The 59456-nt window shown below is 36.7% G+C and overlaps 1 protein-coding gene and 2 long non-coding RNA genes across 5 annotated transcripts; all 3 read right to left on the reverse strand.

The window, feature by feature from the left end:
- Positions 1–360: 360 nt before the first annotated feature.
- On the reverse strand, positions 361–36607 carry LOC135753283 (GTPase IMAP family member 8-like). 2 transcript variants are annotated; one of them, XM_065271318.1, is made up of 3 exons: positions 36487–36607; positions 23701–24297; positions 361–2943 (listed from the first exon to the last, which is right to left on the reverse strand). In XM_065271318.1, exons 1-3 carry the CDS (start codon positions 36530–36532, stop codon positions 1370–1372), a joined length of 2217 nt encoding a protein of 738 aa, XP_065127390.1. In that variant the 5' UTR covers positions 36533–36607; the 3' UTR covers positions 361–1369. The 2 variants fall into 2 exon arrangements, with proteins under 2 accessions (XP_065127390.1, XP_065127391.1); XM_065271319.1 differs by lacking the exon at positions 23701–24297 and having other exon boundaries at positions 36487–36542.
- LOC135753285 (uncharacterized) lies at positions 9313–12707 on the reverse strand. Its single transcript, XR_010533565.2, has 3 exons — positions 12335–12707; positions 10882–10977; positions 9313–9856 (listed from the first exon to the last, which is right to left on the reverse strand). It is a non-coding gene; the product is annotated as an uncharacterized lncRNA (long non-coding RNA).
- Positions 14603–22384, reverse strand: LOC135753284 (uncharacterized). Of its 2 annotated transcripts, none has more exons than XR_010533563.2 (5): positions 22260–22384; positions 21414–21460; positions 19893–19939; positions 17591–17722; positions 14603–14807 (listed from the first exon to the last, which is right to left on the reverse strand). It is a non-coding gene; the product is annotated as an uncharacterized lncRNA (long non-coding RNA). The 2 variants fall into 2 exon arrangements; XR_010533564.2 differs by lacking the exon at positions 14603–14807 and adding an exon at positions 15530–15731.
- Positions 36608–59456: the final 22849 nt, after the last annotated feature.

Consider the following 59456-nt stretch of genomic DNA (forward strand, 5'->3'; position numbering starts at 1 on the left):
TGAAAAACAACATATTATAAACAATAATATTTGTCACAAAAAGCAGCATTTTATGTAACCTCAAAGGGTTTTCTGTAAAAAAAATAATATAAAGATATTGCATTTATTCCACTGTATGTGGTTATGGAAGCACTTCAAATGTTTTAGGGTAGAAATTTAATGCAAACATTTTATTATTTCTCCCTTTAGTTGGAATATAATAACTTTTGCCTAAATTATCATATTCCTTTTTCCTCTGTAAGCTGACATCAAACAAATCAAACAAAACTGTCTGCAGGTTTCGAGACCACTCAAGGCCAGAGTTATACTGTGACGGTTGGAATGAGGCAAATGCAGGCTGAGGATCCAAATGCAGTTTTAGTAAGAATTTAATGAATAAAAATGGTAACAAAACATGGCAGGTAAACACAGGAGATAAACACAGGAGTACATCCAACATTGACTGACAAACATGAACTAACAGGGTATATATGTATGACAAGAACCAATCACAAGGCAGAGACAATGAATCACTAAGACAACAAACAAGAGGTAATAAGTGGAACAATGAATGTCCATGGTAACAAACAAGGGGGCGGAGCTACACTAATTAACACAGGGAGAATGGCATACATGAACACAACTCAAACACAGGTTGCACAAAGACATATGAATACACCAAAACACAAATGAACACAGGGACACAGGGGAACCACGTTACATATACACTTTCAAATACAGACTAAAGAAAAAGAAATCGAAAAGCGACTATTTATTTTTGTGTTTATTAGAGGACTGATAACACATACAACTATGTTTAGCACTTTCAACAGCTTTTTATGTAAATTCAATGGGTTTCCTAAATGATACCAAACTTTTGTATGTACACCTTTGCATGTGGGTATGGGAAGCTTTTAAATATGGGTAGGCCAAATCTAGGCAGAAATCCCCAAAATAACCTCAGAGCGTGACAAGTATGGTCGTCTTGTAAGTTCATGATTCGAAATGAACATGTGAACGTAAACAATTATTATCATTAAAACCTGAAATGACTGAAAATAAAAGGCACATAAAACATTTTTCCAGTCGTTAAATTAGCAAAGTGGAATTGGACACACCCGTTTAGACCGTGCGCTTTAGACAATGTGCTTAGATCGTTAAAATAGGGCCCTCTGTATGAAAATGGCTAGAGAGATAGAGAGAGAGTCTGCATTTGCATCAGCTCATTTGCATTTAAAAGGTCACACCTACAAAGTGGCACTTTTAACATGCTACTGTATAATAAATTATCTGTGGGGTATTTTGAGCTCACATACGAACTCTGGGGACACCAAATAAAAATATGTATTTTATATCTAAATAAATTCTTGTGAAAGGCTCCTTTTAATATTTAAATATAATATACAATTATAGCTATTATGACAGCAGGTATTATCAATGCAAGACTATTGGCCAGAAATAGAGTCCAACCAACTATTGCCCATACAGCCACTGTCTTGAATAACTCTTTGTCTTCACCTTGTTGGAGAATCACCTCATTTTCTGGTTTATTTATTATCTCTCTTTTCTTCTGTTCATCCTCTCTGTTTCTCAATTTTTCCTCTCTCTCACTCTGTCCTTTCTCTCTCTCTATCAAGCCCTGCTCTTTCTTTTTCAGTTCTTCCTTCATCTTTCTCTGTTCTTTCTCCCCTTTTCTCTGTCCATCCTCTCTCTTTCTCAGTTCTTCCTCTATCTTTCTCTGTCCATCCTCTCTCTTTCTCAGTTCTTCCTCTATCTTTCTCTGTTCTTCCACTTTCTTTCTCAGTTCTTTCTCTATCTTTCTCTGTTCTTCCACTTTCTTTTTCAGTTCTTCCTCTCTCGTTTTCTGCCCTTCCTCTTTATTTCTTAGTTCTACCATTCTATTTTTCAGTTCTTCGTCTATCTTTCTCTGTCCTTCCTCTTTCTTTCTCTTTCCATCCTCTCTCTTTCTCTGTTCTTCCACTTTCGTTCTGTGTTCTTCCTCTCTCTTTCTTAGTTGTTCCCCCATTTTTCTCAGTTCTTCCTCTCTCTTTCTCCTTCCATCCTCCATCTTTCTCTGTTCTTCTACTGTCTTTCTCAGTTCTTCCTCTCTCTTTTTAAGTTCTTCTACTTCTTTTCTCAGTTCTTCTTCTCTTATTCTCTTCTCATCCTCTATCTTTCTAAATTCTTGAACTGTCTTTCTCAGTTCTTCCTCTATCTTTCTCTGCTCTTCCTCTCTCTTACTTAGTTCTTCAACTTTCTTTATCATTTCTTCCTCTCTCTTTCTCTGTCCTTCTTCTACCTTTTTAAGTTCGCCCTCTCTCCTTCTCAGTTCATCCTCTCTCTTTCTTTGTTTCTGTTCTTCAATCATTTTTCTCTGAGTTTCCTTGTACATCTCATTTGTGTAATGTTGTCCTCCATTCTCCTCCATGAGTCTGTCTATTTTCTTTAACAATTCAGGAACCTGTGTTTGAGTTTTGCCTCTGTTATTAAAGACATGATATCTATTTTTACACTTATCGACTAGATCTTTTAACTGTTTGTTTTTCTTCAGAAAATCTTCGATTTTTTTGTCTAACTGATCTCCTCTAGTAAACAGAACCATAGCATAGTTTATAGCGTCTGCTGAAAAGTTCTCCTCAATCCATTTCACTGTCATCTTCTCTGCATCTGTAAATTTCACATCCAGTCTTATAACCAGCAGAAACACATGAGGACCAGGAGCAGACATCTCTACACACTTGTGTATTTCAGACTTCAGCATTTCTTCACTCATTGATGAATCAAAGAATCCTGGAGTGTCGGTCACTGAGATGCTTCTACCTACTACCATCTCGTGATGTGTTTCACACTGTGTGGTAACAGATTCAGATGAAACGTCTACTCTAAACAGGTTGTTTCCCAGGATTGTATTTCCTGTTGCACTTTTTCCAGCTCCAGATTTACCCACCATCACAATCCTCAGATCTAAAATCATTGAACAGAGATAAGACAAATTAAATTAGAATATTGCAAGCAATTTAGAATTAGGAGTCAGTTGAATTAGGATAGAAAAGCACACAATGGTGATGATTTGTTATTAAGAGAGAAACAGTTAATTAAGTGATGTTACATATGTAGCACATTTTACAGTTGTTTTTTTCTAAGGCAGTGGCAGTGTTTTTTTTCTAAAAGTCAGTTGTAATTCTTGTGTTCCTCTTTCCTTCATAACTCAATTAATCACTTAAGAATCAAATAAACTTGACTGATCTATTAACTGCATGGATAATTAAACAATTCATCACTGGTTCAGTGTCATATTATGAGATTTTTTAAGATGTAAAATAAGTCTTAAGTTTTAACTCAAATGCCCTACAGACAGTTTATTATAGCATGTTGCCACTTTGTAGGTGCAAGCAAAAAGTGCAATTTTTGGATTTGTTCTCTTAAAGGTGTAGCACAGGATTTTCTCGAATTTTAGAAAAGATCCGCCTTCTCCACTTTGTAGAAAAACTCTAATTAAATAGGAACACCTTCCCTAGGACGAACTGTGCAGGATGCTTCACAATGGTAATTTTGTAACCACCTTACAATGTGTTGTAACCATGGACGCAGCCACTGGGTCACCAGAGTTTGGACCTCAGTAATTTTTCTATATTCAGAAATACAGGTAAAGCCACAGAATAAATTAGTTGTCTAGTTGTCTGTCAAGTCACCCTTTAATCTCTTTCACTGTGTGAAAGCATGAAGGCAAACCATGGTGCAGAATTGCTTTATAATGTTGAACACAGTCAATGTCCAGACACCAAACATCTGCACTAAAATAAATCCCAAACATGTGTTTTCCGCAGTACAGCCCAAACTCTCTTGTGTAAACACACTACATTTATCAAAGTGTTGCGCTTGGGATTTAAATCAATGTGCAGATATATTTGCTCCTACTTTCTCTGTATGATGTCAAGTTTATTATGAAAGTAGGCAAAAACATTTTTTTCGGCAAAAGAAGGCACAATGAATACAAAATAATATTTGTACTCCCGTTTGTAAAAGATAGAAAAATATCTATAAGTATGAATATATGTATAAACATGCCTGCAGGGATGGGCAGTATTTCTGAAACATGTTTTTCAAATACAAAATAGTATTTTGTCATTTGTATTTGGTAGGGTTGATGAAAATGCCTTTCTTATGTTGTATCAAAATGTTTTAGTGTTTTGTAATTTAAAAATACTGGAAAATATTTTGTAAGGAGTCTACATGATCACATCATAGAAATGCGCCTCTGATTGGTGCCTTTTGAGAAGTTTGCCCAGCCGCAGACAAGAAAATTGAAAGGTGGTGGTCAAACGTGCAGGCTGCCGGCTTTTCATGATTTTTTCTCATAATTTGCTATAATTTGGAACAGTTCATGTTAAGTTTTGGTGTAATTTAGTAGCATAGGCTAAACAGTTTAGCTTGCTACTTTCAGCCTATGTTGGTTGTAAACGAAAAACAAAGCGTTTCAGTATTGTACAACGATATTGATGTAGTGGTCGAAACTTACTTGTAGCAACAGCTTTTACTGTGAGCCACTCTACAACACGAATAGGATAAGATTCCAGCGTGACATAAGAGACTGTAATATCCTTTGTCTATCCAAAACATGTCTGTCCCCCTCGGCCAGGGACGAAGGTGTAACGCCATATAACAATTAAAACATTTAGTACGTGCATTTATATTTCCCTGAGTCAGATTCCATGTGCCAAATAACTTCCTTAAACTGAGCCAGAGACAGCAGATTTTAACTTTAGTTTCAACTGAAGAAGATTCAAGTTGAATGAGGCTGTGTATGCAAAAGCCTTCATTTTTCTTCAGTTTTCTGTTGTACAAGAGTGCTGAGATATGGAGGCAACAGACCCAGAATGGTTCTATAGATGGTTAGGTACAAATGCATTTTTCTCCTACCACAGAGATAAGACCAGCCCACTCTGTTATATAAAACACAATGATGGGTTGAAGATTTACAATTTGCTATAAATCTTAGTGAACCATGATAAATGGCCTCTAAAGTAGAGAGAAGAAATTAAGGTGTGAACTGGTACACAACATCACCAAAATCAATTACTAATCAAGTATTACAGTTTTTTAAAATCACTTTGCTACTATTTTCAGAACCTTGATGTCATTTTTCACAACTCTAGACACAAAACTCACAACCAAAGATCAAAATGCACATATTTCAAAACTCTTAACTCTTTTCTCAATTGCTTGGATACAATACACATAAAACTTGGATCATTTGTTCATTCAACCAAAATCACATGTTCAATATGACACAACTTAACATCAAAGTACTACGGTTTCAAAAGGCTATTCACACATCACATTTCAAATAAGTGTCTATTCATTTTCTTACAATGATCTAACTATCAATCAATACAACTGCCCAAAATGATAAGTAACTGTTGCATTATTCGTAATAGTTGTATGGAAACAGACAAAGAATCTTCCATGTTTTGCTGAAAATCATGAAAGTTTCAAGATAATGAGGTTCATTGTAACCAATAAGCATGGAGCATGAACCAGTTATCACTGTACTGTATAGATGCAGGCCCTTGTAATTGCTTGTCCAATTCTGCCAACTTGTTACTGATGATTGAGTGCAGATTGTGAAATGATGTGACCTATGTTGTGATTGTACTGTAGTGTTTTCATCAATACATTACAAACTTTGTTCAATGATTCCAATGTGTCTGTCGTATTCTCTCTACTACTGCAGAACTTTTACAGATATGTATTTGCTCTACATGTACCATAATGAAATCTGTATCACCAATTTTGTTCTACAATACTTAATGATTGTACAAACAATGACTTAGTGAAACTATCAGTTGCTTGTGTGTGGGTGATCTATAGTTATGTTTCCATGGTATTTCACAGTAAATTTGTGTTTTGAAACAATGATTGTGCAAGTGCAAGATGTCTTTAAAGATGTGAATGCACAATGCAATGTTTTGAACACTAGACAGCCTGTGTTACAAGTGATTACCGTTTTGAGTTTTGTATCTAGAATTGTGAAAAATGACATCAAGGTTCTGAAAATAGTAGCAAAGTGATTGTAAAAAACTGTAATGTTGCAGAGACTACAAACTTAATTTTTTTCCTTTAACTAGTTCAATCATGGTGCCTTGTAAGGTCTGGAGGGGAGTCAGGTTTTGCGTTCCTTTGAACCCGAAAATACCATATATTTAGTCTTCTCAGTGTTCAAAACAAGTTTTAATCTGAAAAGCTGTAATTGAATGATTTCAAATGCTGACTGAAGCTTAGACATGGCTAGCTGACCAGAAGAAGCAGTGCCGGATTTAGCTAACTGGGGGCCCAAGGCGAAGGTGTGTATGGGCCCCCCTATCCGATCGTAAAAACAAAAGATGGGAAGCAGAGAACACACAAAGTGTAGCACTACACAAACAAATAGTCACAATCGAACCAAATAGAGTCGATGGGGCAATTTTGAGGTCCCCACGGGGAAACAAGCTAAAAAATCAAACAGAATGATGTTTATTGAAAATCTAAAGTACAAGAAAGTTTTCTGTGATGGTTGGGGTTAGGGTTTGGGTTAGGGGAATGTAATAGAATATACAGTTTGTACTAGAGCCTGACCGATTTATCGTTATGCTGATTTTATCAACCGATATGAGCCTGTGGCAGATATATCTGTTTTGGCATATACGCTGCAGATATACAGCCGATATGAATGTTTCTTACAGAACACATTACAGTTTTTTACAATCACTTTGCTACTATTTTCAGAACCTTGATGTCATTTTTCACAACTCTAGATACAAAACTCAAAACGGTAATCACTTGTAACACAGGCTGTCTAGTGTTCAAAACATTGCATTGTGCATTCACATCTTTAAAGACATCTTGCACTTGCACAATCATTGTTTCAAAACACAAATTTACTGTGAAATACCATGGAAACATAACTATAGATCACCCACACACAAGCAACTGATAGTTTCACTAAGTCATTGTTTGTACAATCATTAAGTATTGTAGAACAAAATTGGTGATACAGATTTCATTATGGTACATGTAGAGCAAATACATATCTGTAAAAGTTCTGCAGTAGTAGAGAGAATACGACAGACACATTGGAATCATTGAACAAAGTTTGTAATGTATTGATGAAAACACTACAGTACAATCACAACATAGGTCACATCATTTCACAATCTGCACTCAATCATCAGTAACAAGTTGGCAGAATTGGACAAGCAATTACAAGGGCCTGCATCTATACAGTACAGTGATAATTGGTTCATGCTCCATGCTTATTGGTTACAATGAACCTCATTATCTTGAAACTTTCATGATTTTCAGTAAACATGGAAGATTCTTTGTCTGTTTCCATACAACTATTACGAATAATGCAACAGTTACTTATCATTTTGGGCAGTTGTATTGATTGATAGTTAGATCATTGTAAGAAAATGAATAGACACTTATTTGAAATGTGATGTGTGAATAGCCTTTTGAAACAGTAGTACTTTGATGTTAAGTTGTGTCATATTGAACATGTGATTTTGGTTGAATGAACAAATGATCCAAGTTTTATGTGTATTGTATCCAAGCAATTGAGAAAAGAGTTAAGAGTTTTGAAAAATGTGCATTTTGATCTTTGGTTGTGAGTTTTGTGTCTAGAGTTGTGAAAAATGACATCAAGGTTCTGAAAATAGTAGCAAAGTGATTGTAAAAAACTGTAAATGCTTTTGAAAGATGTAAGTACTTGTTTGTCCAGCAGAGTGCGCTCTATTGGTTGTTAATGGCGACCCAGGTCACTGTAGTGACACCAGCCAACCCCCCTTTACTTCAGTCAGTGGCCTCTCAGTTCAGGTGGCGGCACCTGGTTTTTACACCTGGTATTAAGATGCGCTTTGTTAGATTTTATTATAAGTAGACGAGACACATTCCCGTTTACCGTTGGTGTTATTAATCCATCTCTTTTGTCCACTTGCGAGTTGTTTAAAACGCAAGCGGGAGAACTGACGCGAGGCAGAGAACAGACGCCTGTGGGAGTACAGCTGCTTGTGTTGTTACTAAACATGCTCGTTTCAAAACAATTGATTAAATAAGCTCGCGCAACTTTACACCCTCGCTAAATAACGGAGGCTGAGAGCAGACGCTTTCGTTTTAGAAAAGTTTAAAGTCCCGACAGAGCACTGTGGGTTCGCGTCATAAAAACGTTGTTCAGTACATTAAACATTAGCCTACATCAGTTGTCAGTCAAGCAGTCATTTTAACAGTAAGTTGCTAACTAATTTGTGAGTAACATACTGTAAAGTTAATAAACAATGACTTCATGAGTTTCTCTTTTCAATACAAGTCCAATATAACGTTATTCTTGTCAAAACTGCCAATGATTTAAGTTATACATATTTTGTTCTGTTTTTGTTTTAAAGTTATTTATAATAAGTCAAATGTAGTGTTTTGTGCACTTATATCAGAATCATTTTGTATAATTAAGTTTATTGTTAACTTGTTAAATACACCTGCCTATATAACATATTTGTCACGTAATTATAAGTGTTTTTTAAAAGCCAGACAACTGCTATACCTCCTGAGACAGTTTAAAAATTTTCTACACCGAGGCTATAGAAAGCATGTTGTCTCAGTGTAAAACATTGTGGTATGGGAACTGTTCGGCCCAGGATTGCGAAGCCATGCAGAGAGTGGTGCGTATAGCTGAGTGCATCTATGGTGACTGCTCTTCCCTCTCTGCAGTATATCTAAATCAGGTGATGTACACTGAAAAAAATTTGGAGTAGAATTTACTTGAAAAAAGTTAGGAAAGTTTTTTCACTTAGAAAATGTGTGTAATTTCAATAGCATTCCCAAGTAAAAACTAAACACAAGGAACTGTAGCTTTCATTAGAAAATCTCAAGTAAAGTTTACTTGGAATTTTCCAGTAAATTGTATTGACTGTTTGTTTGTATATTTTACTTAAGTAATGCTTATAAATTAAATTTTTTACACAATGATCCTAGTTATTTTATTTAAAATTTTGAGTAACCTTTACTTTAAATATATTTTAACATTACTTGATGTTGTTTATTTAAATGGTGTTCAATAAAATAACACTGACATACATTTTACTTGAATACTTTTATTTCTATAAGATTCCTTAAAGATGGGAACATGAAATAAAACAAATAGTAAAACTCCATCAGTTTTATAGTTCACAATAGTGAATTTACTACAGTAGACCACACAGTCCATTAAAATGCATAAACATTTAAACATAAACATTACAACAATGTCAGTTGCAGATATCAAAAACAAATGTGCAAATAGTCAAACTAGTAGCTGCCTTTCATTAGCTTATTTTAATTTCAATTAGATTAAATTAAGTGAAAAAAGACATCAAATAAAAGAATTATTCTTCAGCAGAATAGTATTACTTAAAATGCATAAGAATGGCTATGTTAAATAGTACTGTAGTTGAAGTTGTTTTGTGAACAACATTTCTTGCTTAAAACAAAACAATCAAAAAAACAAAAAAACAAAACAGTACAATAAGTGCAAGGAGTGCCCAACTAGCAGATTACATTAGAAGCTTTCTATGCAGAGTTAACCTTTGGAGAAAATTTAAAAAGCATCTAACCCAAGAAAAATTTTATGAAACACTTCAAATGTGTTTCTCAGCTTTGGGGGACAGCTTAAGTTTAGGGAGTAAATGCAGCCTGTGAGTGAAAGACATGCATTTGTGAGATTCTTACATCCCAGCAGCACCTCAGTTCCCTCAATGACAATGATGACATCAGACATACCGGCATCTTCTTCCACAGATCTGCTCAGTACGATGATTTTAAAGACATGACTGAATAAGGTATCCTTAATCATGTCTCTGCTGATATCCTGTGAAATACACAAATCATTGCAAAGTGGTTAAAATACTGTACAGTATTCAGCAGTAACTGTATGATGTTAAGTTATACTTTTACATTGAACACAACAATGAGACTCATACGCAATTATTACAGTAGAAAGAAACATGATGCTAATAAAGATAACACCATACATTTATAGTCAGGAGGGTGTAAACCTCTGGAAATTATAATTGGTGTAAATTGTTATGTCTTTTGGGAAACATTACACAATGGTTTCTAAAGACAATATATATAGTAGTCAACATTTGAAGTGGATCAAAAACATTCACCAAATTTGTCCTAAAACAAGAACGGGTATTGGATATTGGTTTTAAGAAAACTTTTAGAAAAGGTTTTGATCCACTTCAAATGTTGACTAGTGTACATTAAAGAAATATAAACAACATAACAATTTACACTGGTAATCCTGTCCAAAAGTTAACATACACCTGACATTTAAATGTATGGTGTTCTTTAAGTAACAATGGTGTATAAGCTTTAAAATTTTCCTCAGTATGAAAAAATGGATCTTAGCATCATTGTCAGTGCTTGACAGGGTTCAAATATGCAGAAAAATTAAGCAAAAGGAAAAATTATGGAAGATTTCCTTGTAGACGGTTTGATGGCTCAGGAATAAAAAGAACACGTAACACAAATAGAGTATATCAGTCAAACCACTACTGTCTACATCCAAAATAAAATAAAAATAGAAATGGATGTAGCTGTGTATGTAGCCAGCTAACTGCTAGCTGCTTCACTTATTGTATATCCATATCTGGACCCCGCCTCCCAGTAAGACATTAGATGATCCAAGACTTGTGCAATGATGACACCAGGCCATGCAAGGACTTCAAACAAAGTCAGCACTAGACTATTAATTGATTATTTCTTTTTCTTTGATTTGTTTCAATTTATTGATCATTCAACATTGTGTTTTTGTAAAGCTGCCTTGTAACATTGTACACTGTAAAAAGTACTATACAAATAAATTTGAATTTAATTTAACTGTACTACCTGGTGGTCTTCAATGAGCTCCTTAGCTGATTCTCCCAGGAAAGATAGGAGGCAGCGAATCACAACTTCTCACCTATCTTCAAGGCTATCTTCTTGCTGTTAAACACAGAAGGAAAATGCAGTGAACATTAAGGGCCCTATTTTAACGATCTAAGCGCATTGTCTAAAGCGCACAGCGCAACGTCTAAATGGGCGTGTACGAATCCACTTTTGCTAATTTAACGACGGGAAAAATGGTTTGTGCGCCGAGCGCATGGTCGAAAAGGGTTGGTCCTGTTGTAATGGGAGTATTTTGGGCGTAACATGCAGTAAACCAATGAGAGACTCAGCTCTCATCCCCTTTAAAGGCAAGTTGCGCTGGCGCTATGTCTAATCCCTATTTAGATGACGAACTTTGTAAACTGAAAAACTAAGCGGAGGAAGAAGATCCCCAGTTTAAGATTAATGTTAAATAATTATGTTGTTTTTCCACTTGTATTGAAATTGTTATTTTTTTATTAAAAACTTTTAAAACCCGTTTTCTTTTAGTCATGGAAGTAAAAAAGCAGGCTTGTAATTGCTTTAAATGTATGGCTATCCAATATCATCAAAACATAATTTACAAGTATGTAAGATAAGGTTTGTACTCTAAAAATACTTTATTTGTAACAAACAGGAGATAAAGAATTTACAAACGGCTCTCCTCACGTTTCAGCACTTTGGACAGCGGTTTTTTAGCAAAGAGTTTTTTTAAGCATTTCTTAAAAATGTTTCTCATCTCACCATATCCACAGGTACAGAGTCATCATATACAATAAATCCGTGAGGTAGCATTAAAAAAACATTTAAAAACAGATGCATTTGTTTAAAGCAAAGCATTTATTTACTTACCAGGCAGCAGCTGAAGCAACTCTTTGCGCCTTCTAACGTCTCACAATTAGTCCTCATTTATGTCCAAGAGACTCAATAATAATCTTTTACATTCAATCCTTTAATCTTTCATATTTAAAAGCATTTTTGTGCTGCTGCGCATTCATGTACTTTGTGATAAGCAAACCTGCGTTGTCCTCCCGTTTATAGGCGCATTTTACTAATGCGCTCTTTAAATAACATAAAACACATTGCGCCATTGACTTTAGACTTTAGACCAGGTTTTTGTTGGTCAATGGCGTAGTCTATTTTAGTTGCCTCAAAATAGCAACGCGCCAACAATGCGCCTGAACACACCTCGTTTTTAGACCAGAACGCCCATGGGCGCAAATGCATTTGCTATTTAAACAACGCGGCGCTAAACGTGAAAATTAGGGTGGAAACTAGCGAAAGACACTTGCGTCGCGCATTGCGCTGCATTGCGCCGGGTGTAAGATAGAGCCCTAAATGTGTATACATCTACATATAACATATTTACAGAGTCAGGAAGCAGCATATCATCACACAAGTAATTCCCAATTGTAAAAAAACATTTACATTTTACCTAGCTCAGTGAATCCAGCAAATGTTTAATTCTTATGCCAGCAACCCCAACCTTCATCTCAAACAAAGCCAGGGGTTTTGGGGTATAGAAGTCCAGCTTTTACAAGAATGTACGCTCCAAGGAAATTGTAGTGATTCTTCTGAAATCATTTTTTATCTAAAACAAAGAAAATAAAATGTAACACAATCAAGTGATGATTAAGAGTTGGATGCACTTAAGTGTATTAATAGCTGTACAGTAGTCTTCGGTTTGACTGAAAGCTGCATTTTTTACTTAACCACCTCATGCTTTGGCACCTACAGTAAACAAACGATGCACATGTGAATGCATACTTATTGCTATATATCTGTGAGGTGTGCTGTAATAAAGTATTGCCAACTTACCTTGCATTAGCTTGAATAGTGGATGAAATATCTGTAAAAGAATGTAAGAAATGTTCACGTCAGAAAATATTTTTTTTAACAATTGTAAATATATTTACTGATCTTACTGACATGAGGTATGCTTACAACTAAACTTACCTTAACAATTCATTGACTGTGGTTATGCAGTTATGTAAATTAAACATTAATAATTTGCCGGTGTCATTCATGACATTCATTTTGAATCATTTATGATAATATTTTAAACTACACTAACGTTTTTACTCAAGAGTAACACCCATATATCTTTTAACAAATTAGAATCTCCAACTGTTTGTAGATATCAACCACGTGTAAAGTGGATGTTGGTCAGTAAAAGAACATCATGAAATAAAATACAGGCTTTACAACTTAAATAAGGTTGATTGTTAAGTAATTAACATTTATCTAAACAAGCATTTAGCATTGTGTAATTGCAAAAGTGTGCAACACCTTATCGATTTCTATATAACTTACATATCATAGCCAATAGTATATGTAAACAATATAAATGAAGTTCAAAGTAATATTTGCCTTGTACACGTGCATTTTAAAAAGTACCCTATCGTTAATTATGTGTGATTAATACGCGAAAAACAGGGTGATTATTACATTTCGGCACTTCGAACTTTTCTGGGACAGAATGCTCGACCACGACACGCAAAGCCTCGAGCAAGGTTTGCGCGGATGTTTTTAAAATATTCGTCTGACAGGATTAACGTTATATATAAAACTTAAGACAATTGTTTTCTACAGAGATCGCGTTTGCTAATAACGGATGCAAATCCCAAACTCCATGTGTTTAACAAAACAAAACTAAGATTACGTTTTAACGTTATCCAAAAATCTGTTATCCAAAAACATAAACATGAACACTGTTAGCATCTGTAACTCGATAAAAGGAAACAATAGGCACAAACCACTGGGACTGCAGATAGCTTAATAACTCTACACTTTTAGCAAATATACCTCAATTAATTAATAAGCATATTAATAACTTAACTTACCGTAGTAAAATTCAAAGTAGCCGTCCTGAAGTCTCCCTTCCTTTCCTCTGTCCGCGCCACTTCAGACTCGAAGTCAAATACGCATGCGCATCAATAATCTTGCTGTACTGAGTATATTTTACTTGAGTTGTTCATTTGTTGGTGTGATTTGATTAGATGGCGAACAATAAGTAAATATTACTTAGGAGATTGTATTTAAATTTACATACGTATTTTAGAACAATAAATGACAAAGAAAGTGCAAGTAATGTACTGAATTAAACATGCCATTTTTAAGTAAAAAGACAAACTACTATTTGCTTGTAAAACATACTTAAATAATGTTTCCATTATTTACAAGGTCAAAAAATCAATTTTTACAGTGCTAGTACAACACTCACATTGCAAATTCATTTTTCTGCCTATTGCCATCTGGCCGATGCTACCACAGTCTTTGGCCAAAACAGAGAGGCATAAGAATACCCAGGTAGCCAAAACAGTTTGGCCCAATAATGGCCCAAATCCGGCAGGCCAGAAAAAAAACCACGGCCCAGTTCCGGCTGCCAGAAAAGGGCCAACTCTGGGATGAATGACGCCCCAGAATCGGCCCAAGTACACTGGCCCATTTCCGGGTGCCTTAAGTGAGCCGGCACTGCCAGCACAGTGCCAGAATCACGCCAGCTAAAACATTACACTCAGCCGAAACTGGCCCATGTCCGGGTGCTTAAAGTCAGCCGACACTGCCAGCACAGTGCCAGAATCATGCCAGCTTAAACTGTACACTCAGCCGAAACTAGCCCGAATTATTTTTTAAAGTGTTTTTTATTTTATAACCTTAGCCCTTAAGATGTCATGTACTTATCCCTTCTTAAAAAAACTTTTATTATATTTAGTTAAAAAAAGTTAAACTGCACATTAGAAGTTCTATCCTCAATGTTTGTGATGCTTTTAATGTGTTAAGTGTCACACTTTACTGTAGGTGTTTAAAAAAAAAGAAAAATATACAGTATGTTTACATGTTTATTTGAAACATAACATTACATTAATAAAACATTAATAAACATCTGAACACTCCTCAAGTGTACCCTAAAAGAAGGAAAGATTGAGAGAAAAGAGATAAGAGGGGGAACAGAAAATGACTCATGGTTACTTCATCAGATAGACTGAATGCATTAATGTTAACTTGGGTACATGTTAAAGGAATAGTTCACCCTAAAATAAAAATTCTGTCATCATTTACTCATCCTCATGTTGTTTTAAAGGTAGGGTAACAGATTTGATCCTGAAAGATTTTTAGTTATGCTGGTTAAAAATCTCCTCACATCCTGATAGCAATCACTGTGTTAAGTTGTTTAAATGTATTTGTAGAATTTATGTCATCTGTGAAAGGCGTAGGACCAAAAAATGTTCAACCAATCATAAATTTCGGTCCGAATGGACGTTTCCTTTTTTGTCCCTCATACGTAAGCATAATTTGAATCCCCACCGCGCAGCGAGTCCATGCAGACTAGGGCTGGGTATCGATTCAGATGTTCCAGATCGATTCGATTTCGCTTCACAAGCTATCAAATCGATTCGATTCCGATTCTCGATTCAATTTTCGATTCTGGTTCTTGGGTAGGTTTTTATACTCGATTCTCGATTCAACTCAATGAATATAGATTTAATACAAATACTATATTAATAAAAAAGAACAGTGAACACCAGTTTACAAGTGTGTAATTAATAAAAAAATTAAAAGCCACAACACTAACGTTGAAGAAGACTAATAATTAGATTAAAGTTAATCTTACGTTCAATGTTTGTGGAAATAAATATGAAAGAAAAAAATCTATTCTGCTCTTTGAGAATCGATTTTTATTAGACCACGTTTTAAAAAACGATTAATCGGAAAATCGATTTTTTTGCCCAGCCCTTACGCAGACACCATAGGTCATCTGCGTGTTCACATGCGCTTACCTCCTGTCTGTAAACAGCGAAAACAGCAAACTTTTCTGCTGAATTGACAACCTGTACAGGAGGCACAAAATGAAAGCCATCTTTTATAACAACAACAGCAAAAACTGCCTGGATCGGCAAAGAGCAAAAACCCAAATTAACATCGGTAACTTTACTGCTTTACCACGAGATGCAAACAGCTGCAGGAGGCAAAGGGTCTAAAAGGGTCGTTGTTTATTTTGGTAAGGTACGCGATATGTTTGTATTGAGATGGATTCGATATTCTACTTTGATGAAACATTGTGTTGCTTATGAAATTTGTGTTCGTTTACGGATTAGCATAACGATATAGTTACTACGTCTACACAACCGAACGTGTGCTTAAACTAATTCTGATATAAACCAGTTGTTATATATCTAATCTACCGTTAGCATTTTTCAAAATGTGTTACCCTACCTTTAAACCTGTATGAATTTTTTCTGATGAACACAAAAGAAGATATTTTGAGGAATGATGGTAAACACACAGCAGATTGTAACCATTGACTTCCATAGAAGGAATAAAAAAATATGATGGAATTGAATGGGTACCGTCAACTGTGTGCTAACCATCATTTATCAAAATATTTTCTTCATCATTTATCACAATACTTCCAAAATACTTTTTCCTACTATGGAAGTCAATGGTTACAATGTGCTGTGTTTTTACAATCATTACGCAAAACATCTTAATTTGTGTTCATCAGAAAAAAATCATGCAGATTAAGAACAACATGAGGATGAGTAAATGATGAAAGAATATCTATAGACCTTTTGCGTGTTTGCAAACGGAGATGACGGTTTTTGTGGGCGGAGCCCAACTGGTGGCAGAAAGTGAATGCTTCTCAATAGCTGTGTGAAGTGTTTTAGCTTTAAACTGTGATTTTTAAGGATCCGGTGTTCTGTAGAAGTCTGTTTCCCCTATATTTCTCTTAAGTGTAATGTTTCTTATGACGTTTTCACCAAGTTACGTTTACTTTTTAAATAAATTAAAAGTTTTAATGGCTTGGCTACTGATATGCTTGCATGTATGTAATGTATATGTATTGTTCTTTATTGGTAAATCAATTATTTTTACAGTATGAATCGCTGAAGTACTTATAAGAGCAATACTATCATGTATTCTGTATAATATCATTTATTAAACATTTAATCATTTCCTGTTTTCAATTTCTTCCTTATATTTTTATCCTACGTGTGTGATCTAAAACTATTATGTTTACATACAAATTAATTTGTATAGGCCTGTTTATATATTATTAACACTTTACATCGTGTGTGTGTGTGTGTGTGTGTGCTATGTTTATATATTTATTAGTAAACATCATAATTTAGAACAAACAGGAAGAAGACATAGGCTAAGATATAAGGTAAAAAGAAGTAATAGAAAACGAAAAAAATACGAAAACTTTAATAAATGGTAATATTATTGATATTATGAACTAATTCAAATCTTTAATCTTTCTAAATAAATTATAAACGTAACGTGATGAAAACGCTATAAGAAACACATAGAGGGATCAGACTTCGACAGAACACCGGATATCTTCTCTAATTATTTTCTATTCAAATAATTAAAAGATTTTCAGATGATTTCATCACTCCAGCCTGTCCGGTTCAGGGCTTTTATTGCAACCATAAACACCTACGTTTATCTTCAAATGGTGTCTTCGACGGCGGTATACTATAAAAATGAAGGTCGTCTATTTTGGCATTCCTATTCTGACACTCAACAGCACAACAAAACATTTTCTAGTGAGTTATATTGTTCGTTTCACTCGTGTCTCATTCATTTCCACTGTTTTTCTGCCACCACATGCGCGTGTGACGTAACTGTGACGTCGACTCGCAAAAGGTCTATTGAACTATCCCTTTAACAACAATTGAAATACCTTGAATTTGCTTGTTTTCAGGCCCGCTCTCTTCTTCTTTTTGCATCTCTGTCAGATGCAAGCTGCAGAAGTTTTTATGAACTTTTCTACTTCACCATCTGGTGCACGAACAAGACTTTTTCTGAACAGATTCTTGAAAAGAAACAAAAGTATTTTATTAGGTAAATGCAAGCATGTTAGTTTAACCCTGGAGAACCCAAGAACCCTTCTCTTAGAATCAATTAACATTGGCCACATTTGACCCGTGGGTTCTCCAGGGTTAAATGTTACCTACAAGCTATTCTGCTTCAAAAACAATGACAGGTACTTTAGGGTGGAAGACTTATAGCTTCATAGATTAACATTGTAATAGCTTTATATACAGTGGCAAGAAAAAGTATGTGAATTTCACAGTTTTCTGAACAAATTTGTCATAAAATGCGATCTAAACTTTATCTAAGTCAAGGGCATTGATAAACATAATGTGTCTAAAATTACACATAATTACACAAAAAAATTCTGATCTTTCATATCTTTATTGAGAACTACCAAAAAACATCTTAGTGCTTGTGAAAAAAATGTGAACCCTTGATTGAATGACCTCAAAAAAGCCAATTGGAGTCAGGACTTAGCACAGCTATTGGCCTATTGTTTTTTCCCCAGATTCAGTTAAATTTTTTCTCAAATTCCGTGTTTTTCGTTTTATTCTGGATTCTGGTTAAATTAAATTTCAGTAATCAAAAAGCACATCTTATCAACTGAAAACATAACAGAAAATTAGCAGATCCACCACTGCAGTGAATATACTGTACTGTATGAGTGTGCGACTGTGCGTTTCCACAAGGTGACGTGCCTGTTTACCAGCATGTATAGCTCGTATATGGTTCTCAGACACGAGGGCTCACTAAGTTTTCTTTCTTGTTTAAGTGAACATAAACAGCTGTATGTTTATCAGTATATTGAAGCAGTGCCGTCTTAAAGCTGTCTTGGGTGTTCAAAGCTGTCTTGAGTGTTCAATGTTCATTACACAAAAAATGAAAACCCCTCACTACTATTAACTGAATAAATTTCGCAGCTGCACATTTAATCCATACAGTGAGGACTGTGCAGTGTTTTTTTTGTATTTATTGCTAATTCATGTTAAAATCATGTTGACAGACAATTTCATAACTAATATATTTACATTTAATACAGATGCCTGAAAAGTAAAACAAGATGAGTATAGTATTATGATTAAGAGGAAATATTAAAAATTTGGTTGCTTTTCAGTAGCATTGTTGTAGTGACAGCCAAAATACATTGGCCTATATGTAATACACATGAGTAGTACAAAGTCCATTTCCTACTTTGCAAACTCAACACAACAACAAAAAAACTAAACAAAAATGAGTGGAAGTGGCAACAAATATCCAAAGATGATAAATTGTGGACAAAAAGGTAGCACGAATTCCTTTATATGGAAGTGGTTTGGCTAGCTAAAAAACTGACGAGGCGCAGATTAAAATATAAATGAACCCTCTTGTTTTTGTGGCTTCAGTCATTGTTGGCATACTGTTTTAAAGCTGGAAGCATTAACAACTTGCATCGAAATATATATCGTTATCGTTCAATATGGATTTTTTCTGAGATCACATTTTTGCCATATCGCCCAGCCCTAGGCCGATGTATTTCGGCTGTCACTACAACAATGCTACTGACAAGCAACCAAATCTTTTGTTTTTTTTATCATAAGACTATACTCATCTTGTTTTACTTTTCAGGCATCTGTATTAAATGTAAAAATATGAGTTATTAGAATCTATGATTTAACATTAGCAATAAATACACACAAAACACTGCACATTCCTCACTGTATGAATTAAATGTGCAGCTGCAAAAGTTGTTCAGTTAAGAATAGTGAGTGATTTTCATTTTTGGGTGGAAAGAACATTTCTGACACAGAAAGCAGTAGGCTACTGTCACTTTAAGACCCAAAACAGCTTTAAGACTGCACTGCTTTAATATACTGATACTGCCACATCTAGCTGTTTATGTTCACTTAAACAAGAAAGAAAACTTAGTTTAGTGATCACGCATGTGTTGACTGCGCGCTGTGTGCGTGCTTCGCGAGCCCTCATGTCTGAGGAACAAATGTCAAGCGTGCGCGTTGTGGGAACGCTGAGTTGCACACTCATACAGAACAGTATATTCAATGCAGTGGTGGAGCTGCTACTTTTCTTCATTTTTTCTAAATTTGTGAATGTCCTGTAAATAATATATACTTTTTAAAGCGGTACGGATGTGTGCGTGGGCAAGGCGGACATGGAAAGAAAGTATACTGTACCTTTTCTGTCTGTTCTGTTCCAGCCTTTATTGGAACCTGCTAGTGCTCTGAAAAACACATGAAAGATCTGAATTTCTTGTGTAATAATTTTTAGACACATTATGTTATTTATGTATATTTATTCAGAAAACCATTACATTTACTTGCTAATGTATATATACATAAATATACAATACATATATAATATTGATGGCTCTTGCTTCGTTCTGAAACCCTAGATGGCAGTTTTCTTATCCTCGAACAAACTGTCATCACAAGGGCCATGTTTACATGCACAAAATTTTGTCAATCCGACTGAATTTAATCCGATGAAAGGTTACAACAATACAGTTTACATGCACCCTAAACATGTTTAAATGTTTGCACCTCAAAATGTTTGTTTTCATGTACATTTTATATAAACCGAACATCTGTGCAAGCGCACAGCCAGGGTTGGCAGCTTCACATATCAAAACCATCCCCATGGACATTCAAAATTAGCCCAAAAGCATCCCAATGACTTATCACAGCCCAAATACCAATAACTAATGAACAAAATCCTTTCATATCTGACCCGCAGAAAAAACAACTCGCAAAGACAGTTTAAACAGTAGCCCAAATCTGAACGAAAAAAAGAGAGGACTTGGCAATGCCACCCCAAAGCCAAACCAAAGCAAATAAGAGGTAAATATTACGACGTTAAGTTGAGCACAAATTTTCTGTGCACATGCACAATGTATTTTTGCATCCGACAAAATACTTCGATTCACGCATTTACATGCATACTTTTCTCCTGCTGATCGGATCACAGATTGGACTACACCACCCCTTTCAATACGATTCAAATTTGCATCCAATCTACCTCAATCGTATTGATTAAGGTTTTTACATGACGACTTTTTAATACAATTGAGCCATCAATACGATTACAAACTGATTAAGTGGTTGCATGTAAACATAGCTACTAGAAACATAAGTACTAGAATAAGGGCACACCACTAAGGTAAAAAAAACGGCTACATGCCCAATTGTGCCAGTGTTGTATTATCGAGAAAGTTCATTATTATTTTTATACCTTTTTAAGCCTTGCCTATTTAAAATTGTAATATTTGCAAGATGCAGCAAAAGAGAACTCAATTTGGTTTTTAAGGGTTGTTTTGAGATTTTCAATTATATAAAAAAGTAAGTTTTCCTTACTCTTAATCACACACATCCACAGATAATTGTGTTTTCTCTACCATTATATTTATATTTCAAAATGACTGCAAATGCCAAATCCATAAACTGGAATTGTGATCTAATAAAATATCTTGTTATTATAGTTTACATAATAACGTTTACATATCAAAGTTTAGTTTAGACTACTTAATGTAAAGACTTTTTAAAGACTTGTTATTTGTAATATATATTTGTAGCCCTAAACAAATCCCTATCATACTTCAGGCCCCAATTGACCCCTCAGACAGTCCTGACATTAACAATGCAACAAAACTGATTCCCAAGAAATATCCATGCCCCGTCCAATATTGTACTTTTACTTACATTAATTCTTCAAATGAATTCTGTCCAAACTGATGATCTTGAGAAATCTAAATGTGACAAAAACAATCACAATAAGTTGTTAAGTTGTATAACAGACAGACAGATCATAGATACAAAATGTTGAGTAATAATTACATAATTAAGGTTCACTCATTTTCTACAAAGTATCTTTCAATAGATGAAATCGGTTATAATGTTGTGCAACAGTGAGGTGGAAATATTTTTACTGCAGGTGCACTTTAAGTAAAGAAGTTTTACTACCAGCTGTGTCCTGTAGCTGCAATGCTCTCTATTCTGTGAAATTTAAACGTTTTCTGTACCAGACAAAGTTATCCCTTGGTAAAAAAAAAATTACCTCAGTCAGCTGTATAATAGCGGAACTGGCTGAGGTGGCTACGAGTGTTTAGCAGAATAGCTTCACGATCCCTCAGTTAACGTTACTCCCGCCTGCTGCATAGACTGCTGAGGCAAATCCTCAGACCAGTTTTATGAGTTGCGAAATATTATTTGTTTGTTTTGCTAAACGAAATATTACTGTTTAAGTAAGTTCATTAAACTGAGCAGAGTTCATTTCTTATGTCCGAATTCTCCTTGTCAGATAAATTATAAAAATCGATTTTCTACTCAAATTTATCTAGAAAGACTTCAGTATTTTAATAATAAATTCAAATGCTAATTTACATATTTGTTGAAGCGGGATTGTGGTCATTTAAAAAATTACGTATACTATATCAGTCACACCAGTTTGTCCTTCTTTTCAAATGAAGTTTACATATATCTAATATGTGCAGAGTATAAATATTTTATGCATTAAAATTATGTTAAATAACTTCCAAAAAGTCTTACCTCAGAGAAATTGCAGCAGACTTCATGCAGCAACAACCGTTAAAGCCCGGTAAATGTCGTCACTAGATGTCGCAGCTAGTGCGCATGTCTTGAAACAGCAGCAGTTCTTTTTCCAAAATAAAAGTTCCTTTAACCAGCTGCCTTTAATTGTCTAAAAATTGTAATCGATAAATTATAAATAGATCAATCTTTATGATCAAATTAGTTCAAATTCTGGAAAAGGGCTAAAAATTGTAGTTGTAATAAAGTAAACAAATTGACAAGCTTTACAGCTTATTAAATTTTTTTATAAAATCTCAAATTAGTATTTGACCATTAATTAATACAATATGTGTTTGTTGAAATATTACATACATAGAAAATATTTCAGTATAAAATTAATAGCCCAGATACTTACATTCAATAGGCTAATGGCACTTTATGCCTCTACAAACCTATTCTTAACATTAAAATATGCTTCTCCCCTTCAGTTATTTTATTAGGGAAAAGTTTCTAAGCTTTTCCTCACACTACTTTTCACTTATTGACATAGGCTTCCATTAATCAGGAAAACTAAAAACAATTATCAAAACATTAAATAGAAACAATTATATGCATATCAATTGTTAAATTAATATATTTTTATTAAAACAAACGTGAAATGTGAAAGCCAATATGTGGAAAATATGCCATTTGTCAGCCAAAATCGGACCAAATCCGCATATCCACAGCCTAGCCGAATCTGGCAAGTTTTGCTGGGCCAGTGCTGGCTTAATGCTGGTAAGCCGCAGCCAGAACACAGCCGTGTGCGCCGACACTCAGCCGGATCTGGCCCGAATGCACTGGCTACCTGGGTAAGCTTTTTTCCTCAGGCCATTGGACTCCTTAATATGGTCACAATCCGCACATTAACTCTTTCCCCACCATTTGGAAGGGACTAAAATCACTGAGAAGCTCTAAAAAAATGGCTTTACCCCACCTTCCTATGTAAAACTAATCCTGTCCGAATAGTACTTAAGGCGACTTCTCAAATTTTCCAACTATGGGCTAGACCAAGGGCCAAACAGAAATTCTGTATTGCGTTAATCACAGGTTAATAAAATTAGTGGTGTTAAAATAAATTTCCGTTAACGTGTTATTAACATGTTATTATGACAGCCCTAATATTTTTACAACATTTTTCTGGCAACCACATCTGCATTTTACCATCAAAACAAGAGTATCTTAACAGTTTAAAAATAATCTAAACAAATTCTTCATCCAGTTCAGATTTGCAAAATATGCAAAATTTAGCTGTAATCTAACAGTTTAAACTGTTTTAAATCATATTTTTACAGAACTTTTCTGGGAACCACAGCTGTCAGGTTTTTGTGAAAAACTATTTTTTTACAGTGTAGGACTCATACACCAGCAGTGTACATTTTACACCAGTGATTTTGTTGTGCATTTTGCAATTACTCACATGTTTGTGCCTGTTTTCTGAGAATTGGGGAAAAGTTGTAATGCTGGTTTTCATTCTCTTTGACAACTTCAGAAATTTTTTCCAAAAGTCTTGTAATATGTGTTGTCCTCCTTTCACTGTTTATCACATAATAGTTTCCTTTAAAATGGCTGAGGAGTTCATGACATGTTTCACTGAGTGAAAAGCCCATACATTCTTTATTTGAGGTTTGTTTTCTAATAAACAGCACTAAGGTGAACTTAAACACTTGTGCTCCAAAGGTTTCCTTAATCATTTGTACAATCTTTTCCACATAATCTTCTTCTAGTCTGACTATCAGCAGGAACACATGAGGACCAGGACGAGCAAGTGAAAGACTCTTTATCAGTTCATTCTGTAGATCTTCATCAGTCAGTTCAGTGTGGAGGAATCCTGGAGTGTCAATAACTGAAATATTTCGATCTTCTACTCTTCCTCTCTGTACTTCACTTACTGTTGTGCCCATCCCATTAAATGCTTTCCTGCCCAGTATCATGTTGCCTATAGCACTGTTTTTAGCTCCATTGTTTCCCAGCAGAACAATCCTGAGCTCAGATGATCGAGATAAGATCGCACATTCTGGAGAAAGATAAACTGATTATTTAAAAACCACTGATTATTTGTACACCACATTTTTTAACATTGTAAGAACGTTTCTTTGTTGTCTGAACGTTAAAGGAATGTCACATTCTATCATTTTCAAACGTTATGACAATGTCATGTTTTAATGTTCACACATTGTTTAAAGGGGACATTTTACAAGACATTTTAAAGATTTTTTTTTAAATAAATCTTAGGTGTCCCCAGAGTGTGTATGTGAAGTTCTAGCTCAAAATACCATAATTTATTATAACATGTTAAAATTGCCACTTTGTAGGTGTGAGCAAAAATGTGCGGTTTTTGGGTGTGTCCTTTAAAAAAAATGCAAATGAGTGGACCCCTGCACTAAATGGCAGTGATGTGGTTGGATAGTGCAGATTAAGGGTTGGTATTATTGTAAGATCCTCTTCTGACATCACAAGGGGAGCCATATTTAAATGACCTATTTATTCACATGCTTGCAGAGAATGGTTTACCAAAACTAAGTTACTGGGTTGATCTTTTCACATTTTATATGTTGATAGAGGCACTGGGGAGGCACTATGGTGCCCTGAATTTAACACCACCTAGCCACAGATGTGTGACTACCTTTCCTACGTATACTGCAAAGCCTTTTTAGCCTGTTTTCATAATTTTAAACAGCCAAAACAAATAATGCATAATGAAAATGATGTTGATGTAATTTCAGTTAATACATTTTTTTTATAGAAATCACTGCACTGGTACTTCAGAGGTTTAACATATTGTAGCACATGCCAAAAAGTTGTACCACATGTATAAAACAACCACCACAAGTGAAGTTCAATGTAATATATAGTTGAATATCTTATAATCATATAAAATCAGTTTTATTTTTCATAAATTCTGCTTTAGTTTATTGCCCAAATTAAATAATAGGGTGGCATAATAAAGTGTAGTTTATTTATTTAAATTCCTAGAGAGTATAGTGTTTTAATATTAAAGCATATTTTATATTATAAAGTATTTGATTGACATTATATATATTTGAAATTATTCACTGAAATATTATTATAATAAATTAATATATAATTATCTATTTAAAATATATTTTAATTTTGTAAGTATGTTTAATTTTTTTAACTGTTTAATTTAGTACTAATATGCTTATCCTACAGAACACTAGATTTTAATAGTTTACTTTATTAAATATTAGTGACTTTTATTTTGGCACTTTGCCGTATAGGATAGAGTAGACATCTACCAACCAGCTATTATAAACGCTATATCAGATTGTTTTAACATGCATCCTTATAGATAATGTCTTAAAAATAATGTTTTATATTTATGTTTGAGTATTGTTGGTTTTGAATATTGTTGTAATGTTGTTTATGTTTTGTTTAAATTTAGCTTATTACAAAAGAAAGACTGTAATTTTAAACGCCACGTAGGACGTTGTAAAGGCCAATATGAAGGGAGAATTGTAATGGGTCAGACATTATTTTTGAGTTTAATTTACGTTTTGTTTGCTACTTTAAAATGAATTTCATTTCATATAATTTGTCTCTTAATTTTAAAGGGCGTGTTGCAGGTTAACCACCACTGTTGATTAATGGGTACATAAATCACTCAAGATATGTATATCATTTTTAAAATGTCTCAAAAAAAGGTCTTAAAGACCCTTTTTTTAATGTTTTTGGTATTAACGTTTTTTTTAAGCATTTCGGCGATGACGTCACGTTGGGTAGAAGTAGATGAAAGCCTCAGCCAGAGCTATAAGGATAGATGAGACATTTATTGCCGTTTTATTAATACTTACGTTTATAATATGGAAATCATATATACATAATAGGAAATATATAATGTGGTATACTTATTATTATTTATGATATATGTGGAGATAAATAAAACTTTGCAAATCTGCTGATTCAATCCATTCATGTCCTGACCACCAGGCTAGAGAGTTTTAAACATCCTTAATCCACACTTACTAGTCTATCATATAATATCTAATATATATTTTTATGTGAAATAAAAGGAAGTTTTGTTATATTGTTTATGCGATCATAACATACATACACAGAAGCAGCGGTCAGCAGCTGCAGCGGGCTTGAATCCGACCGCATACTGCAATAAACAGGCGTTCGGCGGCTTTTTACATCAAAGGATGACAGGCTAGAAACCAATCACTGATCCCCGTATTTTTATAAATCCTGGACATGATTGGACCGGCCGAATGGGTTGAGCACTTTTATATTTGTTGAGCAGAGAGGCTGCACAGTTTGACCAGCGGGCTGCGGGAACCGGCCGCACATCAGACCGATAGACAGTGTTGCTAATATAACTCCCAATGTATAACTATTATCAGACCGGCCAACCGGGAAAGTCCCGACTCTCCCGACTGACACTCCGCTACTGGCTGTAGGGAAATGTGTGTGTTTTGATCGGTGTTCAAGGCTCTTACCCCGCGACCAGATGTGACGACGTGACGCCTCACTCAGCTTCCAGGATTTGAGTCATGCTGCCTGAATTCGTTTGTGCTGAAGATCGCATACACCCATTTCAGCAGGATTATAAACCAGCACGCACGAGTATGTTAATTGTTTGTTTACTTTCTACACGAAGTTATGCTAACGCTATCTGGCTTTCTGCCTATCTCTCTATACTAGCCCATCTATCTATCTATCTATCTATCTATCTATCTATCTATCTATCTATCTATCTATCTATCTATCTATCTATACTAGCCTATCTATCTATCTATCTGTCTGTCTGTCTATCTATCTGTCTGTCTGTCTATCTATCTATCTAGTCTATCTATCTAGTCTATCTATATCTATGTATTTATCTATAATCTGCATTGATATAATCTGAATATTGTACTTTACTCATCTCTCTAGTCACTCTCAATTTTTTATACTTTAGCCGGACACGCTTTTTTATAGGTTCAAAAATAGTGTCTGTTGTAGTTGCTGGCAAAGGATCCAGGTATGAATTTTTGTCAATATCGCACACCCCTAGGCTGCAAAAATGTGCAAAGGCAAGCTATTATTAGAGTAATAAGTTATTTTACACTTTAATGCGCATGCTCAGTTACGTGATTGGTCATGTTTCATGCGTTTATGGTCCTGTATAGTGTGGATGAAGATTCTTTTTAAAATGCCAGTATAAACAAGGATCGTTTTCATTTTAACATGCCATTTTAAAACGCAAATGCTCTAATGTAAACAGGGGCTCAGTGGGTAATCTGATCTGCTTGCACTTAGCACTTTGCTTCCCCTCAACACAAAAGGGCTGCCCCTCCCCCACTCTGTCAGCAATACAGAACCACTCATGTTCACATTGGAGACCCAAGTACATGAAGCCTACAAAGTTTGGTTTCAACACGTGAAAGCATTCCTGAGATATGAACTACTTCTTGTTTTTGCAGCTTCAACGCACATTCAAACGCTTCCGAAAATCAAAACTCCTTCTAGTAACTTTTGTGAGGCTTGGTCCAAGGATCATGTACGTCCAGTTTTGTGAAGTTATTGACAAAATTTGTGACCTGTGGATATTTTTGGGGGGTTTTCTATTCAATCCAATATGGTGGAAGAACAACATGGATCTGTGAAGTCATGTCCTCAAGCAACTTAGATCGGCATTTTTTAACAAAATTTCTAATGTTTTATCTGTGTTGTTAGTTAATTATACCACCACTTCTGACCATCAATGTAATTAATGTGCACTTTTCAGTGACGTTGTAAAACACAAGAAAGTTGTGTTGTTAACAAACGCTTTGCGCAATAATAATGTGTTTTAATAAACACCATCATCGAACGCGCACACACTACAATGTAAAAACAAAGAGTCAACTACCCAACTAAAGGAACCACTGATCATCATGATGGTGACAAACATGTTCAATTAAACATCAGAATCTTGTAAATTCTCAAAAATGAGTGTAAGAAATGACAAAAATAAAGTGATTTTGGTTTGTTTAGTCAGTAAGTCAGTATGGTCCTAATTCAAAACAATGCTGTTAAACAACTTTTTGTAATGGTGATGACATTGTTTTAGAGAATGTACATGTAACAATTATCCAACGAGAGCAAGCGTGGGAGGGAGAGTGAGTTCACGTCACTTCACTTCAATTATTGAATGACAGAGAGAGTGAGTGAGAGAGAGTGTGAGAGTGAGTGAAAGAGAGAGAGTGCGAGAGATTTGATTTTTCAAAACCCTATTTTATTACAATTTATTACAAAATAATTTACATTCCAACCACTAACACATAACAACAATCAACACCATTAAAATTAAAAACACTTAAAACCTTCTAAAAATAGAAATACAACTCTTCTTCAACAATATCACATAGGCTCTTATTTAGACACCAAATTGTCTCAAAAGATATAAGATCATGCATTAATCTGTAGTAATGATAATCAATCAAAATCCTCGATTTCACTAATTTTACGAAGATTGCTTCCAAACTGTTACAGACATTTTTCTCAACTTTATCCTTTCTTGTGGTGCAAATTGCCATTTTTGCTTGACCTATCAGAAAATTCAACAATTGAGCCTTGTGACAATGTTTTTGCACATATTTAACCCCACAAATAAACACTTTCATTGAAAAAACTGTTTCAAAGGAGGCAAAAAAACTCATCAACATATCAAAACAAGGCTTTAACCTCTCACACTGCATAAAAGCATGAAAAAGAGTCTCTTTTTGCAAACAAAAAGGACATCCTTCACTAACATCAGAGTTAATCAACGAGACAAAAGCATTCACTGCAATGGCACCATGTAACAGTCTCCACTGTAAATCCCCAGTTTTTTTTACTAATGGTGACTTGTACAGGGTTCTCCAGGCTGGTCTTTCATGAACAGTAAGATTAAGTACATTTCGCCATGGTGTATCACTCTTATTGTCTAAAAATTTCTTATTAAAAGCTTTAACACAGATCTTATACAGATCTTTACCAGTTGCAAAGTTTGACCCCACAATCAAGACTTCTTTAAAATCTAGTAACATACTTCTGCACTCTCCCAAAATGGGAGATATACTCAAGTTCGGGAAAGGATCTTTACAATTGGGGTTTATTAAACCCTTCGAGTATTGGTCCAAAAGTTCTATTTCTTCCCCAGTTAAAGCCAATTTCCAACTTTCCAGTGCTCTTGCCACTATGCGGTGGGATTTAATTCCCAAGTAATCAGCAATTGAAGTCACATCCTCAAAATCTGATCCCACCATTTGATGTAAATGTCTGATTACTATCAGTTTTGCATTACGCAAAGTCCTTTCTGGAATGGCAAATGACATCTCATATGATAAGTCCAACCGTGAGCCACTAACCAAAGGTTCTTGAAGTAACCAAAACAGGGAAGCAACATTGCTTTCCCTGTGTTTTTTAAATAAAGACCAGACTTTAAATAAATTACGATAAAAGACTGGAAGATCACATAGTTTTAGTCTTTGAGAGTCTAGCCAGAATAAGGCTTTATCCAGTCCTAAACCATCAATGCTTCTGAGGATTGCACAGGCAACGCCCATCCATCTCGGCTCTACAGAGCACATTAAAAGTCTCTGGACATATTGCAGACGAAATGCAGCCGTTCTGCTTTGCAAATGTATCAACCCAAGTCCTCCTTCTTCTTTTGGTAGATATAAGACACTTTTGGGTCGATTAAAATGGATTTTCGTTAGAACGTCAACTGGGGGATCTATGCAGGCTAAGCGATGCCATAGCGCAGAGGCAACTAGGTTGTTTATAATCAAAATTCGCCCTTTATAGGATATTTTGGGAAGTAAAAACCTCCATTTATCCAATCACCCTTTAACTTTTTCAACAGTAGCTTCAAAATTCTTTTTTTACAGCAGCCTCATTTCCTAAAAAGACTCCCAAATATTTAAAACAGTCTCTGGTCCATTTTAGGCCATCAGGAAGTTTTGGTTCACCTTTTGCCCAAATACCAACTAGTATGGCTTCACTTTCTTTCCAGTTCACCTTTGCAGAAGAAAGAGTTTTAAAATCATCTAAAATCTTCAACATCACATTGACTTCCTTAGGTTCACTGATAATAACAATGACATCATCAGCGTAAGCTGATAACTTGAAAGTATTGGCACAGTTTGGCATACACAGTCCACACATATCACATCTTAATTTATTTAACAGGGGTTCAATGGCCAGAGCATATAGCATGCCTGACAGTGCACAGCCTTGTCTGACACCTCTATACACCTTAAACGGAGAGCATAAGTCACCATAACTCTTTAATATACTCTCAACGCCACAACTAAACCAAAGGCTTTTAAAACACTCCAAAGATAAATATGTTTGACTCTGTCGAAAGCCTTCTCTTGATCAATTGATATCAAACCAAACTCCAAGTCAAACAGTTTTCCACAATCCAAGATGTCTCTAATAAAAGAAACATTATCGAAGATTCTTCTTCCTGGCACACAATATGACTGATCTGGATTTATAACAGATTCAAGTACTTCACCTAATCTGATTGCTAAAGCTTTGGACAATATTTTATAATCGTTACATAATAAGCTTACTGGTCTCCAATTGATGATGTCGTTTAAATCAGTGGTTCTTAACGTTATTCCTGGAGGCCCACTGCCCTGCACATTTTGTGTGTCTCTTTTATCTGACAGACTCAGTTCAGTTCATGAAGATCCTTTCTAATGAGCTGATGATTTGAATCAGGTGTGTTAAATAAGGGAGACATACAAAATGTGCAGGGCAGTGGGCCTCCAGGAATAACGTTAAGAACCACTGGTTTAAATCCCCTTTTTTTGGTAATAGAGTAATAATTGCTCTCCGGCAGCTTCGTGGCAATTGCCCATTTTCCAAACTCTCATTAAAAACTGATAGCAACTCTGGACCCACTTCTGCCCAGAAAGACTTATAAAATTCTATCGTAATGCCATCAATACCAGGTGCTCTACCATTTTCCATTCTTTTAAGGCCATCTTCAAGTTCACCTAGACTCAAACCTTTACTAATTTCATCATTTGCATCCTTAGATATCTGTGGTAAATTCTCAAAAAACAAATTATCATCCTGTTCTTCGGAAATTTCGCTTTTATACAAGTCTTTGTAAAATTGTACAGCTCTTTTTCTAATGTCTAGAGTATTCGTCAACAAAACCCCTTTTTCCGACTTCAAAGCATGAATAAACTTCTTCTGACCATTCTTTTTTTCCAGACTAAAAAAGAATTTTGAAGTTGCATCCATTAATTCTGCACTTTGAAACCGGGATCTAGTTATAGCACCTTGTACTGTCATCCCAAGCATGTCAGTTAGTAAATTCTTTTTCTTTTTTATGTGCTCTATATAAATTGCATCTTTTATGGACTCTGCCAGTTCTTGTAACTTCATTAGATCTCCTTCCAATACACTCATAGAGTAGTTAATATGTCTTGTGGCGTTGTGAGTATATTGTTGACATAATTGTTTAAATTGTGCCTTCACAAAATCACACCACTGCTGCAATGTTAAGAAAGAGGATTTCATGGCTTTAGCATTTGTCCACAATTCTTTAAAAATTTCTCTAAAAAGAGAGTCAGACAATAAATTACAGTATTATTAAAATGCAAATAGGCGCTTTTAAATTTAACATAGTTTTTTACCACAACACATTTTATCAAACTGTGATCAGAAAAACATACCGGAATAATAGAGCATTCTCTAAGCATACTTAAATGATGCTTGAAAATATAAAATCTATCAAGCCTTGCCAGCGATATCTGGTTGTCATGCACATGAGCCCAAGTGTACTGTCTCTGTATACCATGGAAATTTCTCCATATATCAGTAATACTAAGAGACTTTATCATTTGAATCAACCTCTTTCTAGATTGCAGGTGAGGTTCAACATGATTCCTATCTATGACATTTTCGGTACAATTAAAATCTCCTCCTAACATTAAAAAATCATCATCATTACAATCATTGGACAAATCATGTTAAAACATCACTCAAAGTATTCAAAAAGAGCATTCTTTCAAGTGCCATGGTTGGAACGTATACACAAACAAAAACAAAACAACTATTTTCAAATACAGCTTTAACCTTCAACATTTTTCCTTTAATTATTTCTTCTACATCGTATGAAATTGGAATAAATTTTTTGGAAAATAATACAGCAACTCCACAACTCAATGAAGTATAGTGGCTTAGAATTACCAAACCATCAAATTCTTTTATCCACTCTACAGCATTAGATATATCACTATGAGTCTCCTGTACAAACAACACATCAATATTCTTCTGTTTCATTAATTCAAATACTTGAGCTCTCTTCTTAAAATCTCTTGCTCCATTAACATTTAAGGATGCAAGATTTACTTTCCCCAACTAGAAAATAAAGCAAAGAGCAAAAGAAACAAAAGGAAAACAAAAGATGTTGCAATTTATACATTCTGGCTATTTTCGCTGAGTCCACCTGACTGACTACTTAACTTCGTCAGAATTTTTTTTAACCGGTAAACTTCTTGATTAGTAAAACAGCTTTCACTTGTGAAAATTTTTACTTTCTCAATAAACTGTATTATGTCTGGAAAATACTCCCCTATTTTTACTTTTTTCACATTTTTCGTGACTTTCAAGAAACCCTTAATGTCATCAACAGTATATGTTCTACTAGAGAATCCACCTTGAGGCAAGCTAGCAGTGACACTACATTCTGACATTTCACTTTCGCTCTCTGTGTCGGTCTGACTCATGCGAATAGCATCTATTCTTTTTGTTTGATTATCCACATGGCATTCTATCCACTTCCTTTTTTGGGGAATTTTAAAAAAACATTCTCCATCTCCCAACACAGAAACATCATCCTCTGTATTTAGCATAGCGTCATCTTTGCTATTGCAATCTTCCGATTCGTCTGAATCACGGAGAATCAATTTTTACCCCATGTCGCCTCGTTAGAAACTCTAAACTCTCCGCACCTGGAGCAGCCATCTCCGAGTATACTAACTGGGAGTAAAAACTCCCCCCGCCAGAAAACACCCTTCCTTCACTTAATACTAGAACTTAATATATCTACTAGAAAACATTACCAAGAAATAGAAAAGGGTAGAAAAATTTTTTCAAACACTCGTACCTTTCACCGCTATCACACACTCTCCAGCCACGCTCCACTCATTACACACACACGCGCACAGAGAGAGAGAGAGAGAGAGAGAGAGAGAGAGAGAGAGAGAGAGCAAGATTGCAGTTAATTACAGTTTTTTACGATTGCTTACACACAAAATCTTTTCATGTCACACGATTTTTGAAACATCTCACTCAAAGTGCAAAACTACATGCCAAATCTTCAAAACCATAAGCTATTTCTCAGCCTTTGACTCAGTTTTCAATTGCATAAAACACTTTTTTCAAAACACTACACACAATTCTCTACCTAAAACACAAAGATCTATGAGAAAGTGACTTGATTTCCTTTTCCAAACACAACCAATCAAAATGCTACACTTATTCACCAGGTCACACAGACACACTCCTCACATGTGCAAACACTAATTGCTTTACTGATCACTTACCAATCGCTGCTTCACTTTACAGTAGTATAGATAGGCCTATAAATAGGTCAAAGGTCAGATTACCTGTTTTGGCAATCTGCACCCCACCCCCCCTGCGAATTCCTGGAACAGGACCCCACACACAATTTACTGTATTCTACTGTAAAGAATATACTTTTGGTTTACATGTTTATAGTTTTGTTGTATGCTAATGTATACAACAGTAATGTTTGGACTAATAAATATTTTCTGTTTCTACATTGCATTGGCGTTTTCGGTGTACTTGTTACCCCTCTCAGCAGATTACTTTCACTGTAGAACATTGTTTTGAAATGTAGATATAAGGCTATGAAAGACCAAAGAGCTTTATATTTAGAACAAAAGTGTTTAGATGGTATATCCAAAAATTTATTATTATAAAAAAAGTGTTTGCAATTTAATGCAAATGCTTCATTCTGACATGTGTTTGTGGCATTTTGAATACAGTGTTGCATTTTGAAGGAGATATGTGCTATTTTGCATTTTGTGTGTGCAGTTTTGAGAATTGTGTGTAGAGTTTTGAAAAAGGAGACTTAGTTTTGAAAACGTGTGTAAGCAACTGGTAAAAACTGTAAGGTGAAACTCGTAATTATCTATAAACAATATTTTTGAACATTTATTCATGTATAAAGATTATATATATATATATATATATACATGTTATTTCAAAAACACATTATAATAGTTTTACTTTGTGTGGAGGTCCAATTGACATCAATATCGGATGTTCAGAACATGTCATAAAAAGACGTCATAAAAACTTTCATTCTGGCTCCTCATGGGACGTCGAAATTACGTCTTTTTGAGACGCCTTGCTCAGTGGGTAAAGGATTAAAATGTAAAATATTATTTTTGAGTCTCTTGGACATAAATGCTTTTAAGTGCTGAAACGCTTCGGCTCTCCGCACTTTTGTAACTTTATCTCCTGTTTGTTACAATTAAAGTATTTAGTACAAACCTTTTCTTACATATCTGTAAATTATTTTTTGATGATGTTGGATAGCCAAACATTAACAACAATTAAAAGCTTGCTATTTTTACTTCCTTGACTAAAAGAAAACAAGTTTTAAAGGTTATAATAAAAAAAGAATTTCAAAAACAACATGTTGAAAAACAACACATTTATTTAACATGATCTTAAACTGGTGGTCTTCTTCCTCCGCTTAGTTTTTTTCAGTTTACAAAGTCCGTCATCTAAATAGGGATTAGACATAGCGCCAGCGCAACTGGATTTTAAAGGGGATGAGAGCTGATACTCTCATTGGTTTATTGCACGTTACGCCCAAAATACTCCCATTACTTATTAAAACAATAGGAACAACCCTTTTCGACAGTGTGCTCGGCACACAAATAATTTTTCCTGTCGTTAAATTAGCAAAAGTGTATTCGGACATGCCCATTTAGACCGTGCGCTGTGCGCTTTAGTCCATGTGTTTAAATCATAAAATTGGGCCCTTAGTGTTTCCACCTTGGTATTTGTTTGCTAATTGAGCCTAATCTGTGTTGACTTGCGTGAACAGTATTAAATGCTAGTGCTTTCCATATGACCAGATGGTGTAAGCACTGAGAAATGTGATTTGTGTGTAGTTTTGAAGTAAAAGTTCACCAAATTTAACTCATGTGTTAAAGCAGGGGAGTGGTGTTTATAGTGCAGCAAAATTATTGTGCTTCTTGAAAAATGCCGTTATGGTTTTGAAATTTTAGTTCAAAAGCCTGGTTATAGTGTTTAAGCAATCGAGAAAAACTGTAAAGTCAACTTGACAATCGAGTGAGTGTTGTGCAGTTCCGTGAGCATAGAGAGAGTCGAGCGAGCGCTTATCCCAAGCCCTGTTCATGTGACTGCATTTGTGCGCTCTGAGCAGAAGTACGAGCGGATAGTGTTTCACATCATGACATCACATCATGAGTGTATCAGTCATCTTGAATCATTTGACTTGGTTTTTGCTGTGTTAAAATAATGAAAGTAGGCAGAGGATTTCTAGATCCCAGCATGTTTTTCATGGGATGGGATGAAATATTGAAAGTAAATGTAGAAATATTTGGTATATGCAGTTTAATAATATAAGAGTATTCTGTTCTGTTGGTATTTTAAATAGTTTCTGTTTTTTTGCAGAGGGAGGAAGAAAATCTTTTTCTTCCTTCCAGGTCGGTGTTCCTGCAAGAGTGGGACTTGTGGTTACTTGTAAACTATTAATAGAATTTGACATGATGATCTGCTGAACTCAAATACATTTGTTGTTTGTATTTTTATATTAGTAAGAGCAGAAGATTTAACTTTGCCCATGGACAGTCATATTACATAAAGCAGAACAATAGTCTAAAATTGTTGGGACACAAAATAACTATACCTACTAATAATGTAAATAATAATATCTTATTATCCTCTTTAATACAAATCTCATGATATGTCATGGCTCATGTACAAACTTTGTGTGTAGAGATGATTTTGAAATGTGAATACCATTTAAATTACCATTATTATTATAATTTATATGAGATTTATCAGAAATAAGCTCTGATGTATTGTAGATTAAGGTGTTGTTAAATTATACACAAAAAGATAAAAGTTACTATTTTATGCAAATATATATTATTATTGTAAGGTACAACAAACATCACGTATACAAGAGTAAACAAGAGTCTTTCCTCACCTGGATATTGTGGTTGTATTTCATGAAACTGTCTTTTGGTCTCCATCTTCACCTGCTTACTGCATAAACTCTGTTAAAAAATAAACTGAAATAATGTAATGCTCCAACACACATCAGTCAAACATGTCATATAACAGGTATTTCTTCATTTTTGGGGGTTGCGTAATTTGTAAATGCTTATAAAGACAACAAGCCAAAACATTGGAACCTAAGCCTCAAGTTGATGTTTTTTTAACTTCGCAAAAATCAAACAAACAAAAAATACAAGGCATGTTTAATTGACAAATTCAGTTTGGCAATTACAAGCTGCAGTGCTAGTAAATTTACAACTTACCAAATCATAACTAAATGCAGTCCTCTTTTCATTTTCTAAGCATTCCTTATTTACTGTTGGTTACTAGGTTACCAATACCACTGTCATTCTGTGACGACAGGTACAAAAGATAGGAGGCAAATGCAGGTGAAAGGTAAACAGTTTATTAATGACAATGAAACAGATGATTGGCAGTCCAAGGACAGACAAAGGCTACGGTGGCAGGTCCAGGTGCTTGTGGGTGAATGCTGTGTGACGGAGACAAACCGGATACACAATCACGCGCACCTGCACTCACTCAGATAATTAGCAAACAGACACGCACGCACTCATGCTTCAGTCACACAGACAAACAAAACACAGAAAGTCACGATAGACTTATCCTACCGTGACAGTACCCCCTCCCCCAAGGACGTCACCTGACGTTCTCGGGCTCCTTGACCTGTGATGGAAATCATCAATAAGGGAGTGATCCAATATGTCCCGGGCAGGGACCCAACTTCTTTCCTCCGGACCGTAACCTTTCCAATCCACCAAGTACTGAAATCCGCGTCCCCTCCGTCTGGAGTCCAGAATACGATTAATCGAATAAGTTGGTTCCCCATTTACGAGACGAGGCGGGGGAGGGAACTGGGACAGGCGGATTAAGACGAGATTTAAACACGGGTTTAATTTTGGAAATGTGAAAAACCAGATGAATTCGTCTGTACACAGGAGGAAGATTAAGGCGGACTGTTACTGGGTTAATGATCTTCGCAACAGAAAATGGGCCAACAAATTTGGGAGTCAACTTATTCTAGATGGAACGCATCGGAATATTCTGAGTTATAAGCGCGGTAATAAAGTCTAGCGAAATATGGGACCAGGGTCTCGAAGGGACAGGCAGCGGTCTGAGTAACCCATCGGGAGGATGATTAGATGACTTACCCACAGCACAAACCGAACAAGCCAATACAAAATCATGTGTGTCGTGAGCCATCCCTGGCCACCAGAATCGTTGCTTAACCAGAAACTTGGTTCGACTAACCCCTGGATGGCAAGCTACACTGGAATTATGACTCCATTTCAGTACATCTGATCTCAGTCCCTCTGGCACAAATAAACGGTTCGGTGGGCAACGAGTCGGGGGCGTTACCCCTTCTAAGGCTTTAGTCACCTTCGATTCGATCTCCCATGAGAGCGCGGAGATGAATAGAGTATCCTGTAAAATGGGCTCGGGAGTGGAAACACGATCGGAACGCTCAAAAATACGGGATAAAGCATCAGGTTTGGTGTTTTTAGAACCTGGACGGTAGGACAATGTGAAATCGAAACGACCGAAAAATAATGCCCACCGAGTCTGCCTAGAGTTCAAACATTTGGCTGATTTGATGTATTCTAAGTTCTTGTGATCAGTGTAAACTACGAAAGGCACACCCGACCCCTCTAGCCAATGACGCCATTCTTCCAGTGCTAGTTTAACTGCCAACAACTCCCGATTACCAATGTCATAATTACGTTCAGCAGGCGATAAGCGATGAGAATAAAACGCGCAGGGATGCACCTTTCCGTCTGAGGATGTGCGTTGGGATAACACGGCTCCTACCCCCACATCTGACGCATCGACCTCCACTATGAACTGACGTTTACGATCAGGGGCCACGAGAATCGGGGCTGAAACGAAGCAGCCTTTCAGTTTGGAGAATGCAGCCTGAGCTGCATCCGACCACCTGAACGCAGTACTAGGGGAGGTCAAGGCGTTCAGAGGTGCGGCTAGTTGGCTGAAATTGCGAATAAAACGCCGGTAAAAATTGGCGAACCCCAGAAATCTCTGCAGGTCCTTGCGAGACTTTGGAGATGGCCAATCCACCACAGCCTTAACCTTCTCCGGATCCATACGGACACCCTCAGTTGAAATGATGTGCCCTAGAAAGGTAACAGACTGCATGAAATTCGCATTTCTCCGCCTTGACAAAAAGCCCATTCTCTAGCAACCTGAGAAGCACTCGTTGTACGTGTTGCACATGTTCCTGGAGAGATGTAGAAAAAATCAGTATGTCATCCAGGTAGACATACAGAAACTGGTCGACCATGTCTCGCAACACGTCATTAACGAGTGCTTGGAAAACCACTGGCGAGTTAGATAATCCGAAAGGCATCACGCAGTACTCAAAATGGCCTCTAGGGGTGTTAAATGCAGTTTTCCATTCATCCCCCTCCCTTATGCGGACCAAATTATAAGCATTACGTAAATCCAATTTTGTGAAGACGGACGCTCCTTGCAACCTCTCGAAGGCTGAAGACATTAACGGCAAAGGATACATATTCTTTACCGTAATGTTATTCAACCCCCGGTAATCAATGCAAGGTTGCAAGGATCCATCCTTCTTACCAACAAAAAATAACCCCGCCCCCGCTGGAGAAGAGGAAGGACGGATGAACCCCGTTGCTAGAGAATCAGAAATATATTTCTCCATGGCCTCCATCTCAGGAACAGAAAGAGAGTAAAGTTTGCCTTTAGACGGAGACGTACCTGGCAGTAACTCTATAGCACAGTCATAGGGACGATGTGGAGGAAGAGAAGCGGCCCTGGACTTACTGAAAACTCCCTTCAGGTCCTGGTACTCCACGGGCACGTTAGTTAAGTCCATCGTTTCCTCCTGAAACACAGACGCAGAGACAGGTACACAAGCAGAGACAAGACAAGACTTATGACAATCTTCACTCCAACCAATGATAGTACCCAGCTTCCAGTTGACAGACGGGTTGTGTTTCAACAGCCAGGAATGTCCAAGTACAACGGGAGCCAGAGGGGAAACCGTAACGTAAAACTGTAAAGTTTCGGAGTGATTGCCAGAAACACATATATTGACAGGGTCCGTGATATGCGTGATAACAGAAAGTTCACTTCCATTAAGTGCAAAAGGTGAAATGGGTTTGGAAAGTACAGTCAATGGAACTTTGAGCTTACGTGCGAGATGATGGTCGATTAAATTCCCCTCGGCTCCCGAATCCAACAGTGCGTCACAGGTGAGATGTGTCCTTTGCCACCGTAGCTCACCGGGAGGAGAGTGGATGTTGCTGAGGTCTTTGTGGTGGAAATTCCGCCCGAGAGTAGCCGAGTAGCCCCAGATTTACTCCCCGGCGTTGCCTTTTACCGGACACCGATGGAGTAGATGTCCGGCCTCCCCGCAGTAGAGGCAAAGACCCCGTGATCTGCGGCGAATCCTCTCCTCCCGGGAAAGCCGAGCTCGACCCACCCGCATGGGCTCCGGATCGGGCATGGACGAACCGGCCGCTCTCTCTCTCACGGGTGATGGTCTTTCCTGAAAACTGGGGAGCAGAACCTCATCATCGTAAGCTGGAATGTTTCTCAAACGGATGTCGGCTCAGATGGCTGTGTCGATCACACCGTTGAGAGATGATGGTAATTTGCAGTGTTGTAATTCGCGCTGAATGCGGCCGGTTAACCCATGCAGGAAAGTATCCCACTGCGCCTCTTCATTCCAGTGAGTGTCGGCTGCCAGCGTGCGAAATTCAATTGCATAATCCAAGACTGAGCGATTACCCTGCCGGAGATCGGCCAACTTCCTCGCTGCATCTCTTCCCACCGCGGATCGGTCAAATACCCTCTTCATCATGGTGGAGAGAGCCTCGAACGACTGAGGGCACGGGTCATGGTTTTCCCACACCGCTGTTCCCCATAGCGCCGCCTACCCGGTCAGCAGAGACAAAACGAAACCAACCTTGCTTTCCTCTGTCGGATAGGTCTGAGGCTGGAGAAAGAAATGCAGAGCACATTGTGATAGAAATGGTCTACAGAACTCAGGATCACCTGCATACTTCTCAGGCGTGGATAACTTAGGTTCCTGTCGGGAAACGCTCGCAGGTGGTGTGTGAGGAACAGTCGGTGCGGGTGGCGCAGTGGGTAGCGACAGCTGTTTGATCGCTTGGGTGAGCTCGGACACTTTGTCTGTCATATCCTTCATCGCCCGGCTCAGTTCCTCAATCCTGTTGTCCTGTGTGGTGAAACGATGTATAGCTGCAGTGATAAATTCTTCAAACCGAGCCGGGGATCCTTTTCCTGCTGCTTCCATGATACGGCCAGATGATTCTGTGACGACAGGTACAAAAGATAGGAGGCAAATGCAGGTGAAAGGTAAACAGTTTATTAATGACAATGAAACAGATGATATGATGGGCAGTTCAAGGACAGACAAAGGCTACTGTGGCAAGTCCAGGTGCTTGTGGGTGAATGCTGTGTGAGGGAGACAAACCGGATACACAAACGAGCATAAATCCACATGAAGACGAGACACTGGAACACACGAAGACAGAGCGACTAGAACAAGCTTGTAGTGAAATCATCTGGCAGTGAGAGGAGAGAATGGATGAGTATATATGCTGGCTGGGTAACTACCACCAGCTGGAGCAAAGCAATCACGCGCACCTGCACTCACTCAGATAATTAGCAAACAGACACGCACACACTCATGCTTCAGTCACACAGACAAACAAAACACAGAAAGTCACGATAGACTTATCCTACCGTGACACATTCACTCAAACAACTTGATGAAAACACATCTAATTTGCATTTGTTTGTTTTTCTTTTTTTGCGAATTTTGAAAAGATTCGCTTCACGTTTTCATTGAAAATCCAGCTAGTGTGATGGACACCCATCTACAGTTTCTAATATGATTATAATATGAGTAAAACAAGTAGGTTTAATTAAAGTAATAGTAAACCTACAGTTTAGGTTCTTGCAAAACTGACTGGAGAAAAAGCATTTGAGGAACCTGGGGTTTTATTTAGAAAACTCTACAGACCACCTGCAGTGTAAGTTTCAACGCACCCCAAAGGGCTGAGATATAGTGCCTCCAACTGAGCTGACAATGCAAAGTCTTGAACTGTATTGTTAAATATGCCAATTTTATGGGACCATAATAACTTTATGGTGAAAGACAAGTACTGGCCATCTGTGGGCTTCGTGGGCCGGTGGGAATTTTGAAAGATATTAAATGTAATTATATTGTTGTATTAGTCAAACTTCAAACCTTTGTGTTGCACATCGGACAAAAGAGGCTAATGCAAGCTGTCAGCCTGAAGGTTAAACAAGCGTGTTGATTGCATGACGTATGCATGTTGCACTGGCCAATCAGAATCAAGTTATTACAAACAGTAGGTGCTCAACTTAATGCGCAGATTGATCGGCGTATGACTTCAGTTAACTGTGAGAACAATTGCAGAGCAAGCGCTGTTCAACAACTGTTAAGTTGCTGTTAAGTATTAAGTACATGATTTCGAAGGCACGCCCCAGAATACATTATCTTTGTGCTGCAAAAAAAGCTGGACTTCCTTGTGGATGCTTTAGTGCAAGTATATTTGACCTTTATTCGGCCAGATCTCGAGTAGCTAGTTCATTATGGGGTGGACTTCCTAAAAGTCTCTCTGAGGAGTTGGAGAGGATTCAAAAGCGGTGTTGTCGGATAATAGGTATTCCGTCTTCAACTCTCCCGACACTAAATGAGAGGCGTGAGGAAGCCACAATACGTACTCTTACTAAGACACTCAAGGATAGTTTGTCACCGCTGCACTGCTTCCTGCCTATGGCTTCTACTCCTGCTTATTCTCTTCGGCGGCGCAGAACATTTGATGTAACCAGAAGTAAAACTAAACACCATGAACTTTCCTTTATTCCTCGTGCTCTAAAATTGCTGAATAGATGACTTATCTGTGTATCTGTGTTATTTATATATATATATATATATATATATATACAATTTTAGACATTTTTTTCCCTTTTTTTTCTTGGAGTATGTGTATGTTTGACACATTTCAGGGTTTTGTTCTGCAATGTCCTGTCTTGTCAAATTTTAAATAAAACTAAACTAAACTAAACAACAGCAATTTTCTGAAACCTTTATTAACGTTGAAATGGAGAAAAATATAAATCCAGCACTTGTGGCAAAAAAAACTCCAAATGTTTAAAAAGCAAAATAATTTTACCCCAGAGCTGGCAAAGACCATTTTAAAGCAGCCTGTGCTAAAGCGCCTATAATGCAAAATAAAGAAAAGGGCTGATTTTATTCATCTGAGCATGTTGACGTTTTATATTTCATGAAAACTAACAAATACGCTGTGAAAATAATATACCAATAATAAATATATAATTCGCTTTAAGGCCTTAATAAATCTTACTTGTTCTTAGATCAGTGGTATTGGCCTAATACGACTATCAGTTGCCAGCGCATAAAAAAAAGAATGATTCATATATGCAAGGCCACAGTTTTTATTTGAACATTGGTGGGGACGCAAATTATGTCATTATATTAAAGGTGCCATAGATTGAAAAACTGTATTTACCTACACCTGCATAGACCTGCACACAGGTTTGTTTCCTAATTTTTATGTAAACCTCGTGCACAAAAGACTGCTTGAAAACAGACCAATCAAAGATGTACGCCCCAACATTAAATTACACATTAAATTGTTTACAGAGTTGTTAAAATGCTAAAAACAAAGTCGTGGTTGGAGTTAGGGCTACAATCTAATTAATGCTTTATGCTAGCGTTTAAGGGGAAGTTCTATATGTTTGTAGCGTAGCCACATATGGAGAGGACTATTTATATGCTGTTAATATTAGCGTGTTGTTAAATGTCTTTATTATTTCCACCTGTACTGTTTTTGTCCCTTCCGTTTAGTGTTTTGTCCCGTCTCTCGCTATCGAGAGAATTTGCACGGCAATCTCACGTCACGTGTGAGGTGGCCGGTGACTTCCGTTATGTACATGGCGCCGGTTGCGGCGTGCGGGACACGCGTGTTTTATGGTTGGTAGGTGATCGCTGATTACACTGTGTACATTTGCTGTCATTGTGAGGATTATCTTTCCCTGAGGAATTAATCGTTTGTTTGGATAATTCACCTGGGAAGACACCTTCACACTCACTTTTTTGGATTATGCTGCTGGTTGCTATCATCACCGGTGGGCCTTATCCGCACTTGTAAATATACTGGACTTGAGACTTTCACGCACACACATACACGCACAATCACGGTATTACGTGGAAATCGTTGTTTGTCTTTTATATTTGTTATTGTATATATTTGTTTCTTTTGTATAATACTTTCAGGGTTTTGTGTTTCATTCATTTCTATTCAATGTTAATCATCTTGTTTAGTTCATTTATCTCATTTTATCATTATTAGCCACTCCTGTGTTTCATTATAGTTAAGTTCTCTCACCTGATCATTGTTCTGTTTAATTAGTTGCTTACCCTCTACAGTATATTCTGCCCTCATGTGTCTTTCCCTTGTCAGTCGTTAATTGTGAATGTTGAATGTGTATATGTCTAATGTGAAGCTGCTCCTCGTCATCGTTGTGTGAGTTAAATAAAGTATCCTGTTTCCTCCTGAATCATCGTCGTTGTATTTAGTATTTATAGAGTTAGAGAATACGTGACAAATACACTTGGGCAAGTTAAAAGGTTTTTGGTGTCTGTGTCATAATATTCTGCTATCATATTTTACTGTTTTAAAGGAGAGCATCTTCCCCTTTATTTTTTGTACACTCCATGACTTATAATAATAGCGGAGCGTTACAAGTTAACAATTTGTTGTTCCTCAAAATCTGTATTTTTGTCTGATACAGGCTCAAAATATAAGGTCTGTTTACTAATGTGAGCTATAGTGTTAATTTTGTCACCTATTTTTAATTTAGTCTTGTACCAAATGTCCTTGTTAGTTTTAGTTTTAGTCGACTAAAAGTCTCATAATTTTAGTCTCTTTTAGTCTTTTTTCGTCAACAATAATGCATGTTAATTTCGTTTTAGTTAGCACTTTTGGACATCTATGCAGTCTCGTCATCATCTTGTCTTAGTCATGGAAAAAAAGGTAGTTGACGAACATATTTAGTCTCGTCTCCTCCGACGAAATTAACACTAGTAAGCTACTGACATGAGCCTCAGAGAAAATCAGAGCTGAGCTCAACATTATTATTCATGACCCTTTCAAATAGGACAAAAATAGACTATTTCATTCAAATGACAAATCCTAGGGTTGTAAATGGACATGTAAAAACGTTTCTGGATAATTTTTGAACTTAATAAAGTCACATACCTTCAACGTAAATATCAAAGAATAATTTAACAGATTATTTCAATGCACCTTTAATCTAGGTGTCAATTTATTAAGGTTACACATGTCAAAGGGGCTGTTTACACTTGGTATTAAGATGTGTTTTCATCGATCGGATCACAAGTGGACGAGAAAGACACATTATGTTTACACCTGGTATTTAAATCTGTCTCTTTTGTCCACTTTCGACCCCTTCTGTCCTGAATACTGTGAGGGGACGGTCCGTGAGACGGTGGGCGAGTCTCTCTGCTGTCATTCAAACGCGAGTGGGAGTAATGATGAGTTTATATGGACGCAAACTAATATTATGTCGGAGTCCACTGCTTGTTTAGCAAGTAAAGGTGCTGCACAGTGTTTTGTATGTGTGTATGTAAGAGCTTTCTCTGAATTTTCAGCGCAATTGATGAAATAGGATCGCGCAACTTTCACACGCTTTCAAAACGAAACTACGGAGATCAGCCGCTTTAGTTGTATCAAAGAAAGGCTAAAAATAGCACTGTTCACCGTATGTTCACGGCAGAAGTCAAAAAAAGACGTAAAACTTGTGTTTAATACCTCAGATTAGATAAATGCCTCAGATTAGATAAATGGGCGGAGAGAAGGCGGTCGCGTTTGGCTGTTCGAACACATTCAACCACATATGCGTTCCGCAACTCCAAAGCCGAAAGTGGTTTCGACTACCTCTGGATGTGGTTGAAAGTGATAGCTGCTTATGAGAAGCTTGAAATGAGAAGCTTGCCACCAGCAAGTAGCCTACTCAAGCCCAAGTCTATAAGGGGCTTTTTACACCTGGTCACTTCATGTGGTTTCTCTAATCTGTTTGTTAAAACTGTTCCATTTACATTTGGCCACATAAATGCGTCTTGGCAAAATGGATTTGAATCTGATCTTTTACTCCTGCCCAAAATGCAAATACACTATTTATTACTCCGCCTTAAAAAACTTAAGACGACGTTTATGCAACAGAAGGCAGCACTTACTGTATGTTGTACTGTATGTTGGGCAGGGGACGCGCGTCTCCTTGCTCGCAGTACAGCGCAGCAGGAGAGTGACGAAGCGGTGATTTAACATACAGGTCCATGATGGGAAAATCGTTCACAAAACTCTCTTTCAAAGTTTTATTTCTTTGTTTACCATTTGAGTTTGTCATCAGACTCTTTTATTGGTTCTAGGAAGCTTTTTTACCCACTGTCGTCGCTCCATAAAGCAATGAGCGTGTCGTCTTTGTTTGTTTGTCTCTTTGACGGCTAACTTTTGGGTGACGTGCTTACGTCTGGGAGGAGTTATGCACTGAAAGATGTGGTTTTATCAACCAGATGTATTTACACTTGTCCAGTTTCGTCTGAAATGCGTCCCAGACCACCTCCTGAAGCAGAGATGGACTCGAGTTTGAGACTCGGACTCGAGTGCGACTTAAGTCGCACACACAGAGACTTCAGACTCGACTTGAGACTCGTCCTCAAAGACTTCAGACTCAACTCAAGCCGCGCGACTCGTGAACAATGTTTATTTTTAGGAAACGTCTGATGAGCATGCTGTCATACCCCTCCCTCCGTTACCTACAACCTGCCCATAATGTAACATGTGACGTATCTTCTCCGCGCGTGCGGCCGCGAACATAAATGTCGACTGCACCAACTGCTGTGCCATTCATCTGAAGCTTTGGGTAGTGCTGTGACGGATCCGTGGTTCGGCTCGCATGCAATTCGCGGATTAATATGCTATTTAAATAGGGTAAGTTTATCATTAACATGTTTCAAAGGCTTGCAATTGTTTAAATGGTTAAACAATTTAACCGCAAAAAGGTGCTCAAGTGAGCAGATTTCTGTACGCACATGCGGTTAAGTGTGTCCGGTCCAGCTCCAGTCAGGTCCAGAGTTGCGCTACTTTGTGTCATATGTAGTCCATTAACATACATTTGCTTAATAGAGCAATGAAAAACAACGTAACGTTTTTATGTGAAGCGACTGCTGCATCTTCTTCCTGAAGCGCTGTTTGGAATTCGCCCTCTGCCTGTGTTTGAGCACGTGTTTAAGTGCCCTCAGTAGTGCACATACAGAGAGAAGTGTTTCAAAAGTTAAGCCAACATAAAAACTTTCTTTTCTTGACAGGGCACATACACACAAAATTATCTCACAGTATTCTTTTTCTAATAAAAATTTTTTTTTATGTCTTAAGAAACCAGTCTGGGCTTATTTGTTCTTAGAGAGACAGTAACCTCAATTAACCTACTTAAGTCTGTGTCATTTATATTAATCAAACAACCCAAGACAAACAGAAAATCACTTCTATTGCTCTAATAATAATAATATTTAATTTGTACAATAAAGACAGTGTTATTATCCATTTAATTTAATTTCTGTACCTAATGCTAATTTTAGACCTTACTTAATGTGCAACTTTGTTATTTTTTATAAATGTTTGTAATTTCTTTATTTGTTATTAGAGTTTTATTTGTTGCAACGAGACTTGAGACTTGACTTGAACTCGAGCCCAGAGACTTCAGACTTGACTTGGACTCGAGCTCAAAGACTTCAGACTTGACTCGGACTCGAGCTCAGAGACTTGTGAGCATCTCTGAGTAGTTATATGGGGACTGTATATGTCAAAATATGATTTATTACCATGTCAATCAAATTTTGACAGGTAGTATTCCGACCAGATGTACAGGCTGTCCAATTTTGAGTGTTGTATTTTATGGTTTTAGGTGGCTGTCCGGAGCATGTTTTACGATGTGTCAATCAGCATGTTGTTTTTCCTGTGTGTGTGTGTTTTGTCACGCGAATGTTTGTCATATTTATTGATGTCTAAAAACTTTGTTGGTTTGGCTGTCCAGTTTTCTGGACGGTCAGTTTTTACGACCGGAGCGTCTCTCTCTCTCTCTCCCCTCTCTACCCCAGCCGTTCCCAAACCCGCAGCCCCCAGTCCGTCTCTCAACAGGGTGCTTTTACGATGTGTCAATCAGCATGTTGTTTTTCCTGTGAGCGTGTTTTTGTCATGCGAATGTTTGGCATATTTATTGATGTGAAAAGTTTTGTTGTTTTGGATGTCCAATTTCTCGACTGTCAGTTTTACGACCGGAGCATCTCTCTGTCTCCCTCTCCGTTCTCAAAGCAGCCTGCATCACAACGAGGGGGGGGGGGTGGGGGGGGGGCTTGCAGCGTATCTGTTTCTTTAGACGGTCCACTTTGACAAAAATAAAACTTTTGCTTGTAACATCACAAATGTATTTAATGAAATATTCAGTACGTGTATAGCAATGCCCCCTATGCCTTAACTTCCGGGGCCGTCAATACTACATTCTTTAGACTAAAGGGTATTTATTTTAACCTAAATAAAAGTTGAATCGCTTCACGAACTCCGTGAACCTGTTCATGCACTGCAATCTATTGATCACACCATTGAAGCTCACGCACCGGCGGCCCCAGTAGAGAACATACGCGGATGCGTGCTCATATCTGTCGTTTTAAGAGAAACATTTTATCTCATTTTGTGGTTTGTATTCATTGTGGCTCTTAACCTCCAAGTGTGAATATGTGTTTATTATACAACAAATGTAATTATGTCCGCATTTTAGATTTAGAACGCCTCTGATTTAAACATGTCATGTTTTTAAGGTGAAGCGCCAATGTGCGTTTTATGAAAAATACTATTCGAGCTAAACTTTTGTTTTTAACATCAAAAATTTCTTATAGACAATCAAGAATTAAACATTTATACGTGTCTGAGTAAACTTATATCTGATAGCACATGAACCGCTCCGTATTCCGTCTGATGGATCTAAACTCCTACTTTTGTAACATCAAAAGATTCTTTATAGACAATCAAGATTCAAACATTTTAGATGTGTCTGAGTAAACTTATATCTAATGTCACATGAACTGCACCGCGTCGCGCTCGTGTCTGTGTGTGCGCTCGTGTCTGTTTATGCATGTGTGTGTTTATGCGCTCGTGGCTTTGTGTGTGAGTGTGAGAGGCTGTAAGTGTGTGTGCGTTTGTGTGTGTGTTTGTGTGTGTGTGTGTGTGTGTGTGTGTGTGTGTGTGTTTGCATGTGGGCGCTTGTGTCTTTGGCTGTTACTAAAACCTTGATGTTAAGTCTGCCCCCATTGACAGAAAGTAAAGGTTTTTTTTTCAGATTTTAGGCTTCATTACACGGATACTGATTACAAACATCTTATCTCTTATTAGCGGTTTTAAAGAAACTTAAAATCTTTAAGACTCACCTTCTGTTTTTTTTTATTAATGTTTTGTTAAATCCATCTGTTATCCCTTTAGGGAACAATAAAATGTTTGCAAATATTATTTATCAAAGTTGACGATGTTATAATCTAGGTTGCCACTAACGTGACAACAAACATTTCTTTAAAGACAAAACATTTATCAAATTTGACACGTCTCACAGAGACACACTAGGATTTTTTATGTGGTTTTGTTAAACATGATTGTGTGCTTCCATAAAACTATCTATAACCACAACACCAGCTAGGACGTGACTCTACATAACATTAAAATCATGTACTTACATTAAATAGGTAAACCTTAATTTTTTAGTATGGGGAACACTTATTGATTATTAATTATGACTTTTGCCTTAGTAAACTCACAATTTACTGCTAATTAATAGCTAATAAGGTAGTTGTTGTAGACTTTAGGTTTAGGTATTGGATTGGGTTAAGGAATGTAAAATATGGTCATGCAGAACAAGGCATTAATATGTCATTTATAAGCACTAATAAACCGCTAATATGTAAGCTAATAAGACACTAGTTAAAAGTGAGAATTGGCCCCTATACTAAAGTGTTACCATAAAAATCATCTTAACCTGATATTAGGTTAGGTTTAAAGGACAAGTTCGGTATTTTAGACTTAAAGCCCTGTTTTCAGATTGTTTATGGTCAAATAGAATGGTTTTGACTGAAATTTCGACATTTTCGGCTGCCCTGAGAATTTTCGCGTGTTTGTGTTTCAGCTCAGACCTCTACAATGGGTTTAATGGTGCACTGGAACAATCCTTCCTAAAATGCATTAAACTTTCGTTTACAAAGACGTGAAACTCACCGAGTGGTCAGGGGTGTTCAAAAAATCGCTGCAAAAGATGCTTTCCAACAGCTGTTTTAGCATTCGTTGTTAACTTGTGGAACTATTTTCCCAAACGCCTCACACCCGTACATTCTTCCGCTTAGAGCTTGAATAATAAACACTCCAGCCCAGGTGGTGGCGCTAATCCGCCTTTGCTAATTGCAAGAATAGAAACAAAGTTCCCGGCGCGGAGTAATACCGTACCTCACAGCACATCTAATACATGTCAATGGAGGTGGTAAAAACTACGATAAAACCTGTTGGAATGCGTCTTTTGGAGCGATTTTTGTGTGAGCATACCAGTGAACACCCCTGACCACTCGGTGAGTTTCACGTCTTTGTAAACGAAAGTTTAATGCATTTTAGGAAGGATTGTTCCAGTGCACCATTAAATCCATTGTAGAGGTCTGAGCTGAAACACAAACACGCGAAAATTCTCAGGGCAGCCGAAAATGTCGAAATTTCAGTCAAAACCATTCTATTTGACCATAAACAATCTGAAAACAGGGCTTTAAGTCTAAAATACCGAACTTGTCCTTTAAGATTAATCAGCATCTATAGCTTTACGACTTACAGCACAAACCCCCAGAGGATATAGGGGTGTATGTGTGTGTGTGTGTGTGTGTGTGTGTGTGTGTGTGTGGTTTGGTAGTTATCATGTGGTAGGGGTCCCAAATGATCAATGGCAGGGTTTTTATGAAGCGGAGCAGGCCCTGGTCAGCCTGTAGGTTTAGGTTCAACATAGGTTAACATGTATCATTGCGTAATAAGCAAACATGAAATTATATTTTACCTGTGGTTTGTTTCTGATTGCTTCAGCATTAGTATGTGTATGTGATTAGATTTACATTCCAAACTATGACTTCATTGTCTTTTTCATACATTGTTCATAGTTTTCTTTGCTAGTGTCAACTTATGTCTGAGATTTTGTAAACTCATCAGATGTTCTTAGTTGTGTATTTTTCTTAGGCAAACTTTTCTTTTTAAACTTAAGCAGTCTTCATACCTTTGTCTTTTCATACTTTGTTCATAGATTTTTCTTTGCTAGTGTCAACTTATATCTGAGATTTTTTACAAATTCACTAGATGTTCTCAGATGTATTTTTCTTAGACAAACTTTTCTTTTGCAAACTAAGTCATTCTTCATGCATTTGTCTTTTCATACCTTGTTCATGGGTTTTTCCTAGCTAGTGTCAACTTATATCTGAGATATTTGCTAATTCACCAGATGTTCTCAGATGTAATTTTCTTAGACAAACTTTTCTTTTCAAACTTAGGCAGTCTTCACACTTTTGTCTTTTTCATACATTGTTCATAGTTTTCTTCGCTAGTGTCAACTTATGTCTGAGATTTTATAAATTCATTAGATGTTCTTAGGTGTATTTTTCTTAGACAAAGTTTTCTTTTGCAAACTTAATCAGTCTTCATACGTTTGTCTTTTTCATACATTGTTCATACTGTAGGTTTTTCTTCGTTAGTGTCAACTTATGTCTGAGATTTTGTAAACTCATCAGATGTTCTTAGTTGTATATGCTCAGACAATATTATGTTTTCATCATTCGTCTTGTTTTCTTTGTAAGTTACAACATATATCTGTGATTGTTTTTATGAATACAGTTTGTTTCATTTCTATAGTTTATGTAACATTTTGTCAAACTCTTAAATTTAGTACTAGTTGTTTAAAACAACAATGCAAAGTATGTTTTAGATTTACTAGCTAAATCTTTCACAGCGAAACAGCGAGGATAGCAATATGTTTGAATCTGTAAACTTGTAAAACCACCAATAGCACGATGTACATAACAAAGTCTGCAAAACAATAAAGATTGATTAGGGTTTTTATTTAGTGTACCTTTTAACATAAAGTGGAAAGTCTGTTGTATGTAACAGCAATGATGCGATGAAACACCACAAAACAAGAGAGGCTACGTTTGTTAAACCACATATAAATTAAGATGCAAACATCTACAACTTGGCAATGTTTGAAATAGTTTGGACATGTAGCCTTTAAAATCGGTACCAATAGATTAAAAACATTGCCAAGTTGTAGATGTTTGCATCTGAGAGACGCGCTGAGGGCTGCGGGTTTGGGAACGGCTGGGGGAGAGAGGGGGAGAGACGCTCCGGTCGTAAAAACTGACAGTCCAGAAAACTGGACAGCCAAAACAACAAAGTTTTTAGACATCAATAAATATGACAAACATTCGCGTGACAAAAAAAACACACACAGGAAAAACAACACGCTGATTGACACATCGTATAACATGCTCCGGACAGCCACCTAAAACCATAAAATACGACACAAAAAAATTGGACAGCCTGTACATCTGGTCGGGATACTACCTGTCAAAATGTGATTGACAGGGTAATAAATCATATTTTGACATATACAGTCCCAATATAACTACTCCTCTGTCCTGAAGTGGTTTGAGCGATCGGATTTAAATACGTCTCGAAAAACGTTTCTGAGGGCATTTATACCTGGTCTTTTACCTATCGGATAGCTATCCGATCAGAGAAAACACATGAAGTGACCAGGTGTAAAAAGCCCCTAATGCTCAGTCATAAGAGGTAAATATTGTAGGCTACCAAGTTTCTCAAGTTTTAGTTTTATACTAATTAGTGGTGTAATGGATCGCAGCAGATTATGACCCATGGTTTTGCGGTGTTTCAAAGGCTTGCAAATGTTAACACTTAAGTGATTTTAAACAATTTAACCACTAAAAGACGCTAAAGTGAGCCATTTTCTGTATGCACATGCGGTTGAATGTGTCCAGTCCAACTCCGCACTTCAAAGATCAGGGGCCGTATTCACAAAGCATTTTATCTTATCACTAAGAGTACTCCTAAATCGCACTAAAAGATTTTAGCTAGGAGTTTTCTCTTAAAAGTTATTCACAACGCCTTTCAGACCTACTTTTAGTAAGGAAAAATGATAACTCCTAAACTAAGAGTGAGTCTTCGTTGCTACGGATGACGTCAATTCTCATGCACGAGCTGCCTCGCAATGACCACGGTGATTGGTTGTTAGATGACAGGGCTGTCATGCGTAACATAACACAGACGCACCAAATCATGGAATTACAATATCGAAATATGTCTGTGTCCTATACAAAATAATAATAGTAATGCCATCAAAATGCATATATTAAAGAAAAGTCGTGAATTAAATTAAATTAAATCAAGCCTAATACAAATGAAAACCGCCAATTGCCTAATAATAAAACGACTTTGCATTACTTGCTTGATTAATGTACATCCTATTAGCCTAAATAGACTACTTTAAGCAAGGAAATGTTGCCCATATTAAAGAAGCCTAATGTAATAAATAAATGATGGTGGAACTCGCCAAAAGAAAGCCCAAATGGATGCAGGATCAGTTACTGCTGCTGGCCCAGTTGGTGCTGGAAAAAAGAAACGTAATAAAAGGGATATTCGGCACTGAGATATCAAGCAAAACTAAGCGTGAGACATGCGAGAAAGTGATGCGCGGGTCAATGTACAAAACAACTGGCACCCGACCAACGTTTTCAACTAACCCGCCCGCAACTCGGACCGCAAAAAATAAAAAATAAATAGTGTACCCGACCCGCTCCCTGGCCAGCATTTTTTTAAGTAGTAATTGTTTAATAGTTAATTGCCATCTTTATTTCAAACGACCCGACCGAACGCGACCCGAATATCATAAAAAATATTTTTGGATGACTCGTGACCGCGGGTGACCACATGCATCCGCTCATTTCCGATCAACCCGCGCATCACTGGGGAGAGGATTTGTTGCAGATCAATGCAACATTCCCGCTTATGTCGCGGACCCCGGACGAATGCGAGAGGCGGTGGTATATGCATTACAATCGCAGTAGAGGGTTGAGATTGCAGCCTTTAACAGACTAGCATGGCAACAGGTATGCCTATAATATTAAATATTTAATATCATTATTGTTTCATGTAATTCTAAAAAACTTCCTGCTTGTCATGAATGTAATGAATTATGAAACAAATGTCATAAACAATATGCTTACATTAAAGTGTGCTTTTAAGTATGTGCAATGCTTTTGAGTTGGTGAAACTGTCCATGTTAAGGAGGATCAGCACCTAGACATTTTAAGATCCTTTGTGAATAGGTCTTAGTGAGTTAGGAGTCCTCTCGACTTCTTTTAAGCTGTCCCAGACTTAGGTGCTACTTTTAGGGCTAAAATGCTTTGTGAATTACTCTTAGTGAAAAAAATTAGGAGTCCTAAATTTAGGAGTGACACGCCTATTATTTTTAGGAGTTGCTTCTAAATTCGCCAGTTAGGAGCTACTTTTAGCCTTAAAATTCTTTGTGAATACGGCCCCAGAACTCTTGATGTATAAACATGCAAGAGTTGCACTACTGTGTCTCATACTGTAGTGCGAATAAAGCATTGAAAAACAACGTAATTTCAACTTTATGTGGAGCAACTGTTTATGCTGCATCTTTTTCCCGAAGCGGCGTTTGGAATTCGTCCTCCGTCTGTGTGTGTGGGTGTGTTTAAGTGCACTCAACAAATGTAGGCATGTCAGAATTACAGTTATGGCCCTTACATAATGTAACCTTTTTTAATGTTTGATGACAAGATAGAGAATGTCCTAATGATCAGCCTACTTATTTGTATGTCCCACAGCTGACATGGAACGTTATTAACTGGTTCAGGAACTTTATTTTTTAGTTCTAGCCAGTTCAGGAACGTCAATTTTAGGGTTGAACTAAAAACCGGAAACGTTAAAATACTGTTTCTGTTCGGAACGAACCAATTGGGAAAAAATTCTGGTTCAAAGCCCTGATTTTTGGTGATGTCAGTAAAAATTCTGACTGGGCAAGTGTGACTCTGCGTTTTGATGATAAATAAGGAGACTGGACAACAGACATTCCTTAGACCACGTTTTCCTATTTTATTCTGAATGAGAATGAGAATCTTTTTCCTCACACTTAACACAGACCTCTCCTTCACCGCGCTTAGCGCGAACTGAATTTATATTATAATTTTCAAATAAACTGTATGTGATTAGAGATTAAAGGTCTTTAACATTTCTCTCAATATAAAATGTTTTACATGAATTCAAAAGAACAGTATTAACATAACCATGGATAGAAAACATACCTGAATGAGAATGAAAATGAAATGAATAAAAAACTCAATCCATGGCCTTTTTCCTCACACTTAACACAAACCTCTCCTTCACTGCGCTTAGCGCGAACTGAATTTATATTACAATTTTCAAATAAACTGTATGTGATTAGCAGTGCTGGGCAGTAGCTTCACTACAAGTAGCGAAGCTAGTAGTTTAACTACATTTTTCAGTAGCTTGGCGATAGCTTAGCTGCTTTCTAAATCAAATAGCTTTTCAGTTGCTAAGCTCTTTTTTTGACCAAGTAGTGAGGTAGCTTCCACACAAGCTACAATTTTCCAAACATTTCTGAAGTCATCCTGAATTTGAGAATAAGCGCGTCATTTGAATCGACACAGGACATCGTTTGTTCCGTATTCTGGAGTTGTGCAGCCTTCATTCATATAAAACATTACCACTCGCATTCTGTGAAGACTCGTGCTCTACCTATGACTGGGTTATGTCACCAAGCCAAGCTAATATAAAAACATGTAATAAATATTACAATTGAAATTATTAATAGAATGTGCTTTGGCGGGCACCTCACAGACTCTGTGCAGGCTACCTGGAGCCTGCGGGCCCACGTTGGAGACCCTTGTGTTAAGATATGTCAGGGCCAGGTGTTTTTGAATAAAGGCAGCTCAAACGTGCATTTTATTCTGGGAGTAGGATAAATCCAGCAAACAGTTTTGTACCTAGGCCTACATTATGCTTGTATTGCCTATAATTACCAAAATTATAAATTGAATAAATAATTACATAATAAAACTGGTTAAAAATAAAAAAGTAGCTTGGATGTAGCAAGCTATTACTTGCTACATTTCCCAGGGGGGTAGCTTCAGTGTAGTGAAGCTTCATTTTATGTGAAGTAACTGGTAGCTTAACTCACTACATTTTCCAAGTAGCTTGCCCAGCACTGGTGATTAGAGATTAAAGGTCTTTAACATTTCTCTCAATATAAAATGTTTTACATGAATTCAAAACAACAGTATTAACATAACCATGGATAGAAAACATACCTGAATGAGAATGAAAATGAAATGAAGAAAAAACTCAATCCATGGCCTTTTTTCTCACACTTAACACAAACCTGCCAGTCAAAGGGATTATATTAGCCACAGAGCTAACACATACAGTTAATAAACTCACTTTATTATGTATTATGTTTTGGGCCACGTACCAATTTTAACAATTACAACAAACACTGAAGAAATGCACATATAGGCATAGAAAACATCTCAAATAACATAAATTAGTATTAGAAGATTTGCCAGAATACAAACTTAATATATAATTTGATAAAGAGGGAGATTTTGTGTGATATTAATACATTTATATAACATCTGTTACACAAGTAAAATATTCTTATTTTCCGAGCAGTCTGTTTAAACTACCTAACACTATGCTGTTGCAAGTTTGCAACTCTTCAGGTTAGTATGAGATTGCCATGGAAAGAAATGTCCCTGAATCATTATGTGTAACAACGTGTCCCATATTTTGTGTATAAAACTGTTAATATAAAAATACTTTTTTCCTCACTCACTTACCGGTAGCATGCCTGCATAACATGCACATCGCTTCTCGTACAGTCTGAGCTTTGGTCCTTCTTAAAAGTGTGAATGCAGCCTACATCACACGTTTAGTGAGTAAAGACAAAACCAATCATAAAGCAAAGTAGGTTAGAGAGGCGGGACTTAAGAAAAATAAAGCCAATCATATTAGCGATTTGAGTTATGGAGGTTGAACTCATCTGTTAACTGTTTGTGTATCACAAATTGTGCTGTTTTTCTTTTTATAAAAAATTAAATCTCATTTAAATGATTAAAACTCATTTAAACACCCCTGTATAAATGAAAAATAAATAATTTACTACTATTTACAATTAAGACTGAATTATCATATTTATTTATATAAAGTTTTCTAGTCGTATTTGAGAATATTAACATACATTGCTACTACACGATTTCAGGGTTAGCTGGAAGTGTGTATAATTGTCTTTCTGTGGACGGAATAAAGTCTAAGATTGGCATTTCTTTTTCTGTTTGTACTGTTTTTTAAAACCAAAGCCGTGTTTTTATTCTTGAAGTGAGCTTTATAGGCTATTATTAGTTGGAATAGACTGCCGCCTTGAACTTGAAAACTCACCATGCATCATAGCCACCGATAGCAAACGTTCACAGCTAGCTTTAATGAGTTCATGTTCGTGTCTTTTTGGCTTAAGTGCTCATGTCAAAATAGCTAAGTCTTAGTAAGTGTCACAGTAAACATTTGGTTACTGTACGTCTCTAACATGAATAAACATTTTATTGCATTCGGTCTCATTATAAGCCTAACATTTTAAAGTCTCTGTTACTAAAGTTAACATTTTAAGCTCAAATGAGTTGATTCAACTTAAAAAAAAACATTACTCGCTGCCCTACTCTTAAGAAAATTAACCATGGTTTTACTACTGTTGTTACGGTCATTCCGTGACATGTCTTGTTTCTGTTCTGATTGTCGTCACCTGGACTCTTGTTAATTAATTACAGATTCACTCCACCTGTTTGTCTTTTAGTCTGTGTGTATTTATTAGTGATGTTACCAGTGACACCGAAGCTCCGAAGCGTGTATCAAAAAACCGAACAGATTTTCATTGAAGCTTTGTATCGAAGTTTGATTCGTTCTGGCAAAATCACGTGACCAATGACGTCCGAAGCTTTGTTTCACACACACCCACGTGACTGCTGCGTTATCTGATTCAAAGGTTTAAAATTTTGCGATGCGCGGCGCCCCCTCATGAGTTGTATTGGAGTATTGCATTACACGCAGTCGATTACTGTATAGTGAGTTTATGATTTTATATATATATATATATATATGATTATGGAAGTCTTTTAATTAATTTCTTTAGTTGTGTGTTTATGATTCAGTTACATTTGTATTTTTTGATCTTTAATTCAAATTGTATTTGCTTGATTATATTTGGACTTTGGTTAATGTTATATGTTAAGTGTAATGTGTATTTGTTTCCCCTTTTGTATTGTAAGGGGCCCATCTTTCCCTTTATAAGTCGTTTGCTTTGTTCATTTGGCTGGTCTGGTTTAGCTGATTAGTTTCCTTTTTTGTTTGTCCTTAGTTTTTGTTGCAACAAAGTTTTGATTTTGTTTCCTGTTTTGGTTGACTTCAGTTGGGTTCAAATAAAGACCCATTTATTTTGCCAAGAAGACTTGGTGGTTTTCTTTCCTGACCGCTCAGGTCCCTCACAATATATATATATAGTAGTAAAAAGCCTTTTCTGCACCACTTAATACCATGATATATTTTTTAATTGGTTCACACTTTATACTTTTGAGATAAGGTCTATCCTTAATTTGTTATTTTTGTTTGGAGTACCATTCGCATGAAATGGAACATGCTTTGGTCATGTATTTAATACTGTATATTGTTACATTTTTTTATGAATCTATCCTTATTTTGTCAATCCATTAAGTTTTGCTTTTATAATTAATACGTTGTTTGGTTGTGGAACATGTTGTTAAACAACACTTTCACCAGCAGAGGTCCTCATTGAGCTCTGATTTGAAAAGCTTGGAGTAATGAACCTTTTTCCGATACAATTGGGTTGAAAGCTTCTCTGCTTCAAAAAAGCTTCACTTCACCATCACTAGTATTTATACCTGTGTTTGTGCAATACTCACTGCTGGATCATTGTCGCTGATTCATTGTTTGTACCTGTTAAGTGTTCCTGTGTTTACTTACCTGCCGTTGTTTGTTTCTCGTGTTTTGTTTCTTGTTTATATCATTAAATGTTATTTATTCATCATCACAAACTCTGCACTTGCGTCCTCACTCTCGTTACCAATCATGACAGAATGATCCAGCCATTCAAGGACACAGCGAGTTCGAGGAGGAGAGCTTCCCCTGACAGTTTTTTGAGGGGGAGTAGTGGACATCGGGATCTGTGTTCTTCAAAGTCCCGATGCCGCTTGGAGCTGAAAGTGAGGGAAAGCTTGGAACTCCAGGACGGGCTCAAGCGAGCGGTTGCCACGCCCGATTCATTCCCCAGGGTGGTTGCAGAGACACACGAGTCTGTTCCTGCGAGGGTCGAAACAGTGCAGTTGGTTCCCCTGCTGGATGAGTCTTCTGGTCTGGTTCCTGGGAGGTCCACCGCCGTGCTCAATTCGGGGCTCGGAATAATTTCCCCGGGTGGTTGCCACTGTGCGTGAGCCCCGTTTTTCTGGCTTTGTCCCGGTTTCCTGCCCTGCCGGCTTCGCCCCGGCTGCGCCGTGGTCTTCAAGCCCTCCATCTCTCCCCCAGACTCACCCTCCCAGACGTTTGTTTATGTTTGGGTGGT

The sequence above is a fragment of the Paramisgurnus dabryanus genome, chromosome 11 (assembly GCF_030506205.2).
Source record: "Paramisgurnus dabryanus chromosome 11, PD_genome_1.1, whole genome shotgun sequence".
Taxonomy (NCBI): domain Eukaryota; kingdom Metazoa; phylum Chordata; class Actinopteri; order Cypriniformes; family Cobitidae; genus Paramisgurnus; species Paramisgurnus dabryanus.

What these genes read in the sequence shown, in the direction of transcription:
- LOC135753283 (XM_065271318.1), bottom strand. Translation starts at nt 36,532, where the DNA reads ATGGAGACCAAAAGACAGTTTCATGAAATACAACCACAATATCCAG. An exon ending in AATACAACCACAATATCCAG is followed by an intron (nt 24,298 to 36,486) that starts GTGAGGAAAGAC and finishes ATCTTTCTCCAG; the next exon opens with AATGTGCGATCTTATCTCGA. An exon ending in CAGAAAACAGGCACAAACAT is followed by an intron (nt 2,944 to 23,700) that starts GTGAGTAATTGC and finishes CAATGATTTTAG; the next exon opens with ATCTGAGGATTGTGATGGTG.